The sequence below is a fragment of the Clinocottus analis genome, unplaced genomic scaffold (genome assembly GCF_023055335.1).
Source record: "Clinocottus analis isolate CAN_PGR_092001 unplaced genomic scaffold, fCliAna1.0.p SCAF_9, whole genome shotgun sequence".
Lineage (NCBI taxonomy): Eukaryota > Metazoa > Chordata > Actinopteri > Perciformes > Cottidae > Clinocottus > Clinocottus analis.
In genome coordinates, this window is record NW_027176251.1 from 13867127 (window position 1) to 13939215 (window position 72089).

General features: G+C 41.1%; 8 non-coding genes across 8 annotated transcripts; all 8 read right to left on the reverse strand.

Moving 5' to 3' along the window:
- Window positions 1-24376: 24376 nt before the first annotated feature.
- Window positions 24377-24449, reverse strand: trnav-uac (transfer RNA valine (anticodon UAC)). The gene has a single exon. It is a non-coding gene; the product is annotated as a tRNA-Val (tRNA).
- Window positions 24450-24819: 370 nt separating this feature from the next.
- trnav-uac (transfer RNA valine (anticodon UAC)) lies at window positions 24820-24892 on the reverse strand. Its single transcript has one exon. It is a non-coding gene; the product is annotated as a tRNA-Val (tRNA).
- Window positions 24893-25268: 376 nt separating this feature from the next.
- On the reverse strand, window positions 25269-25341 carry trnav-uac (transfer RNA valine (anticodon UAC)). Its single transcript has one exon. It is a non-coding gene; the product is annotated as a tRNA-Val (tRNA).
- A 378-nt stretch (window positions 25342-25719) lies between these two features.
- On the reverse strand, window positions 25720-25792 carry trnav-uac (transfer RNA valine (anticodon UAC)). The gene has a single exon. It is a non-coding gene; the product is annotated as a tRNA-Val (tRNA).
- A 375-nt stretch (window positions 25793-26167) lies between these two features.
- trnav-uac (transfer RNA valine (anticodon UAC)) lies at window positions 26168-26240 on the reverse strand. The gene has a single exon. It is a non-coding gene; the product is annotated as a tRNA-Val (tRNA).
- Window positions 26241-26617: 377 nt separating this feature from the next.
- On the reverse strand, window positions 26618-26690 carry trnav-uac (transfer RNA valine (anticodon UAC)). The gene has a single exon. It is a non-coding gene; the product is annotated as a tRNA-Val (tRNA).
- Window positions 26691-27058: 368 nt separating this feature from the next.
- trnav-uac (transfer RNA valine (anticodon UAC)) lies at window positions 27059-27131 on the reverse strand. The gene has a single exon. It is a non-coding gene; the product is annotated as a tRNA-Val (tRNA).
- Window positions 27132-27441: 310 nt separating this feature from the next.
- On the reverse strand, window positions 27442-27514 carry trnav-uac (transfer RNA valine (anticodon UAC)). Its single transcript has one exon. It is a non-coding gene; the product is annotated as a tRNA-Val (tRNA).
- Between the last annotated feature and the right edge of the window lie 44575 nt (window positions 27515-72089).

Consider the following 72089-nt stretch of genomic DNA (forward strand, 5'->3'; position numbering starts at 1 on the left):
AAAGCTCCACATTCATCAATAAATCTTATCAACAGTGGAATGAGATTACGTCTGAGATAAGAAGATCCATGCAATTATAAACAAAGATATGCTGCCTTTTTTTTAGGCTGTTGACCAAATCCCTTATGTGTGACTTAGTGCTTGCTTAGTGAACATAATCCATGATTACTGCACACCTGGGAGGTGGTGTTTTATGTATTTCTGTGGATTAAAAGTGGTTGAATCAAGGCAATGCAAGATAAAGTGCTGAGGAGCGTTTCCTGAGCAGACAGGCTGTTAACCGTCACGAGGAAAGAATAAGAATGAGGAATGACTGTATAGTCTGAAGGTGAGAGGAGCTCAGAGATAAAAATGGAGAAGTTACGTCTTTGTTTAAAGGGCAATTCAGTTTTTTGCGGCGAGGTAATGGCTGAGATGTCTCCAGCTCATCTATCCGGACTGGGAACCCAAGCAGCCGGATGAAAAACAACAAGTATTCATGTTATGGGTATGTAGGGTTTTTTTGTGTCCGTACACATGAAATCTGAATAATTCCAATGTCCCGTTCAGTAAAAGTTATTCTCAAGATTTATAAATACGGGGGTCTTTGATTGACACTTGCGAACCCCCTGAAAGCCTACACAGCGACATGTTGGTTGGTATGTGCAATATGTATTTTTAAAAGCTTAGTAAGCCTACTAATGTTTTCATTATTCAAACTGCAAAAATATTTACCTGCAAAAATAAATTGTGAGTGCGAGAGCCAATTGTTTTTGGAGGAAATATTTTAAAAAGCTTAAAAAATTCAGGACATTTTTAAATAAATGTGAGATTAACTGATTTCCCCCACCAAAAACAGTTGTAAAGATGTTTTTTTTTTTAACACGTCTTCAAATACTATAGAGTTCTCTGCCTAAGTCGTGTGTCCAAAACCACAGAGATGGAAAAACATCAAATGCATAAAGATAAAAATCGGGATTCAGATTTCTTTCCATCTGTAATGTTTACAGGTTGCATTTTTTTCCATGACTCCTTGAAGCTGGAGCGGAAAACCCCTTTGAGGAGATCCAGAACGATGGAGTTCTCGTCTTAATCCAGAACAAGTTCATCTTTGTACTGACGGACGAGCCCGTCTTCTGGACCTGATTGGACTCCTTTTTGGAAAGAAAATAAAGGGATATCACCCCCCCCCCCACCCCTTCCCCTCCCCCTCACACACACATGTTTGCCACTGGCTTTGCAAACCATTGTGGAACTGAAGAGTTAAAACGTTAAGATTGTAAAGGCTCTTGGGTGCTTATTCTTCATGCAGCAGACTGATGGTGGCCGTCTGGGCATTTCTATGTGTCCTCAGTGCTCATTCAGTTTCTCCTCATGCTTTCTTCTCTCTTTCCTAGTTGCACCAGACAGTCATAGATAAGATGGAAAAGAGCAGGAAAAAGGAAATATAAAGAGCCTAAGGACAGCGTGGTGGAGCTCCTGACGGAGAGACCCCGCTACGAGCGGAGACATTTCCTGATGACAGAGTCTGCACCTTAATTCAGGGTGAAAAGTTGATTGTGTCTACGGCATGTGGAGAGAAAGAGGGAGGGAGGGACGAGAAAAATGAAAGGAACAGACCACTGAAAGTGTGGCTGCTCTTTCCTTTTTCTGTTTTTGTGAGTCCACATTGTGGACGGACGAGGCTTTAACAAAATATATGGAAAATGTAATTTCCTTTGCTATTTGAATGTATGTGTGTCTTGGCAAATTGTCCGCCTTGAACATTTTCGAATCACCGGCAACCACTTAACTGTGAAGAATCACAACGCCACACAGAGGTGCGAATGTTTGTTTCTGTTTCACTGGCAGCTTTGGCAGTTGAGGGGAAACTGTTGGTAATTCTATATGTAAGAGAGCTGAACAATTCATAACCAGTGTTAACTACCAAAACAGCAAGCGTGTAATTTCTGACAGCCTTTTCAGCTGAAACCACAATTCCATCAGCAGCGGCTTATAGTAGCCCACCGAAGCCCATTCCAATGAAAAACACTGCTCTCACCGCTAATATAAGACAGGATTCTGCACTTCCCCACACCCTGATGCAGTATGGGTAATTACCGGAATGATACTGAGGTGATGGCGAGCATTAAAAAAAAAAAAGAAAGATTGAAAACACCCTCACGTTGTGGTCGACTGGGTTTGTATTCAAAACTCTGGAAATCACTTCAAGCTGCTCTGGAAGCTTAATACTGTCATGATGGAGGCCGTCACGCAAAGGAATGAAAACCATCGCGTTGGGGTTGAGGGATAATCAAGTGTCAATATCAAGACTACTGTCAAAGCCAAAAGTAATGATTGCTTATAATTATATTGTGCTTTTTAAAATGATACTAGTACATGTTGGAGAACTTTTACGGTCTCTTTTATTTCACAATAAGCCGAAACAGTGATAATCGTACATCAAATGATGTAGCGAGACACAACTTATAATCACTTCATTACAGCAGCTCCAAACACCTGCTGAGTCGTGGGTGGAATAACTTGAACCATCTTGATTGGAGAGAAACACTCATAATTGCTCCTTCCGTGTGCACGTACAGATATAATGAAAACATCTGTTGAAAAGAACACGCACTCTGCAGTGACATGATCTCATTACAAAAAAAGTGGTTCATATTAAGGCGAGGTATTCGCAGAATTTGCCACTCAGCACTTATGTGTGAGATCTTCAAGAAACTGTGAGTTCCAAACGTCAGGTACGCTGGTCAACAACTCAAATATCATATTCAGTTTGCTTGTTAAAGTTACAAAATGAAAATGTGTGAAATTCCCAGACCGGACAACGCCGTGGTAGCGACCTGTCAATCACTTTGTAGCCCCGCCCTAAAGCATACCCTGCTTTATGGTCTGCTTGACTCTAATTGGACCATAATTTACTAAATTAGCATCACGCTGTATTGGAGAAGACTTTAAACTAATGTTTACAATGTTTACTGAGGGAACATATCAATTGAGGAGTTGAATAGTTTTCTCATATACTTCAATACAACCAGAGGAGTCGCCCCCTTGTGGCCAGTAGAGAGAATGCCGCTCTAACATATCAACCATATCTATACAACCAAAGGAGTCGCCCCTCCTGGTCAGTAGAGAAAATACAAGTTCAAAACACTTTAGCATTGGCTTCCCTTTTTAGACCTGGAGGATGCCGCCTGTTTGGAACACATGGATCCATTTTTTTTCTCATTACATCTGTGCATGGACTGCACATGAAAGACGTTTTGAACAAAGCAAATGAAAATTGCTATCAAGTCAGTTAGCTTGCCAACAAACTCCAGTTTGCATCTGCCACTAGAATTTAACCTTAAGTGACACAGCTGTGTATCAATGACTGCAATCTGGATTTATTGGCTCCACGACAGACGTTTGCTACATTATGAGTCATTTTCTTTGCAAGAATTAGGTTCTACAATTTGTAGTGAATTCATACATATCTATCTTTCATAAAGACTCTTAGTGTAGTGTGAAAATGATGTAAGTATCACACATTCCTTTAATGAGACGTGTGATAATAATTATTCAGTAAAATAAATATGCAGTCACAGTGGTAGCGAGTAATGAGTTAGCTGTTATCTGCATTGCCCTCATGGTCACCGTGGGGAGGCAGAGTGGGAGAGGACTGGCTGTCAAAGAGGCATGCAGTGCAGAGCTTCCACTGTGCCCCCAATACAGCCGTGATGAAGTGGCTCCATCCATCTTCTTGTTGTTCCCAGTAAAGAACGGGCTCGTTTGGCCGCTGAGCCGATGACAGATGGGAGCCGCCGCAAGCTTTTCTCTGCAAAAGGCCGGGACCCCTGGCTCTCAGATCCGCGGACTGAACTCTCTGTGTCGATGGGGGCGGCAACAGCGAGTCATGAGAGGGTCCAGACACACAGAGAGAAGATGATGTCATCTGGCAAGCTCTGCTTCCCTCTGATTGTTTAGCACATTCATTTTGACTGAGTTCTAGCTTTTATGCTGCTTTTAATCTCTGTCTCTATTATTACAAGCAACCAAAATTAATGTGGTCATCATATATAGCCCATAACATTTTGTGCTTCTGGGGAGGATCGGATAGCAGTCCGATCTCCAAAAGTCTACGTGCAAATGCATCCTAGAAGCATTCAAGATGGATTGAAGTCTGATCAATTAGTGTTGGCTAGAATTATTTTCTATCTAGCTTGAGACGAATACTTTGCTCATCCAAGTAATTATGTCAATAGATAGTCTGTGTAAATAGCCACTCACTGGGTCTGTGCCAGAGTTGTGCATCAGGCATTTAGAGACCTGCAAAAAAACAAGGATATTTTGTCTTTGTTAGATTTCCTGGTTCAGTTCTGGGTAACACAAAGATAATATTTTTATAATTTCGTAATCCTTTGTTTGCTCATGCAGTCAATCCTGGAAAAAAGGAGGTGCGAGGTGGAGGAGCGAAAGCGACTCTTCTGTAACGACTGGAGAAGGAAGGTCATTGTGAGAATGGGAGTAATGAGGGGGAGGAGCTGAGACTGAGGAAAGTGACGAGAGGAACCAAAGAATTGTTCAATGTGCTTGACACTTTTGGTATAAATCTGCAGGATTCGGCAGGTATACGTAAGATATCATACAAACGTTATATGAGGATACGTTGATGCGTCTGTCACCTTTTGTATATGCAAGACAGGCGTTTTCAGTTCGGCATGAAGAGCTAGTGCAGGAACTGTTGGAGAAAGTGTGTCATGGGAGATTTTATGATCCTGAAGAGACAAAAGCGATTCCACCAAAAAAAAAAAAACATTCAGCCGAGAAAGTACCATCTTCGATCGATAAAAAGAGGCCCATCGGTTGATAAATTCCGTTGTTTCGGATACAACCTTTTCATGTTTCACACTAAATTAGGTGACACTACAACAGCTCTTTGTGAGATATGAAAAACCGTGGCCGTGTCTCCAGCCGGCTCTCCTCCCCGCAACATTACCCTTAACGTCGCAGAGGAAAAAAGTGAGCGAAGCACTAATTAAAAAAAAACAAGGATGGCTAATAGCACCGTCTCATATCCCGAAACATTCACAGCCGTCACAAACTTCATCTGCGTAATTACACCCCTCAGTTCCACAACACTGAGAGCGGGGCACTAATTGCTTTTCAGTGTAATTGTGTTACCTTTCTTTGGGTGTCATTCTTTCACTGGAAGAGATAATGAAAGGTTAGAGCTGACCATCTGCAGTGAGCGGTGCCTCCACTCCTCTGATTATACAGGTACAAATATGTAGCCATTCAACACTGCTAAGCAGCCGGGCAAATGCTGGAGAACTATTTTTGACAAGTTGTCGGTGAATAATAGGTTTTAAATGCACTGCGCCACGGGTGCGTTATGCCGTGCATCATTTTTTACTCTTGAAATTACATTATAGCTCCGTAGTCGATATGAAGGCCTTGATGAATGCCATCACAGGCTCCAGTCGGCTCCCTTCTGCTTGAACACACACACACACACACACACGCTTCCACGTGTTCACCCAATAATGAGGCGTGATTCATCTTATGATGGATTTCATGATGAATATTGAATATCATTTACATTCATTTGTGGTTTAGGTCATCTAGAAAATATGCAAATGTTTTGACAGGAGAAGCAGCTGTTATGAACCTCGTTGATAAGCGAGAGTTTGATATTTAGCACTTCACGCATAAAGTGCCTTTCTTGAGAAACTGTATGTAAAGGCGTTTACACTTTAGGCAAGGCCTGCTGTGTGCTTTTCCTCTTGCATGTGTGTTGTCTTGCCGGTCTCTAGTAGACAGAGATTATCAGTGCACCTATGAGCACCTGACCAATCTCCTAGGAATATTTAAGACCTGTCTCTAGTCCTCTTGGCTGGATCAGCCTTCCTCCATCGTCATGTTTGGTTTGCCACACTTCATGCTTTAACATGTCGTATGGTTGTTAACTAATAAATGTACCCTTTTAAAAACCTGCATATCTCCTGTTTTTGTCACCACTCTGAAGTACGACATTATTTGTCCACCTCTTCTTGGATACCATGGCCTCGTTGCTTTGGCCTGCATCTATGACATCTTGTATATTACGTGTTGAGTCTGTGTAGGATAGGAGCATAGGAGCGCTGTGAGGTGGCGAGGTGTGTAGAATTTCAGGGTCATAGTAAAATTCGACAACACACATATGAACTTCTCTCAAATAAAGAGAGAGAAATAGTTTTCCTGCTTGTAAAGGAAAGACAGATAAACTAGCTTTCATGTCCGTGTCAGAAGGAAATACGTTTTTGATTTTGTTGTCCGTGTAGTTTTTATATACCAGTGATATTTTATACTAAAATGGACACTATCGCTGAGATAAAGATGAACTAGTGCAGTGTCAAATATATACCATTCAATGGAGAAAAAACATGAATAACACAACAAAAAAATCTTGATTATCGAATGATAATTATTGTATGATGGGTTAAAATGGAAGACACACTCAAGTCAAACTAGGATCGTAATGTAAAGAGAAAAACACTATCAGACTACATGCAGGATTAGCATTAGAGGCAGATAAAGAAAATGCACAAAAATAGCGGGCTTAGTGTTAACGTAGCCCACTACAATAGTCCCTTTCATTTGCTTGAAGTAAGCCTACATCTAAGCAGGTAACCATCGTTAACAACTATAGATAGCCACGTCCAGTAAGTACATGTACCTACATTGCTTCTGTGCATCATTTACTTTCAGTTAAATTCTTTGGTATAGTTTACTTTGAGCTAAACTCTTTAGTATAGTTTACTTTGAGCTAAACTCTTTGGTATAGTTTACTTTAAGATAAACTCTTTGGTATAGTTTACTTTGAGCTAAAATCGTTGGCAAAATCCTGCTGTTTTGATGAGCGACGTTATTTGGCTAAGAAAACCAGCGCAGCAGCCTCCCCAAGGTCCTAGTGCCCTATAGTAATAACGTAATAATGATAGGCTATTGGATTGTAATTTGAGGGGGTGGGGTGGACATACAAACCAGAATGTGCATGTTGGAGTTATACATAACTTGTCCATGTGAGTTTACTAGTTTATTTCAATGACATTACCAAAATGAAGCCCAATTATTTGGGCGGCTACCAAATGTTCCTACTGTTATCCGTAGCACTGTTAGCTGCTATCCGCCGGCCCAAATCGCTGTGTTAAGAGCCATCTGGAGGAAAAAAGATATATGCTCTGACTTCCATGTAGTACAACAGTGCAGCAGTAAATCAATTGCACATCGTGGATGTGTAAACCCTCTACTTTTTGCAGAGACAGACATTTTGAGTACATTGTAGAGCATAAACAATTTCCTGAGGCTACGGCAAACGAAGAGGCTTTGATGAGAAAACAAGTTATGCCTTATTCAGTCTTTTAGGAAATTTCAATTATAGGCTTTCAGCTTCTCAAGTTTCCCCAGATTGAGATGGGCTCATAAGTCAAGCCAATATCTATTTCCTTCAGCCACAAAACAGAGCCTGAGGTCTTATTGAGCTTTTTGAATGTCCCTCACATTTACTCAAAATCCATAATGTATCACAATATGATCTGAGTGCTGATGATGAGCAGTTAGGCTGTTAGCATTGTAATAAAATTGATTGAGGCGCTAGCATCAGAGAAACAGGTTGGACATCTTTGACCCGTTTCCAAATGAACCGTGGAGGGAAAAAACAATAAAACGACCACAAACCTGACCCAAAATGCGGTAAAAAAGACCAAACAGACGGAAACGCAGAAGAAACACTGACAGCAGGATGACTCACCACATGCAGAAGCTGTTGTAAATAGTAAAGGTGAAGACCTCCAAAGACAAAACTCCAAACCCAGGCCCCCAATATGGTTGTTGACTTCATGCAGTAACCTCAGGTGGCTGATGTATCCATGATGAAGTCATTGTCGTGTCAGTGTCTCAGTCACACAATCTACTTTACTTTGTCTACATAGCAAGTAGTGAAATGAACTTGCTCCTCAACGTTATTTAAAACGTACTGGCCCAGTTAGGGATAGTTCATGTGTCACTTTCTGTGCGTATTTATCGACTATGATGGATTTGAGGGTGCAAGCAGTGTTCCCAATTGGCTATTTTTCCTGGGGTGAGGACTGCGCCTCGAGACTAATACAACTTTGGGAACACTGCAGCATGCACCGTCATGTGATGTGGAAAAAAAACAATAAAAGCTGGCAGATATAATTTCTTTCTTCCGTTTAATAACAGTATACGGTGAATTAGTGGATGAGAAGTTAATCATTTTAGTTCAGAAGTACCCGGAGGCTTCACTATCCCTCCTGCGGATTACTCGTCCATGCCTCATGAAATCCAGTTGAAAGGTTTAGCCAAACCGTCACAGACTCTGATTGTATAACTTCCGCTTTCGTTTTCTTCAGCATATGTTTTTCACGAACAGTGCCATGAATTAAAAGCAATAACTTGATAGCGCTTTACCGCCTGTGTGAACGTTTGAGCCGTCGTTTTGGACAATGGGAACGTTCAGAGATGGCAGCTCATCGAGATACAGGAGCCTAAATAACAAGTGAATTGGAGATGAGGAGGAGGACATGACTGGAAGTAAAAAAGAAAAAAGTTGCATATTGTTCTTTCAGTTCTAAACCCGACATTACACTACTGTATTATTGTGGCTTCTACTCTTTGAAAGACACTTAATACTCAATGAGATCTCTTATAATAGTATGATAATAATGTTGTCAGGCCAGTTTATTTACTGATTGAATAATTGTTCTGTGGAGAGGCTAATTTTTATGCTCCAGAAAACAATAACGTCAGCTGAGCTCAACTTTTAAGTCAATACAGATGAGAAGTCTCAGAGACGCTCAGAGTGCAAATCACGCAACTGAACAAATTGAATCTGCTGATGAGGCAACAGTCTCATGGCAGTTCATGAAATCTCTTGCTTTCATATACAGGGACACAAATTGTTTGGATTTCCTTTTTTTTTCGTCGCTCAGAACGCCAAAGGCCATTTCAAAAAGAAAGTTAGATTCAGACAACAAAACCACTTAGTCAGGGTTTAGAAAAAACATCCTGGTTGGGCTTAAAATAACTTGGTTCGGTTTATGCAACAAAACCACGACATCACTCTGGGACACGAGGTTTTGCACACGAGTATCGTGGTTGAACGTCTTTTGTTTGTTGGACCCATCCACCTCTCTTCCTGTTCACTAAAAGTGGTCTTTATGGATATTAAATACTGTGTCATTTGTTTCCCACCATTGCATTAGTCACATGGATGCTTTTAATGCATGTGTCCAACATGCAAAAGGATCCTTTGATCCCAAACTATCCATTTTGCATTGTTTTCGTCCTAAATTCGAAAGACCAATTTCACGATTCCATGAATCTGGGCTGCATGAGGACAGTGAGGTACAGCTGAAAGCACCAGCACAGCTACTCAGTGGGCCTTTACAGAAAATGGTCAACTAAATAAAAAGCCTTTAACTGCTGCGTTCACTTTGACTTTCACGTCCTACTGTTTGGATCCCTGTTCAGATTTCCCCTCTTACAGAGCAGTAGATAAAGGCACTCAGCCATTTCCCTCCTGAACTCAGGCCAGTTTTATAATGTCTGATCTCTACAACATCCAGGCATTAAACATTTAGGGAGCAAGAACCCCAATCTACTTTAACCCATGCTGAGCCCGTCACATTTTGACGTACCCTACACTGTCTGTTTGTCTTATCTGACGTCCTTCTGCAAAACAAATGGTTCTTTGAGGACAAATCAAAGTTTAAAGTTGAAGTATTTAAAATGTGAGCATTGCTGTTTGTCTTCTAAATTTCCACAGGTCACGGAAATGGATTAGTCTCATTTTCATCCTTTTTTCATCCTCTTTAAGATTAAGTTTTGAAGTTAATGAGAGTTTACTACTTCAAAGTTTAAAGATGTTAGTGGCTATTTCATATGTGTCAGTGTCTTGCATCCTGACACCCGCACATCCAGCGAATAAAGACTAAGCTGACAGATCATTAAAAAGGCGCAGGATTTAAACACTTTTGGCCAAATTCAGTCTTGGGATTAAAACTAATAAATAAAGTGAAAAGTAACAACTTCTTCTTTTCACTCTGCTGGTGTGTGCGTGTGCAACTGATAATCCGCTATTCAACATTACTCTCGTGTTTTTGGCACGAACTGCTGTCTCAACAAAAGTTCACACCGAGCCCACAAAGTGCACCGTGGGCCTAAGAAGTGGTGGTGACTCTGCGTCTCACGCAGCTCATGAGAGTAAACTCACTCTCACACCTGTCATAACAGCAGATGTCAGCCCCGTCAGAGAGTTTTAACGTTTGCAGACGGAGCAGAAGCAGCGTAATGCTGCATCAGATGATTTCTCGTTACCGCGAGGCATAAGTAATGTGTCAGAGCCGCCTGATTTGTGGATCATGCCGCATAATATGCTGCAGATGATTCACTATATGTTTGCACTGTCCCATTCGCCTTATATGGTGCTTTTGTGTTCCAGTATGTTTTACGCAACTGGACTAATTGCGGTGCATGAATAAAACAGTATCTCCCAGATCAACTGGTGAAAAGTTCACATTCGGCAGATAGATTTGATAGTTTTGTTCTTTTTAAAATGATGTTGAAATCACATAGGCTCGTGTGACAGATATTATCGCTCCTGACCTGCAAACATGGCACCGTTCCAGGCCTGACAACCATTATTCAGAGTGTGGGACTCACTGAAGTCACACCTCGGAGGTTAGATTTCATTCATGGCGACGCTTCGTGTACCTCGTTGATGGTTTAATGTACCTCGGCGTTCTATCGCACACACCACTAAGCTCCCAACGGCCAGCCGGAGACGCATTCTCTTGAAGGTCGCCCAATGTGAATACAAAGAGTTACTCAGTCGAGACATTACGGCGACATCATGACAGTCCACCCGCTGACAGCATTTGTTTCGAGGGAAGTAAAGACTTGACCGTGCAGGTGAGTTAACATGTTGCAGTAAAATGAACACAGTGTCTGATATCCGTCTTTGCACGGGCCACTAAACTCATCATGTCTTGATTTACAGCCAAAATGGAGAAGGGAGGCATAGGTGTCTGCCATCTTTCATAAAAGTCATTTGTGCAAGCGAGACAGAAGAAATAGGGTTGAACGCACAAAATAATGAGGCTTGTGGCAAACAGTGCCTTTGTGAATAAAAGACAAAGCAGCTGGAAAGGGATGAAAAACACTAGCTATATGAAAATATGCACATTCTACAAGTTTCCAAAGGTACAAAATGTAATTGAATTTGAATTCTTTGACAAATTTACCCACGAAAAACCTACATTAGTGAGCTTTGGGCAGATATCGCACACACATGCGGGGCAGCCACTAGACCCATCAGACTAATAAACCAGGGTAACGACGGAAACCAACCCGACTGCAGCCAGGACTGGGTCCAAAATAATAACCACGGCATGTCTGGTAATTGTGCCGTCGGGCTTTGTCACTGCACCAAGCCCCAAAAAGGAAGTCATCGTGACAAATGTGAGCACGGTGAAACGTTAGGAAGTCATTTAAAGCATGCATTTTTTGCAAGCGGCGTATTATTTTTCTTCTCGTCTGGGTTGCTGTGGGAGCGTCGCTGCAGCCGAGGCTCCGTAGAGCGTCAATACACCGCCTCACTGAGGATTAGCCATCATAATTACTTCCCCCTCTCTGCTATCGCCATCTGCTTTTGAGTCTGGATGGGCCTCCTCAAGCAACATGCTATTCAAATCAATTGCGGCAATCTGCATAACGTTAGCACGATAAGCCGTGCTGAGGTATTTTCTGGCCTTTTGTAATCCAGTTTTGCGTCGAACAGATAAGGTTTATTGCATCCCGAGGTAATCTTTCCATGTTTGGCAACTTTCCTACCACCGTGTTCAAAAGGAGGCCCGTTGTTCCAGAAAGGACGCAGTCGAATGAGGACAAAAGGTTTGGCAGAGAGCTACGTGTCGTGAGATTGTTGCTCCAGATTTAATGAGATAACCTTAAATACCAGTTTAAGCCGCGGTTCTCTAATGTCCTACAGTGCTGATGTTAATGTTCATGTAATCGTGCGGAAAACTCAGCTTTTACCAGCGCTACGACGAACACACTGTTATGCTTGTACGTTTGAGTCATTTTTTTTGCCATTGATTGCGCAAATCCTGCACACTCAGCAGGATCAATCCGGTTTCTTGCTTAACGCAGCAACTATCGCCCCGGCAATGAATTGTTTCATCCAAACGGGTTCTCGGCCACGCCCGTTGATGAAATGACACTCCATACAAGATGTTGATGTGTTGAATGCCACAAAACAATCAATGGTTGTTTAAAGAGAGTGAATTTGCTTGATGATTTACTGTGCACTTTCCCGACAATAATTACCCGAGGACACACGGCATATTTCATACTGTAGTTTGCCTCCTGGCAAGGTTCAACACACTCTACTGTAGCTCCACTCTGAAATAAATCAATAGTCCTGAAACTCAGTAATTGCTGCTAGAACAGGGGCCTAAAATCCATCATCCAAAATGTTTACCTAATTAGATGAATTTAACTCAAATGGGTGTGTGGGTGAGACGTGGTGATAGCGTGCGCGCGGTGGTATCGACGGTACCGAGGCAGATGACCTTTGAACCACAAGAAGACCCGGCCTGCTGGGTAGAAGAGAGTCTGGTCAGTGTCTGAAGAAAATAGGGACAGAGGGGGGGCTCATTATTGGCTTTTCACTGTCTGTCTCAGAGGCTTCAATGACACCGAGGACTCTGTAATTCCCTTTCAGTCTCTCCCTCAGCCTCCCTCACCAAGAGCAACACAGACGAAAATAGAGAGGGAGGAACAGCAACGGGCGAATGGAGGCAGGGAGATAAGAGGCCCAACAGAAGAAGGAAAAAACGAGTGAACGCTGCGCCCGACGACAACGCGCTAAGGAGACAGAGGGTGGTGGGGGGGGCAAGAAAAAAGAGGGTGTCAGTGTGGGAAGAACAAGTTGGTCTACGATGGAGGAGTGTTAATGAGGATCTCAGGGTAGGTGAGCCCTTTCGTGACGAAAATATAGATTAAAATCAGCGCCGTCAAATGGCGAGGGTGCATTAGTCCAGAGATGGCCTTATTCAGACTGTAGACAAGAGCGATTGGGCCCCTCCCTAATGCAGCACAACGAGATGGCCTCCTCCGGGCATGACAGGGTCAAGCACTCAGCTCCGGCATGCAGAACACAGCTTAATTTGACTTAATATTGCCGTTCTGACTTCAGAAGAATGCCCCGCATATGCAGCCGCACATACGGCGTCAATGAATGAAAGCCAATTTGTCTCTGAGTGCTGATAGCTATTTCTTAATCTTAATCTTTCCCCCTGATTTCCCTCCACTGTGAATAAGCGCAATGAGTTGGTTGTTATGGAGGCGGGTACCAGGCAACAGCATAATGTGTATTAGAGCGAGTATAGTGGCCATTGTTGCTTTGTGGCCGTGCATTTCAGAGAAGACAGCCAGATGCAACCCTGAAATAAGCTAAGTAGGTTTTTTAATCAGGATGCACATTGTTCCTTGAACCGCCAGTAATCAGTATTTTGTATATTAACATGAAGCAAGTAGCCATGTTCAGTGAAGATCTACTCCCTATGCACTTCTATGCAGATTTTCTAGCCTGTTTTAAGCTCCTGGGTAACGGATTTATGGCACATTTAATCTATGGTTCTGCCTCTGTTGATGTTTACTGCAAAACCCGAGTCAAGAAGGTGAAAGAAACAGGGCTCAAAGTAAATAATAATTATATGACTACGTGTCCTCTGGATACATTAATTGGCAATTCTTGGCAAACATGTTAACCATGACATGTGAGGCATTAAAAAACTGTGAGTTCTTCGGTCCCAAGTGGCAAACAAATTAAAATCAACGCAGCTTGGAATTGAGCACATATAATGAAGGAATGCCGTATTATTTATTATGCAAATGCAAAGTTGGAATTTAACTATTCAGCACAGAGGTGTTGCTGCTTTAGTTTCACAGCCCTCAGGAAGACTGCCGGGTTTTGAGACGGAGATTTTTTGCCTTGAAGTTTATTTCCTGTTCCACAATGCTTGAGCATGTCACATATTCTTCATTGAAAGCAGTGTGCAAAACCTCTTGATTGACACTTCAGACCCCTTGAAAGCCTCTATTGTTCAATTTCAGGGGGATTTTAAAATCATAAGTTATTTGTCACTTGGAACTGTCACTAAAATGTTAGTTTTTTCACAGCTTATGAATGCCCAGCAGTTATAATTTTTTAAACTGACATAAAATGCAAGCAACCCCATTTGAGACTAATCTTTTTTTAATGGGCACCATCCAATTACCCTCCTCTGTTTCATGCAATCGGTTTCGTTAGCTACCCACGAGGCCGTACAGTAAGCCCTGAGAGGCATGTGCAGTGGTTAAAGGATTACCAGTACGGACTGAGCACTGGAAGACTGAGCAGAATGGGAAGTGATGCAAAGGTGGGGGGAAATATTTTATACACTCTTGATATGACACAAATATAAATTGACTAAATTCTAGTATTTTCTTCACTGTTTTAGACAAAATAAAAAGGTAATTAGTTAAATAACCATTACATAGTAGATTTTAAATGGAATGGTACCAGCAACACAGTTTGAGTGACAGGAGTTAACAAAAAAGACTTCCACAGTGACGAGCACTTTGCCGCTGGTGATGCAGACTGAATGAAACATGTTTGCAGATGCAGAGCGCCACATGTGCGGTTGTAAAGCAGCACAGTGCTCTAAACTCTCACATAGTTTCATGTTTAATTTTCCTTATGCATGAGCAACAGATGGCCTCTCATTTGTTTCCTCACAGCCTGCAAAAGTAATGTCATTAATGAGCCCAAACACCATCTACTGGCAAATACAGGAATCATGTGCTCCATAAATGATGAGCTTTGCTGTAATGACAAGACATTCCAGTCCTCCGGGAGCTTGCGCTCTGACTTTGGAAGTGCATTAATGTTACACAAATATTATGCAATGAAAAACCCATTGTTACATCATCCTGGCTGGCTCTGGGACCGTAATGAACATTTTCTTCTGCCAAGGGGTGAAGTGAAGAAAGCACCTGCCAAGGACCTTTTTAGTGTCCAGAATAATTAATATCTACTTGTTATGGAAAAATGACAATGTTTTTTTTGTTTTGTTTTTTCATTTCATGCATTTAATCCTTTAAAGCACTGTGAAATAGAGATGAGCAGATGGAGGATTCTTCCTCTTATTGTGAGATTTTTCTGATTAGGGCGGGTACTCGCAGAGGAGCTGAGCAGCTGTGACCATTCAAGTCGTTGTATTCCACCAGACGACCACATTAAAAAGGCGTCGTTCACCTTGATGACGAGTTGTAATTGCTGCTTTCAGCGCACTGTGACTTTCTTCGTGCTATTCCTCGCTGCAACATTTATATCTTGAGGTTTTGAAATAAGTTTTTCCAGAAGAACAGCATCACAAACACAGATCAGCACACCCTGAGAGGAACAAATAGCATTTCCCGTGGTTATTGTCGATATAGTAATGTTATTCATGATGTACGACACATGCAAAGCAAATACTTCTTATTTCCATTTGATGTAACCAGGTTTGTCACATCAAATATGAATTTTTACAAGAAAATACCTGGCTAAGAATAGCAGCAACACAGAGTTTCAACAATTAACATAAAAAGCAACAACATAAACACATAATCAGATAAAACATTTACATAGCTATGGGCACAATGAAATACATCAAAGCTTTAGAACTTATTGAAGAGTTCCATGTTTAGATTTATTTTAATAAGTCTGTAGATTATTTTATGCAGTAGATGTAGAACAAAATCTAACAACTTAGTTCTGATTTTGGGATCAAGAAAACACAAAAGTAGTTGTGCAGAAAGACTTTGTGAATTTCATAATTTCAATAAAAAAGAGAAGATAAGTATTTTTTTGAAATATGTTCTAAGAGAAGAGCTGTGAAAACAAAAAGATACCAGTTACTGAGGCAGCTTGAACATAAAGCTGGCCAGTTCTCTTTTAAGTACAAAACACACAGCGAATAAGACATCTACAGTTCGTAATGAATCTCAGGGCCCGTAATATAAGAACATTACTATTTATTAACATAACAATTAAGTACATTTCACGCAAAAAAAAGTGACGTTTTCTCAATTAAAATCCAAATAAAAGCTTCAGCGTTTTGCAGACGACATGCTCCTCAAAAGACACGTGATCAGTAATAAAACACCCTCGGTATTTAAAAGCAACTTTAGTTCTTGACCCAAATATGGGAACAATTTTCTTAGACGACGCTGATCTTCCCGTTTCTTGAAATAGTAAAAAACACAGTCTGCCTTTAGAATTGACGGATCCCTCCATCAAACGCATACTGAAGATTTCCAAAAAAGCCTTCACATGAATGAGCGTAAAGCAGTGAATGACAGCGTCATCAGCATAGAAATGAAAGGCGTGTTTGGCATATTCTGCCTAAAGCAATAAATCTATAGTAAATAATGAATAAATAAATAATGAATAGCCGGGGTTCTGACTGTGAGATAGTTTTCAATCCACCCAACTGCAAGTTCAGAAAAAAGCAATAGCTGTAAGACATCCAATTAAAGTACTGTGGTCAACTGTATCAAAGGCCTTCAGAGAGCTCCATGAAAAGAGAAATACATCACTGCTTGTTATCTAGACCTTCACTTATATTGTTTATGACCTTCATGGCGCAAGTAATACTATATTTTTTTGTAGAATCTTGACTGAAATGTTGACAAGATGGAGATGGTAGCAAACTTTCCCCTCTGGCTCGGGTTCGACAGATACAATGGGCTCCAAAAAGGTCATTCTCCAAAAACACAGATCAGGTTTTTTCACAATCACCTCTTCGGAAGAATACTTCACAAAAAAAAGTGCTTCACATGAATGATCCTATCATGAGAGATGACATGTTGTGGATTTTCCTCTCGACTCATTTAACGAGGTTCCCACAGATCCTCAAAATGTGTTGAATTAGATTTTCTGAATTTAAAGGTCACTAAAGGCCTTAAAACCTGTGCTTTTTTCTTTCTTCTTTTACTCTCTTCACTAATTGAACTGCGCTAATTGATTTGAATCCTTTGTAGATGCTTGTGAAGCTCACAGACGTGCAATCAAATCTGGTATTGGCAGATTAAGCCATTAAGCGTGCTTCCCTGAGGCGAATGTGTTGCTGACACAACATTGTAAGCAACTTATTTTGTTGATTGTTGTGCTAACTGTCATGTAGTTTACTCTTTATATATCCATTATAGTATTAATTACTTTGTTGATGGGGACTTAATGTTGACTTTTGTAGTTTTTTCTCTGCTGATGCTTATGTTCACGTCGTCATGGGCAATCATTTGACAGCTTTTGCAAATACAGTTATGATGTCAGTGCACACATTTGTTACGGTACCTGTTTTCTTTTTCTGATCATCGAGTCAGTCCACTGTGTGTTTTGACATTTAACATCGTCCAACGTGGTTTTCACAGTTTCCTAGTTTATTCCAGTTAAAATGCATTTAATCTTCCATACAATTGTGTTTATCTTTCCATTCACACGTGTGAACTTCATGAATATATAACTTTACAAAGTGAGCTAAGCTTTCAGGGGTATAGCCCAAATAGTTCCTCACAACCTTTGAGTGTTCATTCATTCACAACACATCAAATATTCTTCTAACGGTTGAGCTTGTTAGCAATAGATGGTGACTTCACCCACTACTAATTAACAAATGGTCCCTCTTTTGACATTAACGTCGGGAAAGCAAAGCGGGCCATCCTGTGATCAATCAAAGTGTTTTATGATGACAAAATAAATGTCATTGAAATGCCAAGAGATTTAATTGTTGCCGCTAATGTGAATAAATTGGAAGCAATTCACACATTAACGGGAGCTTTTCATCCATTCTAAAGATGTTTTGCTCCAGTACTAGTTTCATGTAATTTCATCTGCCGTTTCAAGGCTTCATAAGGAGCTCTGCAGAAATTACAACATTTGGCAGTCTGCCTAATGTCTTCAAAACATGACAGACGCTTTGCTAAAAAAGGGTTCCGCCATTATAATCTAGCCAATGCTAGACCGTTGCTGTTGGTGGGGAGCTTTGAAGCATGAGTTTTTAAGAGTATAATTTTGATGCAGTGCGACGAATGAAAAGATGCTTTGTCACCAGAATAACTGATACAGTCTTTCAGCGATCACTGAGAACACCACGAGTAACACTTATATTAAAACCCTATTTGGCAAAGACAAACAGGACATTAGCAATTCATAATTAGTTTGTGCACTTCGATACTGTAAAATACGATACTGTAATCGGAGGCCGGCACATTTTGAGCTATGCTAGCTCATATTTAAATATTAGAGAAACATTTCCACCTCCGCCAGATGGATTTGAATAATATTTTTTTCTTTCTAGCCTCATTATCAGGTCAAGTTTTTAGTTTTTGTCCAGTACTTTGGTTTATGATGAAATGGTCAGCACTTTCTCGCACCAAAGCCGTACAACACAGATACCTGGTCAGTGGAACTAAGCTTTAATACTAACCTTTTAGTGGATTTTCAAAATTAAAATCTGAAAATACACAAAACGTACAACTTCCATGTGTTACACGCAGTCTCTTATTTAAATAAACTTCCATATAGGTTTACTTTGTTTTTAGGCTTAATTACACATGTGGTTTGGTTAAGGCAACACAAACACTTTGTTGGGTTGAAGAAAACATTCTTATTGGTTTAATTAAGTATGCTTGGTATGTAAAATCAGTATGCACAATCCTTGAAGAGCTAAAATACATCTATGCAAACCCAGCCTCAGCAACCTCGGCCAAAGTTTGCTTGCAGCTGAAATTCTGGGCTTTCACAGCAGCCGATGATCAACAGTAACCCCCACTGCCTTCCTGAGACTGCAGGTAGCAATCAGCTCGCTTGAATGGGCCATTAGGCGAAATGGCTCTAAAAAGAGGTACCTTATTATCTAAATATATATATATATATATATATATATATATATATATATATATATATATATATATATATATATATATGAGTATAAATATATACAGTACATACAATACATCACAATTGTATCCAAAGCGACACCTGAATAAACTCAGAATTACAGTTCATCAGCGTTACAAGCAGACTAAAGAGATTACTTGCAAGTGTCAAAGAGACATTAATTATGTCAAAGAATGAAAATATCCCTGAGTTCTGAACGTTTTCGTATGTGTGCCCAGAAAAAGGAAGAAATCATCATCGCAGCCGTTTGACCTTCATTCATCTCTCCAGACCAGGAAATGAGGATAATTATTCAATAATTATGCTGTGCTCTTAATAACCCAACGTGGGTAATGTTTTATGAAATTAAATAGAACTCCGCTGTCACAACCCCACACTGACACACACACTGACACACACACACTGACACACACACACACACACACACACAACTGTGTACATCACACAAGCACACTCATACGCAGAAATTAGATGGGAGACAAAACACAAACAAACGTGCGCACTCAAAGCGACCCTCCCGCCACCGCAGTCGAGCACATTAAAAAACAATTAGGCTGCTCTGATTTGTCTGTTTTTTTTTTCTCATCTCCTCGCCTCGGCAGCAACCCGCAGAGTCCAGCTGCTTCCCTCAGGCTCTGCAGGGCGGGAGGGGGAAATAAATGCTCCTTCAAAGAGAGAAGAAGACGCAGACATAGAGGGGGACTTCACTGCAGCTGAAGTGGAGGACAGAATGAATTGGGGCGGCGTCTGGAGTGTGTAATGGCAGTGGACTAAGCATTCATGTGTGGTAAGTCCCGTCGGGTGGATACTGTTGTTGTAAACTCTCTAATTATGTTGCCAGGCAGGCTGACGGGCAGGCGGGGAGGATGCGAAGCCTCTGGGGAGACGGGATCTAAAACACGCTCGCACACTAAAGGTTTGTGCTTCACAATCATCGACTATTCTGTTGGTTAACTCGCTGGTTTATTTTTGTTCACAGGAAAAGGTGACGGCTGCCGACGTCTGGCTAGTTTCAGAGCAACTTGAAAATGAAAGGCCAATATTATACCTTTCCCAAGATGCAAATGTATTTTAGTTATTTGTTATTTTTATTATTATTATGTCTAATCTTTGTTGCAAAGCACCAATTGATGTTGAAGTGCTACGTTGAAATTTGGGGAGATCAAAGTGTAAATGTGTGAGTTTAACCTTTTTAAAACCACAAACCCCAATTGGGGCCTGAACCTCTTTTTCCCAAATTCAAGTTCAAGAAGTCGTATTAACCCAAAATGAGTTCTAATATTTGTGTTATTCTATATCATTTTTTTCAGAATTTGTTTGTGAAAAAAATGTATATATAAAAAAAGAAATTCCTTTTTTTCAAACATATTTTGATCATAACTACGAACATCCAGCATGATCTAAGCAAGATTTCCCAAAATGTATTTTTTCGAGTGGTCGACGACTTCAGGCCTTTACCAACGTCCTACATCAAAAAGTTCCAATAAAACGAAGCTTAGGGGTGTTTCAAAGGATTTTTTGTCAAAACACTGTGTCGTTCAGTTAAAAAATAGAAAAATACTTCTTTTAATGGGAAAGCATTGTCTCATAGTTTAAAAAAGAAAAGGTTTTTAGGTCACATGTTCAAAAATCTATGTTTTCCAATTTAAATTAGTTTAGTAGTTTGTTTTAATGATCTCAGAATTGGCCAGAATAGAACAGCAACATAAATGGAGTTACAAGAGTTAAAGAGGCAAATGGCCTCTCCACAGGAGCCACAACAGAACCTGGTTGGCACTTAAACTACAATACTTTAATGTAAAAGGGTTCATTAAAATGTTTCAGGACTTTTATCTAAGGCGACGAAAAATAAGTGCACTTGACCATATGGATACAACCCCTTAAGAATCGCAAGAATGAGGCCAAGTACCATTAACTTCATCAAGCATGCCGAACTGCTTCAAGTGCTGCATTTAGAGAATTAATAAGAGATGGAGAAAGAGCACATTTCCATTCACAGACTGCTGTGAGTATTATAAGTTGGGTGCATCAAGGAGAACACCTGGTGGTGGTGCCAATTCTCCAGTTGGGTACCTTTTAAAGGTAAAGTGTAGGAGATTTAGTACCATCTAGTGCTGAGTCTGCAGACTGGATCCAACTGAATACCCATCCTCTCGTTGCTCGCTTTCGAAGCACGTTAGAGACCCACGGTTTGCTTCAGGTAACGCAGGAAAACAAAAGGCTTTCTTTCAAGTTTGTCTGCTCTGAGTTACTGTAGAAACATGGCGGTGAGACACGGTTTGCTCCAGTGTAGAAACCCGTTCCCTGATGTAGATAATGAAAACATGTGATTACAATATTCCATTTCTGCCAATAAATCCTACTAAAATACTGGTCCTTTAAACCACCGCAGAACAGAACGACTGAACAAGATGACCCAATTAAAAGTCAAATCGTGGGAGGTATAGAAAACGTGAAATATGGCATCTCTTGTCATTTTTCATTTAATTTCAATGGAGCGCTTTAAAGTGGGCAGGCTTATATAGCGCGATACGGAGATACAGAGTTCATTTTGCAGACCAATTGATGGATGGATGTCATGATATTATTGGTTGCTTACGGAAATTATTAGATTGTGATAAACTGGGAAATAGGTGGACAATATTACTGTGTGATTGAAAAGGGTTTAAACGTCACTTGCTTCACTTCAATGTCACAATGTATTCCTGTTACTGTGGTATTCAGTTTTTTATCACTCCAGCAACTCTTTTAAAAATAAAATATGAAAAATTCTAAAATATTCAGAATTGGATAACGTATAATTTGCCGTGCACTACTAGACTACTATATTATTTTAGAGTAGATGGAAACACTTTCAGTTGCCAACGGAGAGAAACCAAAGGTTTTTTTTACTTGAATGAAAACGTGTATATATATATATATATATATATATATATATATATATATATATATATATATATATATATATATATATATATATAGATATAGATATAAATATATATATATATATATTTATATATATTATGTTCAACCTCAGGAGACATTTGGCGTGTATATATATATATATATATATATATATATATATATATATATATATATATATATATATATATATATATATATATATATATATATATTTATATATATTATGTTCAACCTCAGGAGACATTTGGCATCACACTGTCGGAGGAGTGAACGCTCTCCAGATTGCTTCACCTCTGTCGTTCTGGGCTCCGTCAGCAGGTGACTTGGAAGGGGATAATCCCCGCCAATCAATTACCCTTCACAGCCAAAGTCATCAGGCGGCGCCGGCTGCTGGGCTTATTTCAGCAGTCGTCGAATCAAAAGGGGGGAAATGAAGGAAAGCATTTAAGTGAAGCGCACACATCCCACAAAGCCGTGTGACCTGCTAATGGACCGGCGTGCAGCGGGTGACTTCGGCCTCCTCCCAATGATGGATACAGGTGATTTAAAAAAACAAAAAACAACTGGCCCACGACTTTCGATTGTGCCGCAATTCCTCTCAAATTAGGCAATTTGCTGTTCGGGGAGAAAAAAAGCGTCTTTGCTGCATTTTTTTTGTTCCCCCCGCAGAGCAAACAGGAAGTCAGGTCATTGGGCGGTCACAGTGTAATCCCCGCCACTCGGCTCATGACTAGTGAGTTCAGTTATTTACCATTCAGGATTTAGTCATCGCTTTTTTTTTTGTCATGTTGTAGAGGTCGCTCGCAAATCGCCTGGCGCAGACCGAATCCGCTCAGCTTAAGGCAAACACGTGGCGCGAAGAGAGAGTCCCATCTGACTGGTGGTGCTGATGGTGCTGAGAGTGCTGGTGGTGCTGGTGCTCCCCCTCGGGCTCACTCATACTGTGTTTCGTAAACAGGAGACAAACAGACAGAAGAGATACAGTATGTATTAGAGCCAGGCTGATGGCGTTCATTTCAATCGCGGCCAATTTATTCTCCCAAATAAAACAAGCACTAATCTAATAATGACAAGGAGGGGAAATTGCTTCTCACCAGCGCTCCGTCACACAGACAAACACTCTGCGAAACAAGCATGTGTGTGTGTGTGTGTTTCTGTGTGTGCTTTTGCATACATGTGGAAGAAATACGAGCACAAGTGTGTTGCCTCCTTTCCGATGGTGTGTGTGTGCACAGACTTTGCAGTAAGACAGGGTTAACTCGTGCGTCACTACACGTGCACACATACTTAAATTATTTTATTAAAGTAAGTAGAAAAAAGTCGAAAGACCAGAATGGAAAACACTCCATTACAAGTAGAACTGCCATCTGTCTTGGCCACTTGGAAACTTTCAATGAACATTTTTGGAAAATGTTTGATTATGTTGTGTTTTATATATTTGTGTTTCCTTGTCTGATAATCCTTTAAATACAATAAATCAAAACAGGTATTAGTATAACTGGTAAAATGTAGGCATCTACAGTTAAGGTATCAAGTGTGAAGAAAGGTCCCCTTCAGACTTTAATTATTGAAGAATGATTAATGGCTATTGAATGCAAATCGACACCCTGGGATTCATTCTCAAACCGCTTTGTAGTCCACATTGAAATAAGACTTCATGACACAAAATATGGTTTCTATTCTTCAAATGTTTGCGTTTTTAGAGTAAGAAAATACTAACCAAACAACGCTAATATTCTACAGTGCAGTTCCACTACAGGTCATGAAATAGGCCCAACATTTTAATCCAGTAAATTGTGGTTCATGTATTTCAATATTAACTATCTTTTGTATCTTTCGGCCATGTTTTTTGTCAACATGGACAAAATTACCTAACAAAACAAAATATTGTCAAGTTCATGAAAACTATCACGGTTGGATTTAAAATAAGTTTAGTTTGGGCAACAATAGATGAGGAGGGAAACTTGTCCCTTCACAAAAATCGAACAATGCTCAGTCAGGTGGCTTAAAGTCCTGCGGTAGTTAACTCCAGTTACTGCCAATGGATTCAGAGCCTTTCTGGAGGATCAGCATTCAAAACGTCACTTAAGGCTCTAAACCATACAGTTTGGAAAACTTAGTGACTGCTCGAGGAGGCATTAACAGGAAATAATAAAAGTATAGGAACTCATTTGGGGTTCATACAACACGGACCAAGAGGATCTGACTCTGGGGATTGAACCTATGACCTTCTCTGCGTTAAAGACATCAACACTTTCTTGCTGGAATTAGATACTTTTGGATCAAGTGTTCTATACTGTGATAGGGAGGAGATTTAACAAGTCTTGAGTGTGTTTTTAAGTTGGAGGGGTATTATAATCTATTAAATTGTTCTTTTTTCTGAAGAATAGAACACTGTTTTCAAATCTTCAGTATCGCGTGTAAATAAGACTTAAGTAAGATTTCTGGTTCCACTGGGGATTGAACCCAGGACCTTCTGCGTGTAAAGCAGACGTGATGACGACTACACTATGGAACCTCTGTGAATGTAAAGCTCCTACTGAACTCCAAGGAAGATTCAAAGTCATTCTAATAATTCGGCTTTAATCAGTTTTTAGCAATCTTGCATTTTTTTTCCAACTGTTGTTAGTGAGGTGGTAACATTAATGAGTTTTGACTCTGGGGATTGAACCCATAACCTTCCCTGTGACAAAGACTTGGACACTTTCTTGCTAGACTTAGATACTTTTGGATCAAGTGTTCTGTACTCTCATTGGGGTGACATTTGGCCAGTGTAGACTGTGTTTTTTAGTTGGAGGGGTATTCTAATCTATCAAATTGTTATTTTTCCTCAAGAATGAACCACTGTTTTCAAATCTTCAGTATCACGAGTTAATAAGAGAGAGCTCTGGTTCCACTGGGGATTGAACCCAGGACCTTCTGCGTGTAAAGCAGACGTGATGACGACTACACTATGGAACCTCTGTGAATGTAGAGCTCCAACAGAAATCCAAGCAATTTTCAGTCATTCTAATAATTCGGCTTTAATCACTTTATAGCAATCCTGAATTTATTTACTTTACAACTGTTGTTAGTGAGGTGGTAACATTAATGAAATTTGACTTTGGGGATTGAACCCATAACCTTCCCTGCAAGAAACAACTTGGACACTTTCTTGCTAGATTTAGATAGTTTTAGATCAAGTGTTCTATACTCTCATTGGGGTGACATTTGGCCAGTGTAGACTGTGTTTTTTAGTTGGAGGGGTATTCTAATCTATAAAATTGTTCTTTTTTCTCAAGAATAGAACACTGTTTTCAAATATTCTTTAGTATCACATGTCAATAAGATATATTCCTGGTTCCACTGGGGATTGAACCCAGGACCTTCTGCGTGTAAAGCAGACGTGATGACGACTACACTATGGAACCTCTGTGAACAGACCGCTAACAGAGCTCCAAGGAAGATTGAAAGTCATTCTAATAATTTGGCTTTAATCACTTTTTAGCAATCCTCCATTTGTTTACTTTACAACTGTTGTTAGCGAGCTGGTAACGTTAATGAAATTTGACTCAGGGGATTGAACCCATAACCTTCCCTGTAATAATGACTTGGACACTTTCTTGCTAGATTCAGATAGTTTTGGATCAAGTGTTCTGTACTCCAATTGGGGGGACATTCGGCTAGTGTAGACTGTGTTTTTTAGTTGGAGGGGTATTCTAATCTATCAAATTGTTGTTTTTTTTCCTCAAGAATAGAACACTGTTTTCAAATATTCTTCAGTATCACGAGTTAATAAGACAGAGTTCTGGTTCCACTGGGGATTGAACCCAGGACCTTCTGCGTGTAAAGCAGACGTGATGACGACTACACTATGGAACCTCTGTGAATGTAGAGCTCCTACAGAACTCAAAGGAAGATTCAAAGTCAATCTAATAATTCAGCTTTAATCAATTTTTGACAATCTTGCCTTTGTTGACTTCCCCACTGTTGTTAGCTAGGTGGTAACATTAATGAGTTTTGACTCTGGGGATTGAACTCATAACCTTCCCTGTAATAACAAGTTGGACACTTTCTTGCTAGATTTGGATACTTTTGGATCAAGTGTTCTATATTCTCATTGGAAGGACATTTGGCAACTCTCGACTGTTTTTAAGTTGGAGGGTTATTATAATCTATCAAATTCTTCTTTTTTTTCAAGAATAGAACACTGTTTTCAAATCTTCTTCAGTATCGTGTGTCAACAAGATATATTCCTGGTTCCACTGGGGATTGAACCCAGGACCTTCTGCGTGTAAAGCAGACGTGATGACAACTACACTATGGAACCTGTGTGAATGTAGAGCTCCAACAGAACTCCAAGGAAGATTCAAAGTCATTCCAATAATTCAGCTTTAATCAATTTATGACAATCTTGCATTTGTTGACTTCCCCACTGTTGTTAGCAAGGTGGTAACATTAATGAGTTATGACTCTGGGGATTGAACCCATAACCTTCTCTATGATAAAGACTTGGACACTTTCTTGCTAGATTTAGACACTTTTGAATCAAGTGTTCTATACTCTCATTGGGGGGACATTTGGCCAGTGTAGACTGTGTTTTTTAGTTGGACGTGTATTATAATCTATCAAATTGTTCTGTTTTCTCAAGAATAGAACACTGTTTTCAAATCTTCTTCAGTTTCGCATGTAAATAAGAGATACTCCTGGTTCCACTGGGGATTGAACCCAGGACCTTCTGCGTGTAAAGCAGACGTGATGACGACTACACTATGGAACCTCTGTGAATGTAGAGCTCCAACAGAACTCCAAGCAATTTTCAGTAATTCTAAAAATTCAGCTTTAATCACTTTTTAGCAATCCTGCATTTGTTTACTTTACAACTGTTGTTAGTGAAGTAACATTAATGAGTTTTGACTCTGGGGATTGAACCCATAACCTTTTGTATGATAAAGACTCAAACACTTTTTTGCTAGATTTAGATACTTTTGGATCAATGGTCTATAATCTCCTTGGAAGGACATTTGGCAACTCTCGACTGTGTTTTTAAGTTGGAGGGGTATTCTAATCTATCAAATTGTTCTTTTTTCTCAAGAATAGAACACTGTTTTCAAATCTTCAGTATCACAAGTTAATAAGACAGAGTTCTGGTTCCACTGGGGATTGAACCCAGGACCTTCTGCGTGTAAAACAGACATGATGACGACTACACTATGGAACCTACGTGAACAGACCGCTAACAGAACTTGAAGGAATTTTCAAAGTCATTCCAATAATTCGGCTTTAATGCATTTTTAACAATCTTGCATTTGTTGACTTCCCTACTGTTGTTTGCGAGGTGGTAACATTAATGAGTTTTGACTAAGGGGATTGAACCAATAACCTATACTCTCATTGGATGGACATTTGGCAACTCTCGACTGTTTTTAAGTTGGAGGGTTATTATAATCTATCAAATTGTTCTTTTTTTTCAAGAATAGAACACTGTTTTCAAATCTTCTTCAGTTTCGCATGTAAATAAGACATATTCCTGGTTCCACTGGGGATTGAACCCAGGACCTTCTGCGTGTAAAGCAGACGTGATGACGACTACACTATGGAACCTCTGTGAACATAGAGCTCCAACAGAACTCAAAGGAAGATTCAAAGTCATTCTAAAAATTTGTCTTTTATCACTTTTTAGCAATCCTGCATTTGTTGACTTTACAACTGTTGTTCGCGTGGTGGTAACATGAATGAAATTTGACCCTGGGGATTGAACCCATAACTTTCCCTGTGATAAAGACTTGGACACTTTCTTGCTAGATTTAGATACTTTTGGATCAAGTGTTCTATACTCTCATTGGGAGGACATTTTGCAACTCGAGACTGTGTTTTTAAGTTGAAGGGGTCTTATAAGTTCTTTTTTCTCAAGAATCGAACACTGTTTTCAAATCTTCTTCAGTATTGCGTGGAAATAAAACAGATTTCTGTTTTTTACTAAGATGGACAGCACCTTACCCAGATAAAAACCAGCTATTTGTTCTTGAAGTGTACTGCAAGACAACACAGAGAGAACACAGAGAAACGGCACCTTTGCTCCATCAGCTGTTCAGTTTTACACTGCGCGAGCAAATGACCCCCGACTCCAGAGGTTAAAGCTGCTGCCAGGAACTTTCATCTTGTGATGATTGTGGCAGCCCCTGTGAACAAAAGTGATAGTATATTGAGACCGTTTCATCACCTGTTTAAAGTTCAGTAGCTTTAACTAACAGCACAGAAACATTATAAGCAACATCAATGTACAATATAAACAGACTACCTATTGCTAATTGCACTTAGCATCCACAGATGCTTTTCCAAACTATTTAAACCAAAAAGTACATCATATCAGTAAGGATTTTAATCATCATTACTATACTTTTTGGTACAACATATATAATTTAGGGAAAGTTCTTCCTGCTGCTTGAGTTTAAGCACAATCTTTTTTTAAATTATTTTTATAAATACGGCATTTCCCAACGTGCATGGAAATACTCTGGTTCTTTGAAGATGTACATTATTTGAGTCACTTTACTTTACCTCTGCTCACAAACAGAATCTCATGCCGCTCAGCTGTCTTCCATCTCATTGCTTCCTCCTCTCCCTTGACGACGTGCGATTTTCAAAAATAGTGCAACCATGTCAAGACGACCCGCCTGAATCTGTCTCTTTGACATGCCTCCTCTGTGGTCTGCCCTCACACGTGATGTTGTGTGTGACCATGTGTGTGTGTTTCATGCATGTCAGGGCTGGATCAGGTTGGTAAAGTGTGTGTGTGTGTGTGTGTGTGTGTGTGTGTCTCATTCCCTCGACGCGCCTCACACGGAGAGGCAAAGGACTACAGCAGAGCTGACAGTGCATGACTAAATGCTGCCATGTGAACCCGCCTGAATGGAGCTGACTGCTCCAATGAGGCAGGGCAGAGGAGACAAAGCACATGTGGGCGAGGGGAACGGGGAGCGGTGAAGGAGGCCGGGCTGGATGTGTCAATCTTCCCCGCTCGCGGGACAAGGAAACTTTGTGTCGGGGCTAAAGGATGGGAAACATTGCCGTTGACCTGGGCCAGCGTGGGACACTGAAAAACCGGAACTATTGTTCCTTGATTTGGTTTTTGAGGGCATTTTTGTTGCTTTTGGAGGGACGGGAAGCGCAGTGACAGTGAGCTTGATGGATGTCTGCGCCCTTGCCCTCTAACACCTGCGGACGATTATTCTTTAGTGCCGTGGCACTTTTTGGGGGTTTTGCTGGAAATTGGTGAAGAAAAGAAAAAGAAAAAAAGAGGAGAGGTTTGATACTTCATCTGATGGGCCTATTGTTCACAAAACAAAAACATCCAGAGACAGGAAACTCTCTCACAAGCTGAGGTCTAGTTCTACATTGTCATCTCTTGAGACCAGTTTGTTCCCTGCCTTCATGAATCTATTTCAGCACAGGCGCTGGAAAAAAGCTTTGCAGTTTTGGGAAATTTTCCGTCATAGACCTTCTCTGCTTCACGTCAAATCAAGCGGTGGTGTTTGAGGCCACAGTTTGGGCAAACCCGCAGTGAACTAATCAATCATTTAATTCAGTTTTCTCGCTTAAAATTAGCTAATTATCCTAAAGCCCGGTGGAATCATCCATCATGCTGAGGATTCTGATTGGGCGCCACTGCACTCCGGTTATTCCTAAAAAGGGCTTGATTGGTAAGAGGAGAGGGGGACGACTGCCCGCGGAGAAAAAACAAATAACCTCTTATTACTGGTTCGAAATAATTAATGGCACTTTAGGCTTTTTCATGCTTAAGTGGGAAATTACAGCCATGGATGTATTTAGCTTATGCATAAGCTGAATACATCCATGAACATTGCAAGTGGGCACGTTATAAGTTATAAGGTCGGCTATATGCAAAGGACACAGAAATGAAGACTTAAACTCAGCAACACAAAGGAAGACAAAAACGGCTCTGCGCTTCACCTGAATGAGAGATGAAAAAACCTGCTGAACTGACACTTTTTGTATTATTAAAAAGCGAACGCGCAGATTAACTTCATGTATTATTCAGTTTTGATAGATAAGGGAAGTTAGGTTCATCGCAATGTGTGCGTTCGTATTGCATTCTTTTTCCTTGGCACCAAATAATGCGGTATGATTTTTCTTTATTTTTTTCCGTCATATAGAGCGTGCTCCATACTGACACGCTGCTATGTCAATCTCATTAGCAGAGGCGCGGGAGATTGCGCCGCCGCATGCTCGGCCGGCAGTGGACACCGCTTTGGTTTTAAAACGTTGCCGTTTTCCTTGCGAGTATTTTGGTTTATTCATCATTTTGAAGCAAACAACCAATTATGTAAATGGAGCTCAAAAGCAACCCATTCAGCAGATTTCAAATGGCCTTTTCCCTGTCATCTCTCAGCGTCTGCTGTGCTCTTTGTGTAGTTTTGATAAATCAAGCAAAGCTACGGGCCATGCATCACTCCGTGTCGTCTGTCAGCAGGAAATGAATGGTTACTCGGAGCTTTACTCCGGGCTTTTGTATCCCGTACCCTCTGACAACGGCTGCCACGGGACAGAGCAGGCAAACTGAGGCCAGCAACAAAGAAAAATCAGATTAAGAGTCTCCTCTGAGAAATTCATCTGCGATATTAACATCTGATATCTGAAGCATGGCTGCGTCTGTGCACATCGGGACAAAGTACCCTTTAAATTATCCCAGGACGTGCCACCGAGTCTGTATGGGTAAGTAAAAGCAGGAAAATCGATAGAAACACTGGGAGGGAAAATGAGGGAAAGCAGATTCATGGAGCAGTCCACTAAAAATAGATTACAAAAAAAACACAACCCAACAGAGTAGATTGGAGCCAGGCAGTTCAGGGCCAGAATCTCCTGAGCCTCCTGAGTCTCCTTACGCCCTCCGTAGGCCTTTAAATCCCTGACCATGCAGAGCAGGCGGACGCCAGCCGCCGGCAGCGTGCCGCTCCCCTTCCATCTTATCGTCCATTTCCACTCGCGTCCTTGGAAGGTCACGCAGGCTTCACGTCCAACTCCTCTCCCATTCCTCCGCCCCGTCTCTAATCCAAGTGTCAACATTGGCCTCGGAGCGCTTGTCAAACACACAAATGAAGCATGCCCATATGGTTGGACGGCGCGCACCCATAGATAGATACAGCTCCCTCACGCTCACACACACACACACACACACGCACACAGATGGATCCTCTGACAGTGCTTTCCACATAAAGTGACCAGAACATATGCCCGTCAGCACACATTGGCAATTAAGGGACAGATTGTGACAGGAGACAGTTGGGGCCCCTTTTTTTCTCTTCCAAGCACTGATAAACGTCTCCATCTTAACAAGAGATCTATTCTTCTATTGAGCCTTAAAGCGACTCCATCATGAGACTTCACCGTGGGCACCATTTACCCACTATATTCATCAAAGATCTTCCATAAAAGGCGTCGTTAATTCTGGTTCGGTAGAGATAAAAAAAAATATATGCTGCTCATCAGGCTAGTTTTTCAATGTAATTTTCTAATAGTTAGTCAGGACTACTTAGATAAGTTCTCCTACTGCAGCATCCAAAGAAGTGGCGGCCTGTCCACCTCACTTATAAGTACGTAAAATACTCCTCAATAGCTTTTAGGGGGAGGAGCTTACTTTGTGAGACAAACAGAGCCAAATGCTAACGTCATAATGCTAACACGCATGTTAAAGGTTGACAATGTTCACTATCTTAATTTAGCAAATTAGCACGCTCACCGTTGCTAATTAGTACAAGTGTTGGGGCTGATTTGCAGGTATATAGTTAAGAAACAAAGTGTAAATATTCAACTTTCGACCTGATAGTGGCGCTACATGAGGAAACCTTGAAATCATAAAATCAGTGGCAATTGATCAAGTAGACTTTGAGGTATTTAAATTAATGAATGAAGACGTTGGCCTGCTTGTGGCTGACAGACTGACCGCACCATCACTGGAGCAGCACCTCTGTCTCTGCCTCAACGTCTGCCAATCAGGACAGGATCTCCTCCGTTCAAACTCTTCTCTATTGATTCAGCTTGTTACATCGACCTGCTGGCTGTGGCACCAGAATATATAACACAGCTTTACGTAACAGCTTAAACAGCTGAGTGTTCAAATGTGCGACTATTGCAAGAGGACCCGAGTATCACAGCATCACACTACATGCAGCAGGGCTGTCAACATCAGCAATCTGTTCCTCACATAACACCAGGCTTACAATCAGACAGGCCAGGCGGTGAGCCACTTGTGCGATGGAGATTTATATGAATATAATGCACAAGATTATAATGTAGGACAATAGCACATTGGGGGGCTCTGTCCTCTGTTCCCCGTGTTAAAGGAGTCATATAAATGCCAAATGATTTATAATACTTGTGTTATTTTGGATTATTTTTGAGAATTTTCTTCGGAATAAAATGTATATTTTTAAAAAAATTCACTTTTATAATATATTTGGATCTTAACTATGGACATTCAGCATGATATGAGCCTGTATGGTAACAACAAAACCCACATACTAATAAGGCACTTTTTGGAAAGATTAGGACTTAAAGAATTGGAAGAAAAATGTATCAAATGGTCGTAATCATGCCAGAAGTAGTAAACAATTTTTTTTTAAAATGGTCCTATGTGAAGATAATATATTGTGAATTATTTCATCACAAAATTAATTCTATCAATCCACTGCTCCAGAGAAAATATCACAAAAATAATGTAGTAGTAGTAAAAAAATAAGTAGAATATTAAAAAATCCATAATAACCAAATTATCCGTAGCCGAACACAGCTCAGTGGATTTCATGCAAGGAAGTGCGTCTGAATGACGGCCGCTTCCAGCGCAGTGTGAGTACGCATAGCCAGTTTGATTTATGCTTTTTTAATTGTCTTTACCAGCGCAATGTTACGCATGTTGTCCTGTGTGTCGTGCAACAGTTGTGTAAGCAGCGGCTCTACGAGTAACAGGAAGTCTAGACGTTTGATTTAACGCGGACCGCGCATTTCTAATTTCTTTCTTGGATGTCTCCATTTGTTTGTTTTGACCAACTTCCTACCATCACACTGATCCAGGACCTCTGCTGACCTCACCAGAAAACAATCGATTGTTCCCCCCACGCCTACCAGGTAGCACATGTGAGCAGTCAAGATGGCGCTCTGTTGTTCTACCGCAGCCACGCCTCCACATGACTGTTCGGATGAGCAAACAGCTTATGACAGATCCAGCTGTTTGTCATTAAATAAGCACAAAAACGCATTTCTACTTCATTTACTCTGTCTGAAGTACTGGTATCGGAATAATACCTCTATAAGTTTGCAGGACTATAAGCCTTTTTAGTAAGTATATCCATCATGAATACTCTGGGTCCTTTGCAGTCTTCAAATGGCAAAACGCCTAGACATAGCTACCATTAGAAGAACATGTGTAAGAACAGACCACCAGAGATATTGTTTTGCATATACTTGTTAATCTCCTTGAGTCTTTTAGCAACTGACCAGGAACTACAGGTAAGAACCAGCCTTGTAACTTATCATGCCCTGAAGCAGCTCATGAACAGCCAACAAAGGAACGACTTTCCAACTCGGGAAATGAGACCATCCGAGGAACGCCTGAACGCACCGTTGTCCGTGCTCTCCAAGTGGCTGCTGCCATTCCCGTTTTCTTTTAAATTGCTTCTAAATTGTTCCAGCAAATTGTGCCGAGTAAAGACCTGCGGGTATTTAAACGCAGCGGGAGGGAACCCTGCTGCTTTTCAAAACAGTTTGTAAAGGCACTTTCACCATTTAACCTCATCCTAACAACATGTTTAACATATACAGGGACACTGAATTAATAAATCATTGTTAAAAAAACAAAAAACACAGGGTATTAGAGTGCGTGTAAATACACACAGTCAGGGTCTATAACCCAAATTGGTCCTTACAGAGATAGAAGCACACACACACACACACAAACCAACACAAACTCCAAGTCTCACTCCGTCTCTGTAGTCGACGCCTCTTCAAGGTCTCGGGAACAGAGTTTTATGCATACATAAAATATGAGCGCTAATGACCAGTTTCACCATCACTGCAACGTGCAATTACCATCGTAATGATTTGCCATTTATTTGCTTTCGCAGCAACGTGAAGAATTGGGTCTAATTAATAATTTTGCACGTGAGGAATTAATTGGCGGATGCGGCCGCAGCAGCTGTGTGAGATGTCCCCCCACCCGCCCCTCGCCTTGCCTCGCACGGAGGGCACAATTAAGTGGTGATTGCCAGGGCTGCCATGTTGAAATGTGACCTGCTTTGAACACCAGAAACTGAAAGGGGGGAGGAGGAGAGTTCGGGAGGCAGAAGTGACACTGACTGACAAATGAAGGGTGTTGGGTTTAGAGCGACTGTCACTGCGTCGTCTCTCACCGATCTGCCGGTCTGGGTGCTGAATTATAATATTTTTTAAGCACAGAAAGAAGCATTTACTTGGTCGTTAGGCTTCTTCCGCTGGTAGTATTATGGAGTGTGTGTGTGTAGTTCATGAATGATCCTCAGCCTCTGCATTCTCAGAAACGCATTGACACCCCATCAAATGCCTCTGCAATCACCAGGTGCCCTTTAACGTTTTTACAGTTTGTCACTTCAAGGTTTTAAAGTGAGCTTTTTTCACGTCTTTTTACGCAGGGAAATGCCAAAAACATCCGTCACATTTTTTCACGGCAGGCAGAAGATTGAAAATGTGTTTCCAGGGGAAACAAGGAACATAGATTGCTCAGTGAAATCAAACAAACGTCTGAAATGGTTTTGATTTGCGCGGGATTAGCGCCGCCAGGGGACGTCTGTCATCAACCAAAATACGGCAGATCATCTTCTTTTCGGAGATTCAGGCAGGATTAAAATCACTGTCCACAATTAGCATAAATTAGCGGATATTGACAATATGATCCTTTTTTTACTTCTTAAATCCTGATTCCCCCTTTAATCCCCTCCCTTAATTTATCTTCATAGTTGGAAAAACATCATGTTGACTTGTTCAACACAGGACTACTCCTTAATACAAAACTAATGGTGCATGTACTTGGATTGAGATGTTCATTTATTTCATATAACCGACCCTCGTTACCTGACACAGTGAAGTGTCGAGCCTTGCATACAATGTGCAGTGGTTGAAAAGCCGAACAACAAGATGCCCAAACAGGTTAAAACCATCATTTATCGCCAGCTCTCGTCCCCTTTTCTAGTCTTCTGACCGCCACATGTACAACATTCACCCGTTCGCACACACATTCAGACACCGATGGCCGAGGGTGCCAACCCGCTCACGAGGAAAACTAATTCACATTCTCAATATATGACATTTTAACGTGACCCAACTTTCACTTGTATTTGATGACTTTGGCTTCAACAGCATCAATATTGCAAAAGCCGAACATGACCTCTCGCTGCAGATCACTGATTGCTTACACGGAAGAAGGCGGCAGAATAATTTATTATCGAGTGTCACATTATGGAATCGCAGTGAAAATAAACACAAAACCCAATCCCATTTGTCTTGAAAGCCAACGACAAAAAACAGCTTGTGTCCACCTGCCGCGTGGCGGTCGGTGACCTCGGCACGGCCAAGCACCGAGGTAATAACCGTGCACGTCCACCCTCTGTCCTCCAATGCATTCGGGACGAGCTGCGGCGCTACAGAGAGGGAATTTGTGTTTTTAGCGGTCCCGCTGGGGGAGGCGAGAGGGGGTCGTGGTTCAAGATCCCAAACACCAGCCTTCCTCCTGTTGATTACACGAGTGACCCTGGACACGGCAAAAACAGGAAAGGAAAAGAAAGTTTGTCATCGTGGGGAAGAAGATGCCCGCAGCGTCGCCTGAGTGGACTGTTTACTTTCGCCACTGGTCCACGGCAAATGGAAACTTGGAGGGATTATGCACCTATCCAAACTCTCCTCTGTAATCCTTAAAGAGGACAACAAACACCTGAGGCTTGACGCCTCCACTAAGTCCCCAAAGATGAGTGTATACAACGCTGACAATGTTTGCCACTTTAAAAAAAAAAAAGCTGCTTTCCTCATTTACATCTCCTACTAGTTTTTGTTTTCCAACTCAAGGTCGGAGATCTTCCCATGGAGGGAGGAGGGGGGATGAAAACCAGTCCAAGCCCTCCTCTCCGAACAAGCTGTCAGATATCAGGGCCGAGATTGGGGGAACAACATGTCACGTCTTTAGAGGAGATTTTCGCGAAGTCATTGTTTGCTTCCCGGCCTTTCAGAGCTCCTTTTACGTGCTTGGGTGAATTAACACAATCAGACGTTTGACGGGGAAATAATCCCCCTCCTCCGTCCTCAAACCGGCAGTTTCTGGAAACTTCCTCCGCAGTTATCGCAAAGCGTTTGGTGGGAAGAGACACATTTGCGCCGCAGGATGAAACTGATCTGGTAATTTGTTGGACACTGACGTATAAAAAAACCTCTTTGCACTTGCACGTCTAGAAAAGTTCCTCCGGTGTTGGTGCACCAGTCGCCCTTGTCATTTCTCCGATGTTTCCCTTCAAGTAGCTCGATTTATGGATCGCGGAGAGGCCGCCGACCCAAACAGCTTCAGACACAATCAAGGGAGTGCACTCAGCTTTTCTTTTCTTTTTTTTCTCTGACAATTTGTTGGAGGTTGAAGTAGCTGTCTCTGCACTCTCCTCAGCACCAAATTAAGGTAAAAGTAAGCAGCTGGAGCCCTGATTCAATTTTGACCGAAAAAAGTGGAGCCACATTCGTTGAATCTTCTTGACCTCTGAATGTCAGCTGGAATGCATTGTGCAATATAATCTCACATCAGCGACCTGTCTCCACAGAGCGTAGCAGCTCTGTGCCAGTGTGAGACGACGGCCTGCAGGAACCAATGTCATGCTGCTGTACTGTCGGTGAAAACAAAAATCTGTTTTCACTTTCATAATAAAACACGTAACATGAACGGCCCAAAACTTGAACCTGCTCGACAGACAGAACCACAGGCCGCTTTCTCTTTAATGAACGATGCACCCGGTCGCGACTAAGCGTTGTGTCCACACTTGACACTTTTCCTTACACTTTTCCTTTGTGGACTGCCTTTATGAAATGTAGAGTTTGGCATTTTTGTCGTCGTCATTTTTGTTTTTTAACGTCGCCATCTTGGCGTTATGCAACCAGAAGTGACACAAGAAGACAGAGTAGTACGACAAACATTTTAAGGCAATATTAATAACTTTCATGAACTGAGAACAGAATGTGGAAGGGTTAAATTTTTAAGAGGAAAACACTGACAACACCCGGACTCGAGCCGTTCAGCGCCGTAGTAGTGGCCTGTCAATCACCCTGAAGCCCCGCCCCTAAAGCATACTCTCCTTCATGGTCTGTTTGACTCTAAATGGACCTTAATTTCCAAAATGAACATCATGCTGTATTGAAGAAGACTTAAAACTAGAGATTGAGACAAAAACTCTCATGTTTACAATGTTTACTGAGGTCATACATCAAGAGAGTTTTAGAGACATTTTCTCATAGACTTCTATACAACCAGAGGAGTTTTGTTACTATCAAAATCAGGAAACGTTTGGTTTTATTCGTAACTCAACACATGAGAGATCTCTCATGCAAAGAAGGAAGACGATGGAGACCTATATTTGACAAATAGTCCGGCTTGTGCCCTCATGCCGTCCACACCTCATTACACTGCAGGCCAGCCACCGCAGCATGTGGACTGGCTGACCGGATCACAGATTAGTTTTTATGCATTCTGGCATGATTGGATGAAAAAGGTCACATTGAAAAGAGAAGTGTAACCACGGCCTTCGTCGTAGACAACTCTTCAAAGACATGTTTTACGTGGCTTATTCCAAAATACCTGGAAATGGGAACTTCTGTTTTAATTTAAATAACTAAATACTAACTCCAGCATTTTAGTGGAGCACCCATTCTCTATCTCTACAACTTGAAAGGACTCTTTTACACTACGGCACACCGTCAACCACTTTGAGGTTCTCATTTAGCAGATTTTCTTCCCCTTAAAACATTCACTGCAACAAAAACAGGAATATTTGACGGTACATACAAATACAGCATGAATGAGAACTGCGACATCGTGAAGTATCACCTTGTTTCCAAATGTAGAATTGTTTATTTGTTGCTAAAATTGTCAGGTTTTGATAAAGACTGAAATAAATTGAATGCATCATGAAAACTATCTCGACGTGTGCAAATTACGTCGAGCTAGTTTTTTTTGTTTTTTAATTAGACTCAGCAGATGGTGCTGTGGTGAATCTGTGCCGTATCACTGTTCCCTCATGATAGCGTGGTTTCCTTTTGTCAAACGTGAACAAACGTACATGGTAGTCTCAGCTTCACTAGCGTCACTGAGACTTTATTGTTCTTTACTCTCAACAAATGAACCAGGAAGTAACAACTCTTTATAAGTTGATCGATTCCGAAAGCCCTTTACATTACATCTTGGTAATAAATGATAATAGTGGGTTAATAGTTTGAGGACAAAGATATACAAATTAAGCAATTCAATTACCAGTTCATAGCTTGTAAAATTTAGAGTAATATCACACAGATATGTTTTGAACTGTGTTGATAACTGCTTTGTTATTATCTCACACTGTGTTTCCACTAAATGTACAACTTAATACAACGCAGGAATTTCAGTTGTTAATACCACGCTATAACCTGTTTATTACATTGGTAATTATTGGTAATTACATGCTATGACTCATTTATATACTTTGTTTTATACTGTTTTTAATAGCATTGATCTCATAAAAAACCCTAAGACCCTCCCCCCTCACGTACCCCAGTGCTGCTGGCGCTAGATAGAGTTTAAATGCCCAAAGAGCCTAATCAGCCTGTGCCAGATGTTGATGGGAACACACCTGTACTCGACTGTTACACTTATATACGGTGACTCTCGCCAACCGTTCCAAGTAGATGCAGGAAATGTAATTGGATGCTTTGCGAATCTTGTTACCGACGCTGAGAAAAGAGGCTCATGACCAGTACGCTGTCCATTTGCAAGATCATTTCTCAGTGTGCACCATCTTCTGTTAAGATGTACACTTTACTATCACTTTTTATCCTGCAGTGTTAGGTGACAGAAAGATGAATGATTTAAAAGAGAGGAACAAAAGGCTGGCACGGCTTAAAAGCAGCATCCGAAGGGAGAAGTCAAGCAGCTGTGAAAAAAAGAAAAAGGTAAGGATCCAGACCTCCATATAAACGCCTGGAGAAGAAGTGAAGCGTGCAGGGAATCGGTGCTGCTCCCCGTGTCCACAGGCCAGTGATGGATGGAAGTCAGCAGGTTGTTTGAGCCCGAACCGATTCATTCAGGAATGTTGTGACATCTACTTCTAATGGCATCTTGTGTTCCATGAGAATAAAAACCTAACACGGTTTGACAGAAACATATGTCTTCGTTGAGCCTGTATGACTTCGGCTCTCCCGGCTCAACTCTACTGGAGGGATGAAAAGGGAAGCTTTGTTTCACAGGTACCCGCTCAAACGTTCAGTCGCTGCTCCTCTCTCGCCTGCTGTTCACATGGAGAGCAGCTCAACAGCAGAATAAAAGCTCCACATAAATCCTTTGGCAATGAACGCAACAACAGCCATTATACTGATGCGGAGGAATAAATATGAACTGGAAAATGGTAATATAAGACCCGAGGAATATGTTTCACTAATAATATATATATATATATATATATATATATATATATATATATATATATATATATATATATATATATATGAAATAATTAAATAAGAAGAATAAGAACAATTCAATGAGTTCAATAATAATAAATAATAAAATATATACAATTTAATTGTGTGTAATATTAGCAGCATTTTACACATTTTAGACACACACACATACTATATATATATTTGTGTGTGTGTGTGTGTTACTATGGCACAAACTTAAACTTCCCATGATCTATAACTATATGATCTATATTTCTGTATCTGATCCTTTTGTTCGGTACTGACCATGTTTGGGCTTTAAAATGTAAAATGTCAGATCTAGAAATCAAGGTCCTATTTATTTTTTCACACACTTGAATTCCTTTGTGCTGTGGCAAGAAGTGACATTTGGAATACATGCATACAAACATACACACATACATACGTACGTACATACATACATACATACATACATACATACATACATACATACATATATATATATATATATATATATATATATATATATATATATATATATATATATATATATATATATATATATATATATATATATATAGTCGATATTCATGATCCTGAGAGGATGAAACCAACTGACTGTGATGATCCCTGACTTGTGTCCACATTTTCCTCTGGCTTTGAAGCTGCAGGGAGGAGCGAAATGTATTGATAATTGGTTTATGTATTTATTATAATCTAGCAAAAACAAAAAAAAAAAGTCAATTTGACTTTTCCATGTTTGTGTTGAAAGGTACATTGTCAGCTTGGGGATTCAAGGTCTTATTGGTTTTTGCCACACACTTGAATCTTTTCTGCTGTGGCAAGAAGTGACATTTGAAAAGCAGCAGAGAGCAGACCTCCAGATCAAAGTCTCTGTGTTGTGAGGGACAGCAGAAGAACAGTGTGTTACACCGAGTGGAGATGATCAATGCTTCGCCTCAAGCGAACGGGTTCACAGTATGTGTTCGGATGAAGTGATGGAATCATTCTTTAATCTCTGGAAAAAAAGAAAAATGACTAGTGATTTGTCTTTGAACACCACAATCAAGTCCCAATTCTGTCCAGTCGAATTATTTAGCAGGCTGACATTTCCAATAGGTGCCGCAGGAAAATCCCAGGTGTGAAAATACAATACCTGTGTGTGTGTGTGTGTGTGTGTGTGTGTGTGTGTGTGTGTGTGTGTGTGTGTGTGGTTCCTGATGAATTAAATAAGTCAAAGGGTTCACAGTGAGGCTGCAAGAAAGAGGTGTTTGGGTTGGGTAAAGGGTTCAGTCTCAAACACCGTGTACAAGACGTGGACTCAGTCACCGTGACGTCACGCATTGGTTTCCAAACCACCATTTTCAAGCTTTGAGTTCAACAATTTGGTCGTCGCCATTTTGTTTTTGTTTTTTTGCAATCTGAAGCGACACGAGAGTTTGCAGTACAAACGCATGCTTAAAGAGGCAATGTTTGAGGTGAACTAAATGTTACAATTAGCTTTAATCAAAATGTTAATTTCTATGTCAAAGAAGACAAAACCATGGACAACTCCCAGACCGGACATGGGCGTGGTAGAGAGAGCTGTAGCCCCGCCCTAAAGGATATACCCTCCTTTGTATCCCAGCGGTCCCAGTAGAGATAATGCAGGTTTCAGGTACTTTCATCACTTCACCACGTGGTTACAATCAACGCCCTAAAATAACCCTGTGGACCGACTCGGATGTGTACAAGTGACACACTTTTCCATTAGCTAATGTAAATGTGAATCAATGAAGTGGTCAAAAACAAGTGTTTACTCGGCAGAGCAGCGTACAATGACAGACAATTGCTGAATTGTAAATGAACAAACAAATACAGATGTTGCACTGTCAGTCCTGACAGATTCCTTTCTGTCTGTGAGCAGACAGCATGTGAAGCAAGCTGTCACCCTGAATCTTTTCTCCCACAATCCTCCACACAAACCACATGCTGTGAAAAAAACAACTGTTTCATGATGTCATGGATGGTCAAACAGAGAATGTGTGGTGTTAAATAATCCACGATGGAGTTTGACAGGAAATTATTTTTTTATTATCAGTGGTAAAAGTGAGGACCTTTAATACGTTCACACATTCGGGCAGAAAACCAATATTTTTTTTTTAGAAATTAGATCAGAAACAGCACTGAATATTAATTAATTATATAGAAACACACACGTATAATCTACCAGATAATTTGTATTGCACCTACTTTTAATTAAAGACATGCAACACAATTTAAATAATCTCCTCAAAAAGGCTGATGCATGAAGCGTGACGTGATCTCTGTGACAGCTGCATCTGTATAAGATAAATACATAAGTACTGTTTGCATAATTTGACTGAATTTCAGCAAAGATACTCAACTATTCTCCAAACTCAGTCACAAATTAAAGTTTAATCTTACTTTGATCAATTATCCGGTCACTGAATTGACCAAAAAGGTAATTATAGGTCCCCGAATATGAAGATCGATGCACTTCTTTGCTCTTTTGGCATTCGGGTTCAGAATTAATAGGTGCAACATGGTTTCTCTTCTTCCTCTAATCATATGTATTCTTCAAGGCTACAAGTGTGGCCCGAGAAAAAACATTCTATCAATGTTTGTCTTATAAAAATAATTTTCAGGTCATATTTCTTTTTTGCTCCAAGAGATTAAACGAAAGCAGAGCTGCAGTTTCAAACATTTTTAATCTATTTCCCTCTCTCACCCCCTCCCTCCCCTTTTGCCTGTACAATTCTCATTATTGTTCTATAATGTATTTGAGATCTGGCTCAACACCTTTTCCCTTAGACAAAAAAAAAAAAGCTCTTTATTCATTCAGAGGAGCGCCGCCCCCCGCTCCCACTTTCCCGTTGACTCAGCAAGGCGGCATGAAATAACACTGCTTCAATTTGGACCGCTCCTCCAATAACCAGATAGAGTTCAAAGGGTGCTTAATCTCACCTGTCACTCAAGCGGCTGGAGAAGGAAAGGCCGACGTGAACCAAGAACAAAACGGCAGCCCCAGAAGTGAGCGAGCGATGTGGCGCCACGTGGAGAGGAGCCGCAGGGCCCGGATTACGTCTCTCAGCGGACGCTCGCTCAGCGGGCGCCTCGTCCTCTTTAGAGAGCGCCGCTTGACTTATGTGGTGACGTGCCGCCCCCCCCCCCCCCCCCCCCTCACTTCCTGTTTCACAGACACAAAACAAAACATGCTCCGACTGTAATTAACATGCACGGAATTGCACGCGTGGCAAAAACGCAGCAGAGAACGGGTCAAACTCTTGAGTGGATTGGGGTCGAGAATCGCCGCCTTTGACTGATGAAGCTAGCCGATTGAATGTTACAGCCGCTGCATTCGGTGCGTGCTAATGTGTTGAACATGCTCGGCAGGCACGCTCGTGATCTTAGCTCAGTGTTTAGCATACCAACTTTTGTGAATTAGCGCTTAATTAGTGGTTATTTTTGATTAATTTCGCAGAAATTTGATTAATAGGTTGAATTTTTCAACACATTAAAGCGTTGGCCTGAAGATGGCGCCACACCAGGGATCTCCTCCGGGGTTATTATAAATCATGAGTATCTGCACCATCCAAATCAACCTCAACCTCTCATACGAGAGGAAAAGTTCATCTTCTGAAGACCAAAATCCAATTATTTTTCAATCTGGACTAACATTTTTATTCATTGTTTTTTTTATATTGCAACCACATTTCAATGGCAGCCAGCCATTTCATTGAAATGGAAGGAGTACAATCTAAAGTTATATTATTATTATTTTGATTATTACTTTTTTTCTTTATAATATATGTAATACTTGTTTCCATACACCACACATCTGCTTTTTGAAGTTACACTCATTGCCTTCTTGATTCTTCACGGTTCATTTTGTGTGCACACACTTTGGCATTTTGTAGAATAATACCACGAGTAGCGCGTTTAAACACCTCCTTGCAAGCTCGCAGCTGGCAGAATATCTGCGAAGGCGAAGCTTCAGCCTTCTCTGTCGCTACTGTTTCTGGCTTTAAAACGGGGAAGGGATTGTTTTGAGCATTTCACTATCACTCGCATCCGACTAGTGAGCATAGAGCGAACCGGAAGTCTTCTTCTTCTTTATATTCAGCAGACGAGACTCTTTAATAGCGAATTGCTATTAAATCCTATTCAACAGTTATTTATATTTTAATACATTTCAGTCCAGCAGACTCAGAAATCGCACGCAGCAGCGATGATCAACTCTTAGCAACCACTCATGAATCAAAGATCATAATGAAAGTTTCTTGTTCTGTCCTGTGAATAGAACGTTATTGTATTATTAAATATACTTTTGTGATGATTCAATTTGCGATTCACACACCAGTCATCAAGTGCATGAAAGAAAATATGTTTTTAACAGACAGCTGATTTTTCTCCACTAAAGCATGACTTGAATTTATTAGTACAAACAAACAATGATTTTTTGTTTTGTTTTTTTGTATTCTTTCAAAAACTCATTTCAACTATGTGCACCTCTGCACCTCAAGTGGTGTTAGGAGGTGAGAACAGGAATTTGGATGTTGTGCACTTTAAACTTCATAACAGTCTGAAAAATAGAGCTTCTCTAGAAGTGAATATTCCAACTGAAAAGCCAAGGAAGAAAAATAAACCTGCAGACAAAAGCCCATGCTATTGGGGTCATGAACAGATCAAGGAAAAAGCGAGTGTCTTTTAGATGGTATTGGAGAGAAACTATTAAACTCCTCATTGTTCCTTTATGAGCGGTTCTTATTCATTATCTAGACAGGCAGCTTGTTTCAAGAGGAATGTTACGTCTTTTTATTTCTAAAATATCTTGTTCCTTAACCTTCAATTAAAAAAGTTCAAGGATGACGAGAGCCCCATTAGTACGAAGAAAAGCTATCAGACCACTTGATTTAAAAACCATTCAAGTCAAAACTGACAATAGCCGTCTCAAAAAAACATTCAAAATAAAGTGTTTAGGAAGCAATTCAGAGGTTTGAGTAGTGATGTAATCACGTGAAAGAGCCAAGGATGTTGCTTTGTAACCGTTTAATCGTCATCACTCTACCAACCAATCCCTCCTCAGTCTGCTTATGCTCTGCAATGAGATTGCCATCTTTTCTTCATCACAGATTGCCTTAAGACAAAAGAGCAAACTCAAATTTATGTCGACTGATGCTTTTCTGAAATATTGTATGTAACTATGAATCCTGTGACAAAAAGGGAGGTTGTGGCTCATTGCAGTAACATGAAAATAATAGCTACGTCTGAATATGTTTGGAGCCCGATTCAAGTCACGTGACTTCATCTGGTATTTTTACTGGTGACTTTCCTATCGTAGCAATGGAAGATGAAATAATCCTGATTTCATTTTAATTCAACACTATGCTATGAATTAAATCAGGATTATTACATTTTTCATTTGGAGAGACGACACTGGTGACGTTATGTAGAAGACCGCTATGTATTCTGTTGCGTTGATATCTAATTAAATTATATCTAATTAAGTAGAAGAGCTGCCCCATGGGCTTGTAAATAATAATCTCTAATATCGGACAAAATCCACAGAGGCAGAAACAGAGAGAGATGTAACTCAAGTTGAGCAGCCGGGGGTTTTCAGAATAATCGAAAAAAGCAATCTATTGCTTATTGTTGTTGGGTTTTTTAGGGGGTGCAGGGAGGTGGGGTGGAGGGGTTGTAGCTCAAAACACCTTTTTCCCAGGATGACATTACGTTACAAATGGAAGAGAAAACCACAAAGTCAAAGTTCTGAAAACTGTCAAGCAATAAAAGCATAAACGTTTTGTGAGACGTGCAGCGTCAAACTGCAGTCTCTACGCGCGCCTCGACGCACCATGATTGGTGAATATTGGAGTCAATGTCCATATTCAGGTGGAGGCGTTCAATGTGTGCGTTCAACGTGATAAAGGATCCTTATTGACTTTACATTCATTGTTTTTGTCCCGACCTGCCAGGAAACTGGGCTGATTATTCTGACTGCGTCTCTGAGTTTGATCAAATTTTGTGTATTTGTGCTGTGCTTTCTGTATTTGGATTGTATGGATGTGTAGATGTTTTAGGATGCGCTTGATTTTTTCTGGAAGACTTTACCCATTGCATATTTTTAAAGGATGGAGGGAAATATTTAGTTATTTCACTTGGGCATTGACTTTTCTTTTATTGAACCTTCAGAATGATCTTTTCCTCACCTTAAAAAAGGGATTTTAGTTTTGTTCTTTTTACTATGAAGTGCATATTGTAGGATTAACAATGTTTTGCAAATATGCAAAACAAGAAAAAGGTAATGATTTTGCAATTGTAATTATCTTCTTGGGGACATTTTCTTTTTTTTATCTACGAATCCGATGGCAATTATTTTACACCGTAAACGTTGTAGAATAAGATCCATTCGTTAAAAATGATATGATGTGGGCTGAATTAAGTTAATGAAACTCTACTTTAAATCTAATTATTTTGAAAGAGAGAGCGAGAAAGCAGCATGAAAGCACACAATCTGTCAAATAGCAATACAATATCATTCAAATTCATTTCTTTCCAATACTTTTCCCCTCAAAACTGTCTAAACTCAGCTTATAAAAGCCGTAAAGCCCGGTTGTTCATTTAACTTTACCACTTACATTGTATTTTACCGCAATATTTATGATGACACAGTTTTCTACGTCATAACTGTGAAGTAAAAAACTCCACCATTGAAGCTGGAAGCGTTCTGCGCAGCCAGCAGTCTCCTCTAATGGACAGCCTATTATGTAGAGTGTAGGCTCTGCATTAGCAGAGCCATAGCTTTGTCTCCAAGCGAGCCTCAACTCCTTAAGACCCATCATTCCTTTCTGTCGCAGCGGCCTGATAAATCAAGGCACCTAATCAGTGTATAAATATTCATGAGTCCGGCTCGGAGTGCTTTTGAAGGTGTAACTCTTCACAATAGCTTGGCGCACACGCCTCCAGTGTGTCACAAATCCTGGTGGCCTGGTGGCAAAGTTGAGAGGTGCGGTATAGAGCAGTGTGCGGCTGAATCCACCCTTTTAGCATTCATAGTTTTTTACATGGGAGCACCCTCAACTCTTTTTTTTTTTTTTTTTTTTTTTAAATCCCCCAAGCATACTTTTCTCTCATTCATTTTCGAGATTGAAATATGAGGTGTCAAAACATGGACAATTACGGAAAATCATAAATTTGTGACCAATTTGGAAACGGGAATGAGGTTGTCAGCTATCTGAGACGTATGCGTTTTCAATTTGGCGTTTCTTAATGCCTGCCAGCTTCTCCCGTCGTACCGTTAAACTGCCATTTCTCCTTGTACTAATTGAACGCTCCCCTGTTCTCTGCCCACACCATCATGTATTGCTCATCTATCATTGTTTGTTGGGAGCCAGCGTGGTTGTCCTTTCCACTGACTTTGAGAGAGCACTTCATCTTATTTGTTTGTTCCCTGACATGGGAATGATGCACTCGACCAGGCTGGCCATTTAGAAGCTGGATAGCGCTCAAGAACAGCCTCCTTTATCATCTTGTGTTACCCAGCGCAGTGGCTTTGGACCTGCACACGGAGGTCATTTGTCATTTGTTAAGTAAAACTATTTACCATTGCCATCTAATTTACTTAATAGATAAGTAAAGGCACAGAGCTGCAGTACGTAATTACTAGAAATGGCTACCAGGTATTTTGTATTTTAAGGGATTTAAAGGGAACACTGGGTAATTCATCATCAAGTATCAGTGAAGACGCTGTTTGTGAATGTAAATGAAACCACTGATGGACGGTGAGAGATAATGATCAATTCATCAGGACAGAGGACGAAAAAACGACAGTTATGTTTTGTGTGTTCTCCCTGGTGGATGAACATAACAACAATGTGATGAGAAACAATACTTCACCCGGACATTTTATAACCGTGGATTTAGTTCAACAGGACAGCTTTGGGCCAGTGGAACCTCATCCAACAACCTCATGGTGTTTTTAAAAGGGCCGACGCAGTGCCACAGCATCATGGTTCACGCTCAGGTGTTGGCAGTGTGTTGGCTGGATGGAGCTTTCAACACCCATGCTTTCAATAAAAGAAATAAAAACAGAAGTAGAACGGATATTGAACTTTTTTCAGTATTCTTTTGACTGGTACAAAAGGAAACAGCATTTCTTTGTTGGTTATTGTGACCACACACATTAGCAGTGTTGTCAGGTGGCAACTTCCAATTCTGAAAAGTGAAGCCACTGCAGAAGTTTTATAAACTTCATACCTGTACCGGCCAGAAGAGGCGACTCCTCTGGTTGTATAGAAGTCTATAGAACATGACTTTACTTCTCTCTTGATTTATTCCCTCAGTAAACATTGGAAATATGTCGGTTCAAGTCTTCTTCATAACAGCCTGACGACAAACTCAAGGCTTCAAAACTGCCTTTGCCAAAAACTGCCAAAAACTGTCCCGCTCGCCTGGAAGAGAGTGGACGTAACTCAGTGGAGACAAATGGCTGCAAGTTAGCTCGTTATATTGTCATTCAAGCGGACCGTTAGAACCAGCGCTGGCCCTGGACCCTTCTCTATGACAAGTACACCGTTGGTAGAATTAGCAGAACGCTAATGCACTTTCCCTTTTGGCCCATGAATGTGAAAGAACCCGTTCATTTTATCTGAATTTAAGTTACATTTCCTTTCTGCTTCATCTGCCACTCAGCAACTTTAATTGGACTGATGGAGCCACTGCCTCCGACACTGTATTCATTGCTTGGGATGCCATCACTCCACTGTCTTTCCAGAGAAAATTGTTGTTTGCTGCTCAATTAATGCCCCTGAAAACATAATCCGAAAGGACAAAACTTTTCTAGCACAACTAACTTGGGTATGAACGTAATGTTTTAGAAGGCTAGACCACCAGCATCCACATTCTTGCTCACTAGTTTATACAGTAAGGTTTTGCCCAACAGAGTAATAAAAGTAAAAGAAAAGAAGAAAAAAAACTATAAACACCTGACACCCATGAAAAGACAATCTGTTTGATGAGCTTACTTCTCACCCAGGTGGAGATTCAAGTCTGTGACCTTCCAGATACAGGACTTTTCTACCACTCAGTACTCTTTCCACCTGAGCATGAGCCTCTATGGCTGCAGACCACTTCTCCACTGACTGCTACATTACTAGAAAAGCTGCTGCTGCTGCTCTCTATATTAACGCTAGTAAATAAAGCTGGGTGATAATGATTTGAGGAAAGCAGACTCTCTGACTGTTCCCTGCCTCTTGCCTGCAGGTTTAGAAACAGTAGAGCCTGTAAAACAAAAGGTTTTACACTGAAATGTTGATCTCTTTTGGTCCCAACTCTCCAGAAACCAAGAAAATATAGGAAAGCACCAGGTGATGACAGCTTATTATATGCTACAAATAGCAAATTCAGCTGAATTTCCAAGCTGTAAGTATGACTGGCACCTTTGCATGGCATTTAGAAATAGTCCTGCAGCTTAAAATCCGCCCACCGGGTTTCTCAGCATTATGAAGTGTCTGTGTATTAAGGTCACCGTTTCGATCAGGGTTGTCGCTTCAGGGTTATATTGGGGGGGAAAATTCCCTCTCTCTTTTTTTCCCTCTCTGAGTCTGTGTGCGATTCTCTGATGATATTCATTGTTGCCAGAGTCAGACAATGGTGCTTTTATTTTGATGTTTTTTTTTTTCTTCTTCTCTCCTCTCAAGGAGACACTGTGGAGGCGGAGCCAGCACTAATCAAAACCGCAGGGCAGCGAGCTCTTTACAGGATCCAACAGTTTCTCTAAGGAAAAAGAAGCCTGGCATGGAGGCGAGGTAACCTCAAATGAAACTAGCTCAACCCCCGACCACTTAGACCCACTCGCGGCAACGAAGCTGCAGCCAGGCCAAGACGGCATGGAGAGAGAAGGAGCCAACTTCAAGGTCAACCCAGATAAAGTGCACGAAAGTCAAAGGAGACGTTGCTTCGGGAATTCGGCTGCATGTGGGGAAGTCATACAGCCCTAGCGTTGGATATTTTCTAATTAGCATCCATGGATGGGGTTGGAACAGGCGGAAAGGGCCGGTGGCGATGAACTCGAACATTTACGCAACAAGACAACGGTTGAAAGTATATAAATTAATGAGATGAATTTACAAGGAGTCATGCAAGTTAGTTTGCTAATGACTTTTATGTGCATGCTGTTGAAAATTGTCTTTGGCTCCACTTCACATCATTCATTAAATAAATCCTTTAATTTGACTTTTAAATGAGCTCTATATGGCATTCAGAGCAAATCTACGATTGAGGGATTTGCCTCCACGCGACTCTCAACATGGCGATAGCTGAGCTGGTGGCCAGCAGCTACCGTGCACAAACTGTTGTTGGAGATGGCGTTATCAGCGGTAATAGTTGTTTCAGTTGCAGCCATTATCCAGCCAGCGAGACACACACACACACACACACACACACACAGGCAACATCATCAAAGCACACTATATCGCAGCAAATGAATTGTTTGCTACTATTTCAATGGTCTGAATGTCATATGGAGAACCTTTAAAAGGAGGCGAGTCTGTGAAATGTTGTATATGTTATATAAAGGACAACTGAAATTGCTTTACATTAACAACAAGAAAACAACAATGTTCGGACTGAATTCAAACCATTTATAAGATAAACAGAAATGTCAGAGAGAATAAACAGTGAGTTGCAATACGTCCTGCTTAGTATTCAGCCAAATGCAAAGAAGAGACGTCCTCCAACAAGATAACCATGTTTAGCTTCGTCTCCGGGGCACTTAGCAGAACGCGACCTGATTATGTCCACAAAGTGACCCTTCGCTGGAAGATTCACCACGAGAAAGTCAGTGAACATTGTAAACATGAGTCTATGATCTCAATCTATAGTTTTCTTCAGCATGATGTTAAATTAGTAAGTTATGGTCCGTTTAGACGAGTGAAACAAACCATAAAGCAGGGTATGCTTTAGGGCGGGGCTACAAGGTGATTGACAGGTCTCTACCAGAGCCGTATAACGCGTCTCTACAACGCTCCTCCACTGTCTAAATATGTCTAAGTAACTTCTGACCTGCACTCTGTTCACCGGTCGTAAAAAGTCAAGATGAAGACCGTAATAAAAGATAAGGACGGCAAAATCAACGGACTCAAGGTGTCATGAAGGCACTGACTCCACGATGACCACGTCCACTTCTTAGTTTGTGACTGACACATTGGGGAACATTGTCAAAGGGGTCTGACATATGCACTTGATGGCTGGCTACATAATGTACTCAAAGACTGAGGTGAAGCCGCATGTACCAGGTGAACACTTGATTATGATCCATATTCTCATATTGCAGTGTAGTTAATCCAAGTATTCGGATTAATTCCGAGGAGTGATTATAACAGCACCTTAGGTTACATATTTGTTCATAATTTCAAGCAGAGTATTATATATTTCTTCAAACGGAAGTTGGTTAAGGATGTGCTGCTGGGCCCAGGAAGTAACACTCAGCTACTAATGAAAGTAGTGAGATAATTCCCTGGAGATGTGAACGACTGCAGCGAACAAAAAAGCAGTTAAACACACACTGTATCCATTTATTTCACACACTCCGTGCACCCGGTTTCATCCAAAGATTGCCAGGCCCGCTGTGCCAAATTATGATTGCTAAGCTATTGAGCAATCATTGTCAAGAGTAGCTTTTTTTAAAATGGTCAATTGCACAGGTGAGCCAGAGAAGCTTTCATGTATTGCATGAAAGCGTGTGTCATTTGCTTCACTCTTTAATAGCTGAATTCCTCTGGATGATCCAAGAATAATTACTGTTTGCTTCACAACAATACAAGTTAAAAAAAGGCAACGAGGAAAGACTTCTGTGGTACATTTACATAGTAATCCACACAAGTAATTTAGTGTGAGGTCTTATTTGGATTAAAGTGTTTCTATGAGCCCTTCACACCATGAGATTATGTGTCTCTGTTGCCATGATTACAACAGATGACAAAATATCCCCTGTGCAGCGCACACCTGTAGTTTCCCATCCACAGATAGAGCAGTGTGCCAGGAAAAACAGTAGGAAACAGGCGCATCCACCAGCTGCCCCCTGCATCCTGGTCTGAGCACCTTATGCCCAGGATGGACCGATTATCCCAACAGTAAATTAGCGTGCAGGACTGGACCTCGACTAAGTAAGTTCAAGGTGTTAAAAGCCTGTTATTTTGTATCCATACAGCGCATTCACACTGCTAAAACCTTGATACTTAAGGTGGCTATAAACAGCCGCTAATCCCTTTCTCCTCACTGCTCCAACTTGGTAGGCATTAAGTGATAATAGATGTGTTCTTAGTCAGGGGCTTCATCCTCTAAAGTGCACTTTTTGGGGGGACTGAACCACCCTAATGGGTCGCATTTCAAAGCCTCCTTAAAAGCCAGCAGACAAATACGTGACATCCTTTGTTTGCCCGAATGTGGAAGACACAACTGGTGACTAGGCCGAGACAAAAAGACTAATTTCTGCCCTGCATCTCCGCACCAATGTTTGCATTTTATCGACCATCTGAGCACAAGTTCCTGGTAATTAACTGACTTTACAACTGGACATTGAGCATCTGAACGCACCATTAGCTTTTACCGTCGCTGTTTCCTGATTCCACACTGCACACCAATGCTAAGCAGGTCCTGAGTCTGCAGGGTGTTCACACGGTCCTACTCTTTTAAACCTGCCAGGAAGCAGTCGAAAGAAACAACTGTTTACTCTCACGTGTAATGCACAAAGGAAATGGAGAAGCTGCTAGAGCCGTAGATACAAATCATGCATCGTGAACACAGGCGAGATCAGACGTAACAGAACACAAAGAATATAGTATATAGATTTGCAACATGACGTCATCCCTACTTGTCATGTCGTGTAAAAAGAAGACTCGAAAGGTTTGAAGGTGGTTAACAATGAGAAAAGGCGACGGTTAGGTTTACAGCAAAGAGCTCAGGGTCTAGCTGAAAATAAGAAAGCCTGTATCATCACTTGGGTCCAAGTGAAAAAAAAGTGAGGGCGTCATTAGCTTCTGCTCCGTGACTTATCCTCCAGTGAAACTGAACATTTGAGCGAGGTCTGGAAGCAGTATCAGTAATTGCATTTGATTGGACCGCTTTAAAGTGGGAGGTCTTAGATTGTAACGCCATACGAACACATCTCCCTTACTTCTAAAAGTTGTCAATTGCTGGATGTCATGATGTTATTGGTTGATACGAGAAAGCAAAGTTTTGTTTCACAAAATAAAAAGATGATGGATTAGAAATAACGATATGAAGAAATACATTTTTGGAGGGTAATTTTTGTTTACATATATTGGTAAATTTTTTTATAATAACTCACTATATATCATGAGCATTTATACAGGCCTTTCAATGTCATTTATAAATGCATTGTAAAGCATAGATACAGCCTCACTTGAGATGAGCTCACACAAAATATGTAACACTTAACTAACGACAAGAAACTACATGAATAACTAGAAAATTTCGCAAGAAATTTTGAAAGTGTGGCTACTACTGCCGTAAGACGTCGCAATATATAGCTTTTGTTTATGACGCCCGTCTCTCCTCCAAAGCACTTGAGTTGGTTTGTGTGTTAAACTGATTGGCTGATATGAAGCACCTGTGTGCTGCCGTCGTCATGGTGACCAAGTGAGCGCCAGCAGACTGATTAGAGGCAGACTGGACTGTGGACTTAAGGAAATAAACTACTGAACGTCCTGAACACACACAAACGTATATGAAATATCATACCACCTTATTAATGATCACAGTGTTGACAACTACACAATATAAAACACACGTAAACGTCTTTGTGTGTGTATGTATGTGTGTCTGTGTATGTGTGTCTGTGTGTGTGAGACAAACAGACAGAGAGACAGAAGTCATCTGTGTTGTGTGTGTGTGTGTATGTGTTTGTTTGTTTGTGCGTGTGTATGTGTTTGTTTGTTTGTGTGTGTGTCTGTGTGTGTGTCTGTGAGACAAACAGACAGAGAGACAGAAGTCATCTGTGTTGTGTGTGCGTGTGTAAGTGTCTGTGTGTCTGTTAAACTGCCCTAACGAGAACACCTGTGGGTCGCTAGAGCAAAGGTTGCCATGGTGATGACTTCAAAGGGACTTCCTTACGCTGAGCTTAATAGACCTAAATACTGTGGAACTCCTTTCAAACTATTTTAAAAAAATGGTACTTTAAAAGCCACTATTGCTTCGATATCGCATATTGAGCGTTAGGAAGACCTGATGAACAGATACTGTGACTGGCGAGTCTGTACGATAAAACATGTGTCTGTACGGGCGATTTACAAATCAGGTACGAGCTTCAGGGGAGACGTGGTTTTGGAGGGAGATTTAACATGGCGGCGGATGGCAGAGCGAGGTGGACTTGCTCTCACATTCAGTCCGATTTCAAGACGTCTGAGTCTGTTGGATTCCTATCGACCACAGTTTATGACAGAAGACAAGATTTCCAACGTTTCTATCCAACAATGGTGTATGAAGAGTGAACATTGTGGGAGTAAAGACAAAATACGTTTTATTTTTTTAGCAGTTTCTGTCGCTTCTTCTCACTCTGTTAATTGGTGCGCCACCCTCTACGAACATTTCGTGAAATTTTTTTGACAGTTTTTGACGTTTTTTGCATTTTTCGGGAAAACGGCCGGGCGAATCTCTTAGAAAAGTCATACCTCACGATTCCCGCGCAAAACGCACGTTTCGATGTATTTTTTACGCATGTGCTGGCAACGCTCTGGGAGGAGTAGTGGTTTGACTATAAGAAGAATAATAATAATAAGCCCGCAGGAGAACATGAAGTGTGCTTGCAGCATGGGGTCTATGACCCCATGCGGCTGAAGCCACACTTAATGAATTGCACTCTTAAAACACATCTATAAAGCACATGTTGACCATTATTGCATCATCTATCCTGTCATTAATAATTGGTTTGAAATATATATATATATATATATATATATATATATATATATATATATATATATATATATATATATATGTATATATATATATATATATATATATATATATATATATATATATATATATATATAATGGGGAATGCATATTTTTATAAAGAATGAAAACACAATCATGAAACACATAACAGTCAAGCTTATTAATCAAGAATAAAACATGTATAACTGTGTTGCATACTAATGAGTTACTAATTAATGTTGTAACACTTCTTTATCGATGATGAATTAACTGTTTGCTCATGCTTTACTAATGCTAAATAGAGTGCAGTTATTTAAAAGTGTTACCGTAAATACCTGCACAAAATTACCTTCCATCTCAACATTAAGCTTCATGACGTCATGTGACTGAGTGACGCAGCCTCACGGGACAAACTGTAGCGCTTGAAGAATACGTTTTGTTTGCAGAGCAAACGGACAGACAGCGGGAACACACCCGGAAAAGGAAACTAAAAGAGAAGAAAAGTCTGATCCCGCTCCCCTCCCCTTTTTGTCAAGGTCTCATTAAATGTGCAAGCAAATTTCTCAGCAGTGGCTTAGCTGTAAATCAGAAGCGCTCGCTGTCAAGTGCCTTTGTGTCTGCATCCCTGTAACATCCACATAATGATTTCAACTCGAGCAGCTGACACAAGGCCGCGCTACACCGTCTGTGGTTCCCTGTAGCTGCTCGTGCAGTCGGGCTGTGATCCGCGGAATATAATATCAATACGATACGCTTCACAGCCCACCGTTTTGGCATTTCTGAAAGCTGCAGTTGTACGATGTTGTTGTCACACCATAATATGATATGAAATGCTGCTTAATGTCTAATGTCAACACGCCGGTCCTGCCTGCTCGGGGGATGCAGCTTCTTGGGACTCCGTGGAATCTGGTGACATTTCAATGGATTGTTTATCCCAGAAATGCCTTTCTCACTGCAGGAAAAAACAAACAAAAAAAACAAAAACAAAGCTGGGTCAACAGAAGTTAGTGGGTGGGAGGAGCGATAAAGCTCAGTTATCACGACTGCCGCGAAAGAGACGACGAAGCGAGTGCGGAGCAAGTGGGAAAATCTTGAGCTCTCTCTGCGAGCCACGGGGGGTCGTCTCAGGAACATATTAACATATGAATCAGCACTGAGTCACCCCCCGAACAAAATATGTGATGAACCATATGAGGTCTGCTAACGAGACAGAAAGACATGGAGCGGAGCCAAAATAAGAAGTATTAGTTTGAAAAGAAGGAAACCTTTGCTGTAGTGACAGAAAAAAAGATGCAAAATATGTTAAAGTCCCTTCCCTAAGTATATGAAATGTAAAAGCAACATTGTCATTAACTATGATACTTCTGCAGGCAAAATAGAAAATTTAATCTCCGGCATCACGTTTTAAAAGATAGTGGCTTCGTTCCGCAACATTTTGGATTCAAAATGACCATTTAAACGCATGAAGAAGAGCAAACAACAATTCCCAACATTGCGCGGCCATTGTGTGCGTTTTCTTTTCAATATCTAAAATAACTAATAAGAAGCACACAACAACAAAAAACCCACCTGTATCCCACCAAAAATAAACTGCAAATTGGGTTCGCAACCAGATGAGATCGTCCTACATCCCACTGCCAATTTGCCCAATTAAGTATTATCATTTCCACGATACTGGCAGCTCGTACTGGAAGTGTGGCGTCTCTGGTCACGAGTGTGATTATCAGCAGGTGTGCAGGTTCCAATTAGCGCGTACGACTCGAGAACATGCACAGACGGCCTCGCGTCCTCAGGAAACGACGGAAGCCTCCTCATCGCATTGTGGAAAGTGGAACACACACATGGCTGAAAGTTTCGCACTTCAAATGTTAAAATAGGAGCACAAGAATAAAGTGTTAATATGAACCATCCTTTCGAGGGTCCCTGTGACTGCAACCCTCTTCTGGGGTTTTACAGGCGGCGTCATGATTACATCACGCCGTTGACTCGAGGCAAAACAAATGAAAAGACTGGAGGCAAACATGAATCACCCCCCCGAGCCAAAGGTACACATTGAAAATGTCGCTTTGCCGCGCTGTCGCTGTGCCAGAATCGATATTGCATTTGAGATGATGAATTGTGATTTCAGGCTCAAGCGAGCCACAATATCAGAAAAGTGTTTCAGAGATGTCGGTAAAATGGTGGCTACTTGTTTAGCTTGACCTTCTGCTCACCTCCTCGCGCTGCCGAGGCTGCTGCTGCTGCAATGAAAGAGACTAATTAGCAGAGAGATATGTCGCTACGTTCATTTGAAGAACGTGTCCACGCGACTACGTTTCTATTTTCAAACGCATTTATTTTGCGACGTTCACGCCGAGCTTCTTGATTGGGTCTCAGTGGTCCTGACGTGTCCTTCCCTGATTGGTCACGCCCCGATCACATGACTCGGAGCGACAGATCGACCTCATCGTCGATCCAAGATAAGAAATCTCCGGGTCCTCTTTTGGTCCGTTGCCGTTCTTCTTCCCCAGTATTTTTTTGCAACTATACCAAGTGCAGTGTGAAAAAAAACCTGCTTCCTGTTTACACGCCCAAGCCCAGTGTACAAGAATGGTCATGTGACATGACTAGTAAGGTTTAGCATCTTAAGACCATCCTGCAGAAACACCTTCTGTTATCATTAATGTTCAAGAAGATTTAATGTGTGTTCATTTCACAGAACGTAATGTTTATTTTCATGATGCAGTGTATGGGATGAGTGTCTGTAGCCGCTACAGCTGCACTTAAGCTAACGCCAAGATAGACGTAGAGAGTATGTTGTAATGTACTGCATCATTTCTCTCTATTAATGGACCAACTGTTTCATGTGTTTAATTTCAGAGTTAAATGTGTGGTATTAGTTGTTGTCTTTAATTTGTTTTTTTAAATTTAAATTTTAAAAAAAATCCAGTAAAAAAACAATTTGTGAAGGAAGACTAAATAATGTGATTAAATAATGTTGTTCAAGTTGTAATTGGGCGAACAAAGTCATCGTTTTAAGAAGCGTCAACTGGTTCATGTACAAACATTTTACACATAACTGAAATTCTTCCAATTCATGTCTCGCAATGAAATACTTTGTAAATGATACGCTGTAATAAATATTATCTTTTCCACCAAACAAATGTCCATCGCACGCTCATGATTCCAGATGTGTTTTCTTTTATGACGGAGGAGGATTCTCGGCGCATATTTCTTCAAGTAAATATTTATCATAAGCTGTTATATTGGTGAGATTCACAGACAAAACAGGTGTCAAGCATGAAACCAGCGCTTGGACCCTCCAGAGGATACACAGCGCTCTGAAATGAGTCCTCTATGTGTGCTCACAGGTCTTCTGTGTATGCTGCGATTCACCACTGAGCCACAGTGAAGGAGGCTGCACAGCGCATATATGAGAGACACGGGCTTTGCACATTGCCTCAAGTGTTACTTTCCCATTGCCGGTTACAACCAAAAGGTGCCAGACACTAAGGTTTTGGGAGTCAGCTGCTAAATATATAACAGCAGAGAAAGCAATCTACAGCTTCTACAGAAAGCAGCACAACTGCGTCTTCCAGCTCCTGTTTTGCTGCCACATACTTCAGGTCATGTTAGGTAACAATGGTTCAGGCATTTTCCGTTCCTGATAGCAGATAGTGCATATTACGTTATAAATTCTCACATACTGCTAAAAACACCCGTTTTGTAAGAGTACACACTGGCTCAAATGACCGTGCCGGTGACGGCAAACGTTTCAGCCCATCTGACTACAGAGTGTGTATCTATTCTAATTGAAATCCTGCAGGAGAAACTATCTGTTGTGTGTGTGTGTGTGTTTTTTGTTTTTTTCTGTGGACATCTAAAAATCCATAAATCACACACTGTCATCACATCAGGCGTTATCTCCTGCTGACAGCCCGGCCACGCAGCGCTAAATCAAATCCCGCCATCATCTTGGTAGGTGCAAGAAACCCCCTGTAAGGGAACGAGAAGCGGCAGGTGAAAGCCTTTCATTCGCAGCCTGACATCCTCTCCCTCCCTCCCTCTCCCTCTCCCTCTCTCTCTCTCTCTCTCTCTCTCTCTCTCTCTCCGGCAGCGGGGTGACCTTGACGAGGGCGGCGAGCTAGAAGGGGAAGGAAGGGACTGGGGGCGAGGAGCTGACGCCAGGCTTCTGCTGAGGTCTGTCAGACTTGTTATCAATGCTGCCGAGCTGCATTTGTGGGCGTGACGGAGGGACGGGGGGGCCGAGACAGTGATAGAATAACCGCGGAGAGAGAAGAAAGGAAGCGCAAGCGGAGGGGGCGGAGGGGAGTGGGCCGAGGATGGATGGCGGCAGGAGAGGTGTCTCCAGGAGATGGTGACCACGCAGGGTCGAAGGATGCTGTTTGTCCCCCTCTCTCTCTCTCGCTCCTCCCCTGGCTGCCTGGCTGTCAGCCTTTTAGTAATGAAGTTAAATGAGGGCACGAGCACCGGTCGAGAAGTGGGTGACCACCGGTGGCCAGAAGAAAAAGGCAGCAACAAATAAAAGAGGTCTGCTGGTGATTGGCAGAGTGCAGGAGACGCAGTGCTGGCTCAGTCAATCAATAACTCCTTTCCTCTCGAGTCCAACACCCCCCCCCCCTCCCCTCCCCTCGCCGGTCTCATCAGCACCCCACCCCACCACCACCACCGCCGCCCCCACCGCCATCTCTGACCCGACAGGAGCCTCTTTCCATGTGTCATCGCACTGAAAGGAAAAGTCACCTTCTTCGGTCGGTTAATGGGATTCTTTAATAATGGGGAGATCTGGGAGCAACAAAAAAAAAGAGACCCTGCCTTTTCATTCTTTAATGGAGTGGCTCCCGCTTGCTGTCGGAGAGCCAGCGAGACTCGGAGATCGCCGCTTTCATTATTCATACAGTACGGCGTCGGCTTCGGGGACAAGGTGATGGGGGTGGGAGGCGACGAGGCAATGATAGCAAACTGTGGGTTTTGTCAGTCCAAATACTTCAATGGCACAGAACTAACGAGGGCGGGAGGTTCGTCCTCGCCAGTTCATAAAACAAACCAGTGGCGTATGTGGACCACCTCCAAACGATATATTAGTTATGTTAGTAGGCCACTTTGTCTCCACACTTATTCAGGAGGATTCTGAACAGGATTTCTGACGAGCGCAGATATGGACTTCCTGGTTATTTCTCTGATGCATGTCCCTCCACAGTAAACGCTCTGCAATTTGTACATTTCAGGATACACCTGCAACTCCTTCACACCACTGGAAGATATCAATAAGTATTGATTTGCTGATTTGCAGCACAAAAGATGAGGAAAGTGAGGCTAAAACTGAGCAATCACTTTGTTGCGGATGTCGTGACAAAAAAAAACCATTAAAATCTACAAATCATGTTATAATTTACACATCCACGTATCGTGAGTGTACATCCCGAAATGTATTTTTTGGGGGGCATAAGACATATTTCAACACTGCAGCTTGTGTGGAGTTGTTTTTTCTCAATCATGGCTTGAGCACTGATCACGGGCTCACTCACCACAGGTACTGCGAGTCTTTTTGTACTTCAGTAAAGGTCTAGTTGTTAATGGACAGGATGTGTTTTTGGTTAACTTGGAAAAAATCTCACGCTTGAAAGTCACTGTGCAGCATTTCAAACACGCATTCACGGATCACAAGGTGCTGCAGATGGTGAAAAATCTATAAGGAGCCCGAGATTCTTTAATCGTATCGTAACACCTATGAGCTTGTAGTTTCATGATGTGAACTCTGTAAATATAGTACACGTGCTGTTGTGTACAGACATGTTACCGTATAGATTTTTCATAGTAGAAAAAAAGGAGGTTATGCTAATGATGCAATTCTCTGTAACACTTTATTTGACGGAAGCATTAGACCGACGTTGCACCTGTCATAAACTTGATATGACACCTGTCATAAACTTGAAGAGTCACTGTCATTCTGTGAATTATGTCGTTTTTTATGCAAAGTTGACATTGTTTGAAATGTCTTTGTTCAAGCCCCGAAGGCAGAATTATTATTTTTGTGGCGTTCTTGAAAACCACAGGATACGTCCAATGTTGACGATTCTGAAAAGAAAAAGGTTTCATCAATAGTAATATAGTGTAGTACATGTGCAGAAACACAGGATGCCTTGAGGTTAACATTGTATAGTTTGGTGTTTGGTGAAGTTAAGTTCAAATAAGAACAACAACAATGTTACGCAACAACATAACACGTAATTAGACTTTCTTAAATAATGTTTCACACATGCTTCAAGTAAACATTTACTTTTGGTTTCACACGGGACACGGACGGTGGTTTCCTGGGTGACGCAGCCTTCGAGACCGACAGAAGGAATTTACGTCAAGGACCAAATCCCCTTTATTGAAAGTTTTCCATTCATAAAGACGCCTTCATCTTCACAGTCAAATGCACCCTAAAAAATACATTCTTGCCTGCTTCTCTTTCAAGTTATGTTTCTTGTTCCTACTAAATATTTGTCCTGCGATGTCTTGAATGCAGTGTTGCTTTGAACCAAACTATTATTATTTTTCCTTCATATGGTCAACTTCTGCGCTTCAAGTACAAGTAAAAAGATACTTTTCCAAAGGCTTTGACTGAACTTCAGTCAGTTTTAGGTCTTAACATCTTAACATCAAAGATGGTTTCTTGCTGTTTGTTCAGCTTGATCTTGTTGCTCAGAGTCTGGAAGGTGTGAACTCTGAATGAAAAAAATGACTGATTTAAGTCATATGAATGAGAATTCAAACACACTTCAGATTTAACGATGACGGGATTTTGATGACATCACCTTTGGGATTCAAGTTTTTCTTTCCCTTATTATTTGGTTAAATTCTACCAACCTACTGAACGTTTCCCAGCACCAGAGTCCCTTTAGAAAAGCCCTGATTTTACTCCGGCAGGATTTGACAGACCGCCCTCCACAGTCCTGGTTCTCCAGTGCCTCTCTTTCCTGTAGCGGGTCCAACAATACGGCCTGCATCTCCATTAGTATGGTGTTGGTGTTCACTCCCAGCGGGGACCGGCGGAGCAGCGAGACGAAGCTCAGCTCGTGGCCAGAAGAGAAGACGCTGCTGCATGGAGCTGAGCCTTCGTTGCAACTGTCGGTTGAAGGCCGCAGTTGAGCCTGAAGTAGTTTCTGGTGAACCTACATGAGTTTCTGATTTCACATTGATTCCAACACGACAAGCTCTAAAATGAACTGTAGAGAAATAACCAATCTTCTCGCTGATGGTCGAGTTAACTTCTAAAGGGTTAAATAGAAGTATCAGTGGAAACAGTTAAAAGTTCCTCACAGTAACTTTAAAATCAGTAAAATCTTTCTTTTCTGGAAACAAACAAACTGAAATCACTATAAAAGGAGCACATTACAAAAACAATTAAATCACAAATGAGATTCTCTCAGTGAATGCCAGATGCTGCACGGTCCAGCGAAATATCTTTAAATACCTTCAAGCGTCTTGAGTCCAGTCGGGCCTGTCAAAACATCAAGCTCCCTCTTTTAACCCTCTAATTACGTTTTAATTGGGAACAAGGTCCAATTTGCAATAACAACCAGAGGAAAAGGTTCTCTTTAGGCCTCTTTAGACAGGTGCACAATGTAAATGCTCTTACGCATCAGAAAGATACAACACAAGTAGACGTCTCACGGAAATCTTGAACAATACTTTACAGGAGCTGTTTTCCTGAGTGTGTGTTCTTTGTTTGTTCCCTTTATGATCCTTAATTTGCCATCCATCCAGCGGTGATGAGGAGTCTCACTTCACTTGTTCCATTAACTTTATTGCTAATAATATATTTCATTATGGGCTGTTATTGGAAAGAATATTGCAATCTGCTCATGATAGCTCACGTCCAAAATTGTTAATTAAGTAAATGAATGGTGAAGCCAAAATAAATAAATAAAGAACACAAATTAGCATACCGTAATTGAATGTCACTCTTGGTTATTCTGCTCTTTGAACTGATGGATGGGTCCCATCCACACACAGGCTGCAGCGGAGAAGAGAACAACTCAGCACACACACACACACACACACACACACACACACTGGTTGTATGTGTGCATTAATCTGCAGTATTGATAACTACATTCAACATAACATGAGGACTTTGCGGCCAAACAGCCTTTGAACACACTTAATCGCATCTCGACAGGCTGCTTTGCTATCAATCAATGGAACGTCAAATAGATTTATTCCACAAGGCTAACGGTCACATAAAACCACAACTGGGGGAAAATATGATAACAAGAGACAATGACACTTTGACCTCTACCTCCTGATATGTAGCCAATCTCGGCCTTATCAGGGTCATTGTCAATATAAATAGTAAAACCATATGGACGCGAGCATTATGGGACATCGATCAGGTTTTGACATTTTCCAGGATAGAATGCAGACTTTGTATAAGAAGTGGATGTAGACACTGTGATGTCGCCCACTGGTTTGTGGTCTTCGGTTTTGAAGCCAAGAATTTGGCATTTTAGCTGTCACCATCTTATTTTTTTTGTTAAACAAACTATGATTTAACAGACCATAACGTATAACCTGCTTTATGGTCTGTTTGACTCTAAATGGACCATCATTTACTAAATGAACATCATGTTGTATTGAAGAAGACTTGGAACTAGAGATTGAGACATAAACTCATGTTTACAACGTTCATAAGGGAATCAATCAAGAGAGAGGTAGAGTCATTTTCTCATAGACTTCTATACCACCAGAGGAGTCGCCCCCTGGTGGCCAGTAGAGAGAATGCAGCTTTAACACATGAAGCATAGATGATACAACCTAAGGAGTCGCCCCCTAATGGTCATTAGAGAGAGTGCAGATTTAATACACTTCCACATTGGCTTCATTTTTCACAGCCAGAGTGTGCACGAGCAGCTTGGCAACAGAAGTACGACAGAGTGCAATAGCACCAGAGATGGTAAAGGCAGCCGAATGTGCTATTAGTGAGTGGGTAGAATATATTAGCAAGTGGTCTAATATTAAGTGGCCAGATACATACACATATTCAATGAAGAAACCTCGTGTGTGACGTTGCACCAGCCAGACGTTAGGAGCACATCAGTCACTAGAGGCTTACAAAGTTGCCTCGAGTCATGTACATCACTTAATACAGCATGACATGGACACAGAGGTTTGACTTTATTGAGTTTTAAGCAGTCCAGTGGTCATCCACATGTTTAATTACTTGCAGGCAAAGACGCTGCCAGTGTTGCAGCTTTTGTTCGTGACCCTGTCAGAATTCTGTAGAACTTGAGTCTGCTGTATATATATATATATATATATATATATATATATATATATACATTATGATGCTGTAAACCGTTTTACTTCAATGTTTAGAGCTTGATAACTCGTCTCGATGGTTGGCGTATACACCTCTTATATACCGACACGTGCGTGCACATTTTTGATGACGTCAAAGGTCTTTTGCCACCTGACATCAAAAGTGGGCCAAAAATACTTGGCGGATATTTAAAAGTCCAGTTTTGATATTATAAAACCGTCCATGCAGGTGTAAGTAGAGTCCCACAAAGAAACGCTGCTCCATGAGAAGTCCATGTTTAATATGTAATAACTGTTCAGATTGTGACCAATGTTCTTTACACAGAGAAAGACCATTATTATTCTCCACTACCGAGAGCTCCCTTTGCTCTCCACTCTGTCTCTGCTCCCTCACACCCGCCACCTTGAATTTAAGTAGGAAAAATATGTGTTTTGTGTCTTTGTCCATTCTACTTGTGAAGGGTATCTTTATACTCCAATGGGTCTCGCCCTGCGGGTTAGTTTGCATTCTGACAATACATCACATACCATGTACTTGCATATTAAAGCTTAATCTGAAAACTAATGAACAAATTATAGCTGTCCGATAAAGACGTTGCAATAGAAAGTACAGTATTTCTATCTGAAATATGGAGTTAAAGTCCCGCAAGAATAACTTCTGCACATCAAAATAAATTAGGCTGATTGCAGGATATACATCGAAATCGTTTCTTACCGACTGCAGATAAACACCTCCATTTTTCACCTGTGTTATGTTGCCAAACTCCGATGCATCCAGATGGCTGTAACTGCTCAATAACCAAACAAAATACTGACGTTTTGAAACGAGCAAAGAATTTTAACTACCCTTGCAGGATTTATAGGCCTGTTAGATCCCGCAATGGGCTTTAAAATGTGAAATGATGCCTTCACTACTTGATTAGTGGCCATTCCTCCTGAAATTATCAAGTGTGAATACAAAGCCGCAAGACGCGTGAGCTGGAAAAAAAAAAGAGATTCTTTTCCCCTTCCTTCGGCTGAAGTACCCTTTTCAGTGCATCAGTATCGCCGGAGAAGATCACACCCTGTATGGCACCAGCTCCATCACAGCTCCCTCTACCCGGCCTGGAGGAAGATTTAAGAGACAAAGGCAGGCGGGATGGCCACAAGAAAAAGAAAGAGAAAAAATACGGGGGGCTCTTTTGCTTCCACCTAATGAGGATAAGAAAAAATATGGAGTCTTTTCTTTTCCTTCTTAACTCCTTCAGATGCCTGGGTAGGGGTGATAAAGAGTGCGAGGAAATAATGGAGACGCTGTTTCCTGGATCTGGCTACAGCAGAGATGGAGGTTTTTCCAGAAATAGAAAAGTTTAAAAGGTGCTGTCGCTTGCACTGATGGACACATCTGTCGGAACAACCTTCAGCAACTTTGCTGCTATTATTGATTAAGAAAGACCGTCCATCCAACTTTAGTATAAAGCTTGCTGCTTGCTCACACCGGTTTGCCTTTCACCCTCCGGCTAGTTTTCTGATATATATATATTTTTTCCATCGTTCTTGTTTTTTATTGTAGACAAAAGCTGCACCAGCTGCTCTGCTTTAAATATCTAAAATGGTCTTTTGCCGTTGCCAAAACCACACAAACAGTGCAGGATTGCATCTTGTTGACACACTTAAAGAGTGTGAGGACATTTGGAGGACAGGATCTTTGTTAAATGGTAACTTGACACTAACAATTAAACAGATTGAACCAACATATGACAGCTTAACTTGTAAATGTGCCTCTGAAAGCACATCTCCACATGTACTTTGACTTTTATGTCTCAGGTTGACCCTTTCATACACTGATCCGAAGAAATCACATTCTTACAAAATGGCTATGTCTCGGGGCTTTAAAACTGCCCAGTCAGCTGTTCAGAGGCCAGACTGGATCAGCAATAACAGTGGGACGACATTGGGTTTGATCTGGTAACTTTCAATCAAATAAAGCAAATGTGGTACTTGTGTGAAGCCCTTAAACTGACATAATGTTGTCTTTTTTTGATATAAATTTTATGCAATTGACATAATTTTGCTCTGTTTTTCCTTAAAAGTATCAGCCATATAGTATTCACCTTCCTAGTCTGACTCTACTATACAGATGGTTTCATACACGCAACAATCTGAGGAGCCGTCATTTGGAAGTGAAAAGGGCAGGCACTTTTTAATAACAGGCCTGGCAGGTGATTGGATGAACCATCTGTCAATTAAACTCCAAAAGTCATCATCAATCATTTTGATTGATTCATCACGGTGCAAGAAAATATCTTTTCCCATCAAAAAAGCCTTTAGTGTCTCTGCTCTTCTTTGGGGTTCTGTTGGACGTGTTGCGACACTGACCTCTGAGGAGCCGCCATTGTTTTGAATGAACAGTTGGACACAGCGAAGCCACGCCCCTAGCCACCTGTCGCTCCTATTAGGACGCCGATTGGCTCAAACACCTTATTTGAAGCATGATGAACCCTATTGTTTTTTGTTATTGTTCTATTGTAATCTTTAAACAAACTCCAGCACAGGAATTTCCATCGGGACTAAACAAGTTCTGTCTTAAATTAATAATAACTGTAACCATCTAACTTACAGTGATGAGCTACAACTAAGATCCGGCGTTGTCCTTTTGGGAGCTACTGTGGTTTTTAATTCTATGGTCTTGTCTCTATTCGCTGCTGAGAGAGGAGATCTTTAGTTACTGTGACCCAAGCTAGCCGCTCATGCATGACTTGTGGGAAACACAGCATACAAATGGTAACCATCCCTTTATTCCTCCCTTCAGACTGCCTGGCACTGGACAGAGATGAACCGTGGCTGTAGGCAAGTGTGAATAAACAGGTTTAAAAGAAAGAGCTCCTGGAGAAGAAAAGCCAGATTTCCACCAACAGATCACTTCGTCCCCGTCACAGTCAGCCCGGACATTTTCCTGGTAAACACTGCGCCGAGAGAGCTACAGGTGCTGTCCTGTCACTTCCAATTAGATGCCAGCTATCCAAATGTAGAGCTCCGTTAAGCAAGTGTCAGGACATCATTAGCGTCGGGTCAAACTGCATTATGCTCAGGCGCCCCCCGATCGTTATGGCCAAACAGGCTGGCTTGTCCACGGCGCGCATAGAAATGAGTGTCAGTGGAAGGCAAACAAAACTTCACTCAAACATGCACGCTATTCCCGGGAAGCTCTTTCCCCGCTCGCAGAATCGTACAGCGTGCCGCGCTTTCTCCTCAGGAAAACAGCCTAAATGTCCGGCTTCAATACATGGTGTCTGGTGAAACTAAAGAGCGTGCTTGATGTCCTGCCAAGGCCTCGGGGACATCAGACAGGCTCTTCACCAGCCGTTTGGCTGACGAGCCTTCGAGTGTTTACAGGTAAATGTGCTCGCTGAAGCCCAGGGTAAGTGTAAGGCAGGGTGTACATATGCATTGTGAGATAATTACTGCAAAGCTGTCAGAGCTGCAACAAGAAAGGATGAGTCACAAAACACACGGCCTCCAAAGATGCTCAAGCTGAAGCAGCACTTCCTCTTTTGTCAGTGGTTGTTACATTACGTTTTCTTTGTTTCAACAGACAGGCTATACGTTTTTTTTTTCTTGAATTTTTGCAGACATACAAGTAATTTTAAGCTGATGGTGGCACTACAGCAGATTAGAAGTCAGGGGATTACCAGTTATTAGGCCTAATTCTTCACTGAACATGAATGTAGAGTAGTTATGGAAGAGTTTCAAAATCAGAAATGGAAACTTTATTGTAGCGCAAGAGGATGAGACGGGCAGTCTGTTGGAAAAATCCTACAGGGACCACGAATGTTGACACCAAATTCCAGGGAAATCTATTGAACACTTTTCTGGATGTATATGTTCGAGCAAAGAAACCCACTGAACATATTAAATCATTCAAATGAATGAATACATAATACAAAATTTTAAAAAATCCATTAAAGGCTTAGTTTATTTAGTTTTATTTGCCCAGAAGTCTTTAGATGTTTGAACCTGATCAGGAATATTTGCTAAATTAAAACAATAAATCAAAACGTTTATTAGGCAAGACATTGATTTCAGCCTCCTGGACCAAAACCTCCAAAACATCTAATGTATGTATTTTTTTTACTATTTCCACTTATTCGTCTGTCGAAACTTTCGATCCGTCTTCAAATCCCACACTGCTGACTTTCCATTGACTTTTTGTGTAATTAGAAATAGTTACATCAGATACTGTGTGTTTGAACACCTATAATGACACACAATAATCTCAAAGCCGCTATCAGCCACAGAATTCATTAGCAACCATCCCTCGATGGTAAGCAATCCGGTGTTTTTTGCCCTCAGGCGCTTTCCATTAACCTTCAGCTCTTTTTAAAAACATACCCATTAATGATAAAAAATTCCCTCAGTGCAACTCCCTGTAACAAATCTATTAGCGGCCAATGCGGTATATATTTCTTGGGGCAAGCCTCGAGCTAATCGCTCTTCAGCGCTAACGTTTCTCGATGCAGTAATAAACATTTGAAACAGGATGACCTGTTAACTCAAAAAGCCTGTAAACCGCTGGAGGGCTAAATAATTCTCTCTATTAAATCTGCTTCCAGTTCAGAGCTGCAGTCAGATAAAACCCTTGTAGCCACGAACAAATCTAATTTTCCGGATTGCAGAGAAACAGTCCCCGTTTCTTTTCTTTGACTGATAACAATGCACGTCTGGAAAGTTTGTCAGGAGTTTTGATTGCGTTTCATGAAACCCAATTGCATGTCGCATTTGAGGAATCATAATATATATATTTCATTATTTTTTTTAACGGAGGCAGCGAGGAGTAGTTTAGTTCTATCCCTCCTCTGTGAGCCTGTCCGGGAGAAATCGAGCGGAGCGAAGCGAAAACAGCGGGATGTTTTGAAATGGATTAATGCTCCCACCGTTTGAGGTTAACAGCCTGTCGCCGGGCTTCCTTATCAGATGGCCAAGATCAATGGCATGAACATGTCCGCTCTCCCCAAAACAATCTGCCCGAGCGGCGCTGGACGCTGCACTGAGAATGAAATAAAATCATTATCCGGCAGCCAGCTGCTATTTTATAGCCATTTGTCTTCCCAATCTCACACGGTGTAAAGAGCAGCATCCATTGACCTGTTGAAGGAGACGGGTATTATTTTTGGAAGACACGTTTCAAAACTAGCAAACAGGCGGCACCTGACACATTAAAAAAAAGAACAGGATGTTGTTGTTTATTTAGATGTACTGGTGATTACAAGTGTCGGACATATTGACTGACAGTATATTGTCTTACGAATAAGTCATATACCCTCACATTTTATATTTTTTTGCATAATTTGTGCCCTTAATTGTTGTAGATGTCAATTTATTTATTTCTTGCTGACACCATTTTCATTTCAATGCAAACCTTACTTCCTGGTTGTAAATTGCTTTTTATGAGTACATATTAATGCCACCAGGTTAAAGTGTTAAGCTGCCTACGTGTATACCTGCTCTAGAGTTTTTGTAGATATTCAAGTATGAATCTTTGCACTCTTCGGCTTCCTTTTCGGGTGTTTGCTAACAGGTTATATATGTCCACAGCGTTGTTCAGGTTGAAGCAAAAGAAACTGCTGAATCTTAAAGGGTCAGTTACCGATTGAAGGCACTCAGTGTCTTTGGCCCCTGTGAAAAGAAAGATAGAAGCAGCCACATTTGACATCAAATGACGGGCATGACGATACAATAAGGCCAATAAGGCACTATTGAGCTGAAGTTGGGATCCATTTTTCCCAGATCTCGCCGGGAACATGATCCGGGAACCGCACCCATTTGGTTAAAATCACCAGCTCGTGTGAGTCGTTGCTATTCGGTGAAATGAGAACAGTCGACTGTAATGCTCATCGTTAGAATGGGTGCTGTGTCAGAAGATGCTACGATATTTTCTCTTGCTGCACTTCGCTGTTCACCATGTTAATTAGTTCGTCTTGTACAGATGAGCAGCAGCATTAAGCATAGTGTTTTTTATCTGTTCCTTGACTGCCGGATCAGCAGCCGCTTTCTGCTCCGGCTTCTGATTTCCAAATTAGGCACCGGGTGGAAGTAAAGAAAATAAAAAAAAAGATCTATTATCTTTCTAAAATAGTTTCAGGCAACATTTGACTGATGACTTGTGAAAGTGTGGAGTGTTTCTCTTTATATACTGTGATAATTGTGTTGATTCTACTTATTATTTCCTCTGTGAACAAACAGTGCGACTCGTTGTCGCTCAGCAGTGAGTCCACAGCTGCGTTTCGCCCCGAGAGGATAGCGTGTTAGTCATCAACCGCAATGCTTAAAGCAGGATGAACTCTGTTCCACGTTAGTGATGGAGTTTGTAACAAGGTTTAATGGATGTGAGGCTTTTGCTTACCGTGACTTTTGTAAAAAAAAATTTAAAAAAGTAGATTAGGTGGAGAAGCAAGCAAAACAATTGATATTATTGTTACTTAAATAGTTTATATTGACCATGTTGTAGCAGTTCTTTAAGAACATTTTGTATAAGAGGGTAATAACGCATTCAGGGTAGGTTTGTGGGATTATTTGCCATTTGGTCAGCACAGCTGTGAACGGCTTCAGCGCCCTTCTGTGTGTCTCTCTCTTCTTTTTTTCAACGATGAAACACCTGATGGAAACACCTGATGAATTCCTTCGTCAATCCCCCTCAGCTCCGAAAGGACACTTTAGCGGGAATCAACGATGATTCTGCTGGTGACCAAAAGTTTGTTGCTCTGCTGATTTGTTAATGTCTACCGGCTCAGCATAGTGCTTCTCTCTCCTTTGAACATCAATATAGCAAAAGAAAAAGGTTTAAATGCAACATGGCAATAAATAAACTATTGTTGCTGCACATCATTTTTCAAGACCAGCACATCGATGGAGTTGCCCCCTCAGTGTTGCTCAAATCTCACGTCTTTGTTGTCTTGACATTAATCTTGAGGTAATTGTGTTCACATCAGCGGCTGAGGGGCCGAGCATCTCTCGGGAAATCAAACAGGGACTCATGCTGAAGCTACAGTGTGCCGTTGAAATGGGATTTGTAGATGGGGGAAAAAACAAAACTTTCATCACTTAAAAGTCATCTCGATGCTGGATACTTCAAAAACAAACCTTTCACGGTCTCAGAGCACATGCAGCTACAGTGAGAGACATTTTGCTGTCACAGTAAACAAATAGATGTATCAATCCAATAAATATCAATGTAAACAGAGTCAGACCTGACGTGGACACGTTTTAGGTTTATTCTTTGACTAAGTGAGTATTTTTTGGTGCAGAAGCCGAAGGAACTTAATATGATATTCATCGTGGTTTAATAGCAGTTTGGGAAACTAAGTTGTCAGATCAGATCAATGTGTAGTCTTCATTAACGAAATGATGAAAATGCTGGTTCAGGCTGTTCTGCTCGATTGTTCTTCACTATAGTTATGAAAAGTATGGAACCGACTTCATCAATTTGTATTCATATCAATGCAATCGTGAGCCAGGACCAGGTGAGGTAGCGGAAAGAGCGACAAAGTCTGCGTGTTCATGTCCTGTGAGAAAGTCAATGTTAAGTAATGCCACTTCAAAATAACAAAATAACCTTTAGTGAGATCTACAAACCGTTGTTTGAGGCAACACAGTCTCGCGGCAATTTGTGAAATTGTTTCGTGTTACATATAGCCAAGGAAACCGTTTAGGCAACAAAACCAGAACAGTTGAGTATAGGCAACAAAACCACAAACGGTTATGTTTAGTCATTTGTTTTGTCACGTGGATGCAACAGATGTGCGTCTCCACCACAGATTACGCTCCTCATTGACTTTCCATTGGCATTATTTTCAGTCTGAGCATCCTCTAGATTGCTTTTCGTGCCTATTTCATGAACGTCCATGCAACTGGGCTGCATGGAGACATGCTGTGTGGCTTCATTTGGAAGACTCTTTGAGCAGTGGCAGAAAGTCCAGTATGTAAACAAAAGTGGTCGAGTGGTTGAGTTATATTAAAGTAATAACGCAGCCAGTCTCACAAAAGGAGAATATAATATAAATACGGCAGTGATAGTCAAACAACACATTCTGCTGGTAGGTTTTGAGGTTGTTTAGCCCAACAGCGTAAAAATGTAAATATACGAAGGTTTTTCAGAGTATTTCAAAGCTCGTCCTTGGTGCTGCATTCAGGAACAATCCTAAAGGTGGGAATTTTTTCAAACAGTAGA